This window comes from Nuphar pumila, chromosome 7 (genome assembly GCF_984573655.1).
Source record: "Nuphar pumila chromosome 7, dmNupPumi1.hap1.1, whole genome shotgun sequence".
Taxonomy (NCBI): domain Eukaryota; kingdom Viridiplantae; phylum Streptophyta; class Magnoliopsida; order Nymphaeales; family Nymphaeaceae; genus Nuphar; species Nuphar pumila.
In genome coordinates, this window is record NC_143255.1 from 113,245,183 (window position 1) to 113,306,453 (window position 61,271).

At 37.3% G+C, this 61,271-nt stretch overlaps 3 protein-coding genes and 1 non-coding gene across 5 annotated transcripts; 3 read left to right on the forward strand and 1 right to left on the reverse strand.

Moving 5' to 3' along the window:
* Positions 1–11,379: 11,379 nt before the first annotated feature.
* LOC149832985 (uncharacterized) lies at positions 11,380–15,034 on the reverse strand. The gene is made up of 4 exons (XM_090013350.1): positions 14,523–15,034; positions 13,610–13,901; positions 11,945–12,553; positions 11,380–11,742 (listed from the first exon to the last, which is right to left on the reverse strand). Exons 1-4 carry the CDS (start codon positions 15,032–15,034, stop codon positions 11,611–11,613), a joined length of 1,545 nt encoding a protein of 514 aa, XP_089869476.1. The 3' UTR covers positions 11,380–11,610.
* An 8,019-nt stretch (positions 15,035–23,053) lies between these two features.
* On the forward strand, positions 23,054–45,830 carry LOC149832986 (D111/G-patch domain-containing protein). Of its 2 annotated transcripts, none has more exons than XM_090014824.1 (11): positions 23,054–23,187; positions 25,701–25,785; positions 25,883–25,962; positions 26,119–26,155; positions 26,235–26,310; positions 26,405–26,471; positions 27,763–27,847; positions 43,819–44,000; positions 44,222–44,440; positions 44,522–44,638; positions 45,476–45,830. In XM_090014824.1, the coding sequence occupies exons 1-11, from the start codon at positions 23,110–23,112 to the stop codon at positions 45,527–45,529; spliced, it is 1,080 nt and encodes a 359-aa protein (XP_089870950.1). In that variant the 5' UTR covers positions 23,054–23,109; the 3' UTR covers positions 45,530–45,830. The 2 variants fall into 2 exon arrangements, with proteins under 2 accessions (XP_089870950.1, XP_089870951.1); XM_090014825.1 differs by lacking the exon at positions 45,476–45,830 and adding an exon at positions 45,074–45,263.
* Positions 45,831–49,339: 3,509 nt separating this feature from the next.
* TRNAE-CUC (transfer RNA glutamic acid (anticodon CUC)) lies at positions 49,340–49,412 on the forward strand. The gene has a single exon. It is a non-coding gene; the product is annotated as a tRNA-Glu (tRNA).
* Positions 49,413–55,699: 6,287 nt separating this feature from the next.
* LOC149832988 (uncharacterized) lies at positions 55,700–59,333 on the forward strand. The gene is made up of 2 exons (XM_090012666.1): positions 55,700–55,728; positions 58,606–59,333. Exons 1-2 carry the CDS (start codon positions 55,726–55,728, stop codon positions 59,194–59,196), a joined length of 594 nt encoding a protein of 197 aa, XP_089868792.1. The 5' UTR covers positions 55,700–55,725; the 3' UTR covers positions 59,197–59,333.
* The last annotated feature ends 1,938 nt before the right edge of the window (positions 59,334–61,271 follow it).

Below are 61,271 nucleotides of genomic sequence, written 5' to 3' on the forward strand. Positions count from 1 at the left end.
GAAAAAAAAATATGTTTTTCTGAGTCAAAAAATTTTGGTGTGTTTATTGCTACCGATTTTTGCATTGCAGGAAAAACCTGTACACATTTCAACAATCCAAAAGCATATTCTTACTAAATAAAACTTATAGATCACATCTATGAGGTTAGGATTACAAAAGGTAAAAATAGAAAAAAGGTTTTGCTTGGCCGAATTGTAGCAAACATTAAACCCTATATTAGTTTTAAAAATAAATTTTGTATTCAAAGTAGACGTTTATTTAATGCAGCAGTGGAGTGCTGACAATGGCAGCCTAGTTGGTTATTAATGTTATAGATTTTAAACGTCAAATGGTCAAAATTAAGGGGAAGCAATGACAGTGGTGTCATTAGATAGCTGAGCTAGAGAGCTGTAAAGGAGTGTCAGAGAAAGGGGAGCCTGAGAATGAGGTAATAAGTGCACTTTTGTGTGTTACAGAAAGTTAGGGATTTCCCATGCGTTTCTGCGGGCCCCACTGTGGCGACACAAACAGTGGAACGTCTTTTCTCTAGGAAAGAAGCCCTCACTTCAACATACAAGGACTTCCTTTCCGCTGAAAGGTTTCCCATTGGGGGCAGGTCCCACTTTGTTTCCGCCGCTAACCCTCATCCGTCCACGGCAGACAAACACCCCCTAATTAACTGCATGAGCAAATCTGATGGCATGATTATTGATCAGAAGGTGCTTTCCTTTCCTTGATACCTTCAAACAATAATTTTTTTCTTTTTTTTAGGTTAGGACTAGGAAAAAAACTCTACCTATGACACATTGGCGGGCATTCTGTCTATAAATGCTTTGAGATTTCTCCTGCTCACTTAGGGATGGCAGTGGACCGGGGGAAAGCGGGGCCCCGCCTCGCCTCACCCTGTTTGGACCGGGGATGAAGGGTATGAAACGGGGATGGAGGCGGGGACGAAGGTTAAAATCCATCCCCGTCCGGGGGTGGAGGCGTGGATGGACGTGCACTTTTCCCCGCCCCGCCACGATCCCCGCCTCATCCCCGCCCCGACCACTTTTCCCCGCAATATCCCCACCCCGCCTCATCCCCGTTTGAACCGAGGATGGAGGACATGAAACGGGGATGAAGGCGGGGATGGAGGATAAAATCCATTCCCCACCGGGGATGGAGGCGGGGGTGGAGGATAAAATCTTGAGGCGGGGCGGGGGTGGAGACCTTGTCCCTCGCCCCGCCCCACTGCCATCCCTATGCTCACTGCAAAGTATACCAGCTTCAACCTGTGGCAAGGGATGCCTTTCATGGGTTTCTAATTCACGACCTCTCTTGGATTTGGTGATGTTGACAGGTTGAGTGGAAAAGAAAAAAGTAGAAATAAAACTTAAATTTTTATTGATCCAACTTTGTAATAAGTTAGCCAGTGTTTCAGGAGAGTGGACCCCTCTTTCTCGCAAGATTGAGGTTGGGAACGTTAGCCTTTGAGGCAAAATTTTTTGAAAGATAGTTTTGTAAACTCCTTGCTCTACCTAACAATACTAATAGATTTCATATAAAATTTAACTCCTATATAAAGAGGCATTGTGTATCACAATCAATAAGAAGAAAGCTTAGATGTAAACAATTTTTGCCTAGTCACATAAAATCTTTTTTTTTGTGTAGTTGTTTTCTCATTTTTGCTTTTTCTATGCTTGTTTCTTCAATCCATTTGTTGGTGGAAGGGTCGTTCCCTAACACTAGGGCCAGTTCAAATCTCAATGGTACGATGTATAACTAGTGGAGGTCTGCCTAACTCCAGCTTGACTATTAAAAAGAAAGTCAAAGGGACACAACACTCACATATGTGAACAATTTAGGGCTTCAGATGGATCAGACATAGCAGGATCATGCTTAATTCAAATCTGGATCTAGATTAGAACCAATAAGGTAGGGTTGAATCTGGATCCAAAATATGCATGTGCTAATGCTGGATCTGGTAAAAGAAACTCTTTTGCATGTAAAAGAAACATAATCAGACCAGATTTTGATCTGGATCCAAGTTAGGTCTGGATTTGACTTTTCAAATCCAGGTCCTTTCTGAATTCACATTCAATTCTTACTTGAACGATCCAAGTCCAAAAACAATGTGTCGAATTCAGATCAGCTATCTGACTTTATTATATTCATTTGCAGGTCCGACATTTTCATGCCAACGTGACAGGCTACGGCATATTGTGCATTATTATTACTATTTTTAATAGTTCTCAATGATAATTTCCAATCATTGTTGTACATTTACATATTAATTTTACAAATTAAATACTAAAAAATCTTTGTCTTTGCATCCTACTTTTCAAGATTGTTGCATATTAGTGTCAAGTCAGTGTCAAATCCCAGTAGGGTGCTAAGATGAAGACCCTGGATCAAACCCCGCTGGCGCACGAAGTTTTCAGATGTAGGTCACATAACATAAGGTGGTCGTAGGGCCCCACCCAGGGGTTTACTCACTTTTCCGATGGGTTTTTCATCATAAAAAAAAAATATCAAATCTCTGTCTAAGTCTATATCAATGTGGCACATACACATGCATGTGCACACACACATGCTCAAAATGAGTCTACAAAGATTTCTATGATAACGCTTCATAGCTTCTCTTGCATGGTAATTTCATTTTTCCCATAACGTATCCTAGCTTTTGGCCTAATGCTTCTTATGATTTTCAACCCATGATAAAAAAAACAATGTGGGCTCTAGCCCAATTGAACCAGGCCCTGCCTTTATGGGTCCAAGTCAAACCTAGCCGAGCTCGATCCAGTATTCTCTACCAGCAATCTAAACAGAGTACTCCCGATGAAAGATGGACCAATTTTATTTCTTTTCTAATGCAAGATAAAACTCACACAACAAAAGTTGTATGCCAATGAAAAGAAGTGAAGAATATCACCAAATTTGAGCCATGACACAATAAAGCCCACCAGGCCACTGCAACATGCATTATACAAATTGAAAGACCAAATTTTTTTCTTTTCTTTTCTTTTCTTTTTCTTTTTTTGGTCAAGGAAAAATTCTCCGTCGACTTGCGGGTTTCAAACTTGTGACATCCCATCAACTTGATGAGGTTTACTAGTCGCCCTAATCACGACATGATCAGAGTTCTTGCAGACATCACAGGAGTTCTATAAAGGTTTTATCCTTTTTTTGTTTTGAAAGACAATCTTGGCTTAGGCAGACCCCCACCAGTTATTATTCAATGTACCACTGGGTTTTGAACCTGCAACTTCCCACCGGTTGGTAAAGGCTTTGTCTTTTAGACTGAAAAAACTGGTGAACATAACTTTATAAGAAAATTGTTTGATCCACATAGGGGCTTCATGTGGCTGTCAGTGAGAAGTAGGTCATCCTTAGGGTGTAGGCAATGCAGATGAATGAATGAGCTGCTGCATTATTGACTCCAGTTATTTGCTTGGTTTGTCAAAATAGAAATCAGGCTAAAAACGGATCGGATATGGGTCAGATCCTACTTAATCTGAACCTGCATCCGAATTTTTTTAGTTGACTAGAACCTGAATGAGATTCAATGATGCAAAGATTGAATCAGGATCCATAATGTACATGGTGATACTGGATATGGTAAACAGAACTAAATCGGTAAAGTAGCCAATGGATCGGATTAAATATGAAGCTGAACATATATCCGGTTTGATTTGCTTTCCCAGATGATCTGGATTTGTAATTCCCAATGCAATCTGAATAACCTTTCAGATCTAAAATGGTGGATTTTGATTGGAGGTCTGACCAAACCCAATCCAATTGCACCCCTAAAACATATCAAAAGTGCGGATCCACCATCTTGGTACGGCTGTAGGGCCTGATCTCGTTCTGTAAACCAGATCTGATAGTCAGTTTCCAACCTGCATCAGAATGAGTTGGATACCGTTGGATCCACACATGGACATTCAATCCAGATTGAGCCAGATCTGGATAACCAAACTTCTACATGAAAATTTTAATTTTTTTTTAATATTTACACGAAGAAACCATCCCCAGGATCAAAGACCGCGCCCTGGCTCTGCCTGCTGTACTTATGATCATTGTCCTGGCAGTGTAAAACTCTACTTGCCCTCAGGGAGTTGACATGATTCGGCTTGCGCAAGGCGTGATGCCCATGGGATTTGAACCTAGACTGTGCCCCCATCCCACTATACGAAATCCCTTTGGGGCTTACATGCAAATTTTGTTTGAAAAAGAAAAACAAAGGCCTTCTTTGGGCATGTAGGCATGTGTGAGCATGTGTGTGTTGGTTTGTAATTGGACTTATAATGTTAGAAACAGATCAATACCCAGTGAAGGGAAACACAAGAAAAAATCCCTACTATTTATGTACAAGTAAGCAAGGTGGCTGTGTTTATACTCATTCACATCTAGGGGACGTTCGGTTGGATCATTCAGAATCGCTTTCTCAGGGGAACCTGAGAAAGCGATTCTAATAGCCTGAAATCTCATGTTCAACCAAACATGAGATTTCAGGCAACCCGTGATTTTGAATCATTCTGATTCGAAATCATGGCAACCCGTGAGATCCCTGGGATTTAGAATCAGAATGATCGATTCTAAATCCCGTCGAGTTGAGGCACCCTAACTTACTCCTACTCTCTCCAAAAATGCTACAAGCAAGTTGGCCAGTTGAGCGAGTCTCTATCAATGCTGAATCAAGCTCTGTTATCAGTTATTCTTTGGGTTGGACCCAAACCAAGGTCACATCTGTGTCAATGTCACATAACACACGTAGGGCTGGGAAGTGCGACCCATGGCTTGGCTCGGTTCAGCTCGTAAAAGAATTCATTTGAACTCATGAAATAGGCTTGGCAAGCCCAACACAATGAGTGCTCGACTTAGTTTGCCATATAAACAAGCCAAGTCGGTTATCCTCTGTTAAGTTCGTTTCGTTTGGCTCGTTTACCAGCCCTAATTGTGCACAGTGACAGATCCTCTGTATTCTGAAATTATCATGATTTTATGCAGTATAATGTGACATTTCCAAAATATCAGGATCTTATCATGATATGAACATTTTTATGTTTTAGTACAGCAGAGTTCAATTATGTACATCTTTCAATTTTACATATGCTATCTTTTTGTGATCTTACTTGAAAGCTAAAATTTTCCAAGTTACCTCTAGTTTTTTCCTTGCCAAAAAAATTCCGATATCTAGATTTGTAATATTGGTAGTCACATGAGGTGCGTGTCCGAGTTCAGATCCAAGAGTGGCTAGGGACATGCAACCAATAGTCACAAAATATTGTCCTCAGGATTTTCTTGGCAAAGGAAAATCTTGTGAAAAATAAAAAAAAAATTGAGAACCATCAGTAAACAAAAAAAAAATACAAAAATATAAACAGATGAAAGACAAAAAATACATCAAATCATGATAAAACTAATGGAAGCAGGAGATATTAAATATTTATTGCAATTCAACAAGGAATTTCACACAATCTGTCACATTAAAATCCTGATAAATTCAATTTCTCACCAATACTTCGTAACTATGCTAACTCAGGTCTCAGTATTGGTTTGCGGTTAAGGCACGCCCCTGTGGGTTTCGGTCCGTTACAAGTCAAACCATGCAAAAGTCATGAGAAGCCGTCTGCAATGCGTATACTAATTTCGTACCTTAAGGCATAAACTAGACTGTGTGTATACCAAAACTTAGATTTTATGAAACTAATTCAAAACTAAGACGAATCTATAACAGTTACAGACCCTAATTAGTATGATCATTCGTGAACATCTCATGACCAATGGTAGATCAAAAGCCGTACCTATAGAGGGGATGTGATTGATTTTTCATCAAATAGTTCAACCAAAAAAAATCAGCAAAAAAATCAAATATGAATATGTCAACCAAGTCTCTCGAGATTGCCTCGCTTGTTCTGCTCATGACCATGTTATCCCCTCAGTCATCATCTGCTGCATCCCCCTTCAGGTGCTCCCTCAGTGAATATAAGCTTCATGGAGATGAACACAGCAAAGAATATTGGGATGCCATAGTGACAGAAGAAGACTATGGCTAAGTAGATCCAGCACCCCTACCAGATCCTGGAAGTCAGCCTGGACCAATACCCCACCAAGATCCACTATTTTCATCTTACATTGGTCAGTCTATTTCAACTCCAAATGAGTTTGGTAACTGATACATTTACAGCAGCAGCATCAAAATTTTATGTTGCAATTTTGTTTTCCACCACAGAAGCTGTCACTGTCTCAGTAATGTGTTTATTCTACTTCTATTGCTTGGTACATCTATCAACATCAGCCCGGGCGACAAAAGTTTATAGTTGAATAAACAAGACCTAATTTAGGCATGTCTCTGATCCGTGTAGAACAGCAGATTGACCATGGTTCTGCAGTATCTTGTGCACCATATTGTGATTACAGAAGTAATTAAAATAAAAGCAAGACACTGATTTGAGGTGTGCTTGTTTTACCTCTTGATGATTCTGATCTCTTGGTCACCATCCATTTGGCCATCAATTTCAACGGCGATTCTGTGCTACCCTTTTTCTTTTCACCCCGCAAATCGAGGTTACTTAAAGGGTGTAAAAAGTGGCAGAACCAATTATGATACCAAAATTTCACAAGTTACCAAGAAACACCAAGATATTATGAACATTGAGATGCCAAACACAAACCATTTGGAGAAGTAACATTTAACTTTTATACTTGAAGAGGAAAAGTATAGCAGGCAATTTATAAAGGAAATGTATGCCTTCTTATGCTTCCTTTCTCCACGATTCTTCTGCCAGGCTAGATGGCTTCTCGAAGGTCCCTGATACTTGCAGTCTTACTCTGTGGATGTGTGTGCGTGTTTGTGCATGTATGTATGCATGCATTTTCTTTTATGTGGGGATTAAAAAATATTTGCATAGTTTTAATCTGATATAGCAACCACCAGTAATGCAGAATTGAGCATCAAAGCATCTCTAGTTACAGGTGAACTGAACCATAAAGATACAGGCATCAACCAACAGGGGCTCTGCTTGTCTGGTAGGAGCAGCTAGTGCATGTCACCTTGTGTTGGGACGTTGCAGGTTCAAAACCCAATGGTATAGTTGTATAACTGGTAGGGGTCTGCCAAACCCCAGCTTGCCTTTCAAAAAAAATAAATAAAGATACAGGCATTGGCTTAGTTGAATTTTTCTCATGAATCCTTTACCAACAAATGGCTGCAATCTTGAGATCCAGCTAACGCTCATAATCAATCAGCTCATGCTACAAAGTTATAGAATGGCAATACAATGCAGGGCATAACCATTCAAATGTTGGGCATGCTGAAGCCCCCACAAATGAGATTTTCTTTTGAATGGTCTGAACGGCAAAATGACCACTCACACCATGCCTTGTTTTCTTCCGAAGCAAAAATTCACCACCATGAATTACTGGACATAACATACAATAGGCAATTCCACAGTTGTGGTTGGAATTTTATCACATCTGCACATCAACAAAGCTGCAGACTATTCTTCACATCTAGGAAACAGTAGAATCACGTGCGAACCCTAGAACCCCTCTTTGCAAAGAAGAATGACAGAGCCACTAAATTTTTACTCAAGGCATGGATTATTAGCTGGTGAGCAGATTATGTCAAGAACTTTTAGGTGTCAAGGCAGCTGATACATTTCCTATTTAGATCTTCTATAAAAAATTAATAAATGATGTTCGTAGGAGGTCACCACTCTGGTTTGTCAGAAAATTGGAGAACAAAAACACCTCCTGGGTGATCAAGCAAGTTGGAACATTCTTTTTTTTTCCTGATGGTGCAACTTAGTGAGAAAAGCCTGCTGGATTGGCTTCTTCATGACAGATTCTTTATCCTACTTCATGGTTTCCTACCTCCTTTAGCCCCAAGTTTGAAGTTTCACGCAATGTGAGAAAACTCCACTGTCTTCACATCTTAATGGGAGAATTAACAGCATCAGTGAAAACACTTTTCATCCCATTATGGACAAAAATAAAGCCAGAATCTCCAAAACTGAGAGTTGATCACTTCAAAGTTTAACGAGGTATCGTCTGTGGCATGACCAGATGCTTGTTCCTCATGATATCCAGAAAGGGTCACTTAACCAACATACAAACAAACAAACAACAACTACGCCTTCATCCCAAAACAATTGGGGTCAGCGATATGAACCAAAAAAGAAATTCATTTTGGGTCTTCCACATGAATCCTTTTCCTCCAATCATTTCTATCCAATGCCATGTCCTCGGTGAGGTTCAAAGCATTCATATCCTTTCCTATCATCTCCATCCAAGTCTTCCTAGGCCTACCCCGACCTCTTTTAACTAATATATTTTCCCATTTCTCCAACCTTCTAACTGGAGCATCATTAGGCCTTCGCCGAATATATCCAAACCACCGTAAACGATTCTCTCGCATCTTATTTTCAATGGGTGCAACACCTACCTTCTTACGTATCTCCTCGTTCCGAATCTTATCTTTTATTGTATTTCCACACATCCATCTAAGCATCCGCATCTCAGCTACACTCATTTTTTGAATATGATGTCTCTTGGCAGCCCAACATTTCGTACCATATAGTAAAGCGGGTCTAATAGTCGTCCTATAAAACTTTCCCTTCAACCGCAATGGCATTCTACGATCGCACAGCACTCCAATTGCACTTTTCCATTTCATCCACCCAACCTTTATCCTATGATTTACATCTCCATCAATTTCTCCATACTTTTGAATGATGGATCCCAAATATTTGAAATAATCATTCACCGGTATTTCTTGCTCACCAAGCTTCACTACACTCCCATCACTACTTCGTTGCTTACTAAACCGACATTCCATATATTCAGTCTTACTCTTACTCAACTTAAAACCTCTAGCTTCCAATGTCTGTCTCCATAATTCTAACTTAGCATTAACCCCAGCTCTAGACTCATCAATCAAAACAATATCATCAGCAAACAACATACACCACGGTACATTTTCTTGAATTGATCTCGTAAGCTCATCCATCACTATCGCAAATAGGAAAGGGCTTAAAGCAGATCCTTGATGTAACCCAACCGTTATCGAAAAATTGGTTGTCACCCCTCCACAAGTGCAGACATTGGTTACTACTCCTTCATACATATCTTTAATTATACTAATGTACTTGAGAGAAACACCTTTCCTCATCATTTTCCACCAGAGAACGTCCCTAGGTACTCTATCGTATGCCTTCTCTAAATCAATAAAAACCATATGCAAATCTTTGTTCCTCTCTCTATATCTTTCAATAAGTTGTCTAAGAAGATGTATAGCTTCCATAGTTGATCTTCCAAGCATAAAACCAAATTGATTCTCTGATATCATGACAACCTTCCTCAACCTAGACTCAATCACCCTCTCCCAAAGTTTCATAGTATGACTCATGAGTTTTATACCACGATAGTTTGTGCAATCTTGTATATCACCCTTATTCTTATATAAAGGCACCAAAGTACTCTTCCTCCACTCATTAGGCATCTTATTTGTTCGCCAAATCAAGTTAAAAAGATTTGTCAACCATTCTAAACCTTTCTCTCCCAAGCATTTCCAAGCCTCGATAAGTATACCATCTGGGCCAACTGCCCTTCTTGATTTCATTTTCTTCAAAGCCTCTGTAATTTCTTTCTTTTGAATCTTGCGCATGAAGTCACGATTAATCTCGTGAAAAGGAATGGAGAAGTCTCCAAGATCTTGAGCATGACTATCATTAAATAGCTTATCATAATAATCTTTCCATCTCTCCTTAATCTCCGCATCTTTGACTAAAACCCTTTGCGTTTCATCTTTGATACATCTAACCATACCCAAATCCTTCGATTTCCTATCTCTCATCTTTGCAAGCCTATAAATATCCTTCTCGCCTTCTTTGGTATCCAACTTGTCATAAACCTCCTTATATACTTTAGCCCTCGCGTTTCGAACAACTTTTTTAGCTTCCTTCTTTGCTATCATATACTTCTCCAAATTCTCATTATCACGACTCTTACTTAGATTTCTATAACACTCTCTTTTAACCTTAATAGCTAATTTGACATCCTCGTTCCACCATGATGTATCCTTACCTAGTGGTGCACCGCCTTTAGACTCACCCAATACCTCCTTAGTCACTTCTCTCATGCCACCCGCTATCTTATTCCACATTGATTCTGAATCCTCCTCGAGACACCAATCAGCTTCCTTAACTACCTGCTCTACAAACATTCCTTGTTTAGCTCCCTTCAACGCCCACCACTTAATTCTAGGATCTATCCTATGTCTATCCCTTTTGCGGCATTGTCTAATTCTAAGATCTAAAATTAAGACTCTATGTTGTGTAGCTACACTTTCTCCCGGTATAACCTTACAATCGATGCAACAACCCCTATCTCTCTTTCTAAGTACGAAAAAATCTATCTGACTCGTATTAACCCCACTTTTAAATGTTACTAGGTGAGACTCCCTCTTCCTAAACCAAGTGTTTGCTAAGATCATATCATAAGACAAACAAAAATCTAAAATCCTTTCTCCACTATCATTTCTTTCTCCTATACCATAGCCTCCATGGATACTCTCAAATCCATCCCTACTAATGCCTACATGTCCATTAAGGTCACCGCCGATGAAAAACTTTTCTCCATAAGATATCCCTTGTACTACTCCATCTAAATCTTCCCAAAATTGCTGCTTAATGGAATCATCTAAACCTACTTGAGGTGCATAAACACTAATAATATTAATAATATCCGTACCTAATACTAATTTAATAAGTAAAATTCTATCACCCTTCCTACGGACCTCAACTACATTATCTATAAACTGACGACTCATAACAATCCCTACTCCATTCCTATTCATATTTATTCCTGTATACCAAATCTTATATCCCCAAGGTTCTACCACTTTAGCTTTCTCACCTACCCATTTGGTCTCTTGAAGACATAAAATATCAATCTTTCTCCTACACATAACATCTACTAACTCTACCAACTTACCAGTTAAAGACCCTATGTTTCAAGTGGCTAACCTAATTTTATGGTTTTGGACTAACTTCTTTACCCCCACCCGTCCAACAAAGTGAGGGAACCCTTGCCTATTTGACACCACACCCGGGCGCCGATGTGACGCGTCGCTTCTGGGCGACGACCTAGCAACCCTTGCCCATTTATCACTGCCTCCGGGCCTAGAGAGTACAGCGCGTCGCTCAGTAGGGAACGCCCCAACGAAATTCTCATATTGGTTCATTTTCATAGGATATGACAGTTTTTATGCTGGCTGTCACAGGCCTACCGCAACCCTCCTCCTTTATCCGGGCTTGGGACCGGCAGTGTATAACTAAACAGTTATACACAGGCGGAGTTACTTAACCAACATACCAATTGCTCAAAATTGAGAACTCACCATTTGGGTGAAAGATAGAGAGGCACAATCAAACCCAATTCTTTTATAGAAAAAATTTACTTTTTACTAAAAATATGAATCGTACCTCCACATTAATTAGGCCTTGGTCATAGCTCAAGAATGACTACATGAAACAGAAAAGATTACAGATGACAGCTCTTCCACGAGGAAAGACTAGTAATAAGCAAGAGGAGAAACAAACCAACCAAGTCTTCAGAATGTTACACAACTTCAAGAGATGAACTCACATGAGATGAATGGTACTAGGACCGGAAAAAGCAGCAACTTGCTGTGCTCTCATTGCCTCACCCATGTACATGCTCTTGCATTCCTTCTTTGCCCGCCGTGCTTCTCGTCTTTCTTCTTTTACAGCAGCCTACATTTGAATACAAATTTGTTAGACATGATTGACCACATTCTATTCTCTAAATGCCACCAGAATCATTTAGTTTCCACATATAAGGGAAAAGGTACAGCAACGTGAAAATATACATCCCTCTGGGCCTATGGTAGATCACTACATCTGCAAAATTTTACATAAGACCTGAAACAACAGCTTACTGATCATTCTGCATTACCTTTCTTTCTTTCTTTTCTTCTCTAGTCTCAAGCCTTCGAATTCTTCCCTTCTTTTCATTTGCTACCAAACCTGCTCCCATCTTTGTCTTGTCAGCAGCATTGTCTCCTCTCTTGGAAGGAAAAGATTCCACGGGGAGCATATTCTTCCCACGAAGAGAAATCATAGGCCTGCTTGAGTCCAAGTTTCTAGAAGCATGCTCTATGGTCTTCCCGGGAATGTCTGGGCCCCAAATTCTCCCAGGACGGTTGTCAAGGTTTGAGTATGTAGATAAGATGGTTTCACATTCCCACTTTTCAGATTCATCACTGCTGCTCTCTTCAAAAAACACTGACTCTGTATTCTCCAGGCTTTCATGAAAGTACACCTCAGCATATTCTGCACACTTCCTTTTCAAATCATCAGAAGGATCAAGATCTAATTCTTTACCAGGTGCTGGATCTTGATGCATAGAACCCCTAGGGACTTGATACTTATCCAAAATGTCCATGTCATCCATCACATGGTCTTTGAGGGCATCGTTGAGCTTAGATGCAAGTAAATCACCTTCTTCTGCAGCTTGTGAATCAATGGAATCCTCACTGTCACTGCCATATTCCCTAAGGGTCAGCTGTAATCAACATACGATAACAGCACAAGTGTGAGACTGAGAAGTGAGTTCTTAAGCTCCAAAGAACAAAAAAGAATCACTGTAGCATGGAGAAGGCCATAGAAAATACTAAGAAATCTCTTAATACCTTTAGCACACTTTAATGAACACAAGAAGATGATTCTACAATGTCTGTTGACAAGCAAACCAAAACTAGAAGTTGTGTTGATGAAATTTAGCCAAGACCACTCTATGCATCAGGGAAATATAAGATAAATTTAACAAAGGGATTTGATGTGCTAAGCCATGGAGCAAGTTTCTCAAGTCAAGATGCAGATGGCATCAACATGATAATCACCATTTTGAACACCAGTGGAGTTTTTATGGTTATTTACAATAGTAAGATTTCCCTTAATTCCATCTTTTTGAGGATAAAAAAGGAAAGTATTTTATATTAAAGAGGCAAGAGAAAGTACATAAGTACAAGCTTCTTATTTATTATTGAAAACAGGAAAGGATTAATTACAAATGAAAAAAAGATAATTATATAGATTGATCTAAAATAGAAAACACACACACACAAGGGGTTGGGACTAGAACTCCTGAAGGAAAGAGGATGCATAAACTATTCAACTTGAATCCTACAAAGAGGTGGGAGTGCATAAGCCTCAAGAATGTCAGCATATGCCTAGCCTAAAGGTTGTAGCACATTTGGGTGTTTTGACACAATAAGGCACGGACATCTATTCACATATACACATGCACAGCCATGGGTAAATTGGTTTTCCTAGCATTTCAAAATTGAACATTATTTCCTAAATATTCTATGAAAAAATATACAGAACATCCGGAATATTTATAGGCACACGTCCCTGTTGTGCTCTTGTGTAGTATACTCCAAACATTTCATTAATAGATTATCCCCCATGTGAGAAAAAACAAGTCACCGTTTGGGGATCTTCACAAGTATTAGGTTGTATCTCAGGCCTAATTGCCAAAACCTTTGTTTAAAAGAACCTCAGCAATAGCAAAGTTAAATGTTCCAAATTCTGAGAGAGACCAAGAGCAAAAGCTTACCAGATCAAACTGCTCGTCAATGAGCCTACGAACTCTGGGTTTTTCAATTCCTGAAGGACCAGTATTAGCTGAATTGCTCATCTGCTCCTGCCGAACAGAAGAATCATAATTGGATGGCACACTTATATCAACCTTCTTATCTTCAATTACTTCCACCTCGCCTTCTTCGGGATGATTGGCCAGCAACACAAAGTCCTCCTCAGGTTCCTCTCCATCTGATTCAAAATGCGAAATGTCACTATCATCAAGCAGCGCAACTATGTCAGGATCGATAGCTTTCTGAACTTTCACACTAAATGTTTTTGAAGCCACTGTACACATTCACTCGGTATTTGTACTCCCTGAGTGAACTGGAAATTTTGATGCATCGTAGGCCTATCACGTGCGAAATTAACAAGAAACGCAAAGTAAAACAGTCAAAGGTCCGTTGAAAGCTGTAACTTTAAGAGACCAACTTCTCCGTTATGCATAGCAAGCAACATTTCAAATAAATTCTGAGTCAAATTTGGTTCTCAGCTTAAACACCCAACACACCTCCTTCCCTATCCTACCAGAGAAAGGGAAAATTCCAGGAGAATTAAATATCAGTAGTTTGTGCTGCTCCCGATAATACTGAAGATACTATTCGCCAATTTTAGCCGTTGAAATCGACAATCAAAGCCTTAATTGATATTTTCATGCATCACTTGTCCAGAAAAAAGTGGGATGAAATAAGAAATTACATTATGCATCACAAAGCCATCTTCCAATTCATCATGCTTATCTCTACAAATGAATACATTCGAACTCCACTTAAAATACTACGAGATGAGGAATAACCCCGAACCATTGACAAACCGAAACCATCGAAACTTCATCTTATGAGGGAAATCAAATAAATGAAAACTAATTCAGGAGATACCACTAGAAACACCCATAATTCGATGGATTCTTCCAACTAACCTTAACGTCGCTCGGCACCCGATCGAGCTTCGCCTTCCAGTTGTGGTAAAACGCCGATCCGCCCCCCGATTGCTTGATCTCCCTCAAGTGGGCGAGGTAATTGTACCCGTCGTCAGGAAATCCCAGCTCCAGGATCTCCCTCCTCACGTCCTCCGGCAAGGCCCCCGCCTTCGAGGGCAGCCGCGCGACGGCGCCGGATGGCCGGAATCCTTCGCAGGAATTCCCGATCTCTCCGTCGATATCGTCGTCGTCTTCCGAGTCCGCAAAGATCGAACCGTGATCGAGATCGGGATCGGGATCAGCGCCGGCGTCGTCATTGGCATCGAGGAAAGGGGCGTGGGAGGGGCCGGCGTTGCGGTCGACCCTGACGAAGACTCGATCTCCGTCTAGGGATTGGCGATTGGGGTCGGAGGAGGAGTCCCGAAAGAGGAGGCGGTACGTTGCAGAGCTCTTCTTGTGGACGAACTTCTTCTTCTTCCCCATTTCTCTGCGCTAAAACCCTACACCCAGAAACACTAGAGCGCAGCCGGTGGCGAAAAGTCCCCTTTTGAAGCCTTCGGATCCGGTTGAAAACGGATCGGATACGGTTTCGATCATACTTGAACCGAATACTAATCCTTCTGTGCCATCCTTATGATTCGTGGCGGAAACAATATGTCAACGGGTCGGATCTGGTTCGGACCCAGGCGGAACCAATCTTGGATCTGATTTAAGGTGCAGGTACCGGATCCGGTTTCGGCTCCAGTCGGACCCACCATAACAGAAACAATACCCGGGACTTATTAAGGATTACATCAACCAGACCCGAGCCATGATCTTTTTACACTGAAAATTTGTGGATCTTAATTGGAACTCGTGTCAAGCCCGGGTCTGGTATAAAATTTCACACACTATACCCAGAAAGAGGTTCAATTAGAATCCGAGTCGGACTCAAAGGGTCTGCTTTTTATCATAAAAAAAATGAACCCTTTGAGTCAGACCCGATTCTAATTGAACTTTCTTCTCTATCACCGAACCCTTTCCCTATAGGGTTTGGCACGGGTCGGGCCTGGGTCAAACTCAACCCGTTAACATGAATGTAGTACATGGTAATTATTTAATAAATAAAAAGTATTTTTGGCAGCAAATTTTTCCATGGTTAATCAGATATGGATAAATAGATCAGGGTAACCATAAGCCAAGATAAGGAACTGATTTATTCACAGCCTATACTTAAAGTTGAGGACTTTAAGATTGTCTTACATATTTTGTGAGATACAAATTTTAAAGGACTTAAATAGTTATACTTTTGGATTGGAATTCAGATCTGCATCATGGTTCTCTATTTGGATCCATATTAGATCCTTTTGTTAGATGACACACATTTGCTACTAAATTAAATCAAGCTTAGTCTTGTTTGAGTTTTACAAAACTGGTTTGGGATTTAAGTAACATTATTTGATAAATATAAATGAGATGCTTCTCTTTCTTTTCTTTTCTTTTCTTTTTTATAGTTAAAGATAAAATACCTTATCAACAACCCAACGTTAGCTGTCTATTTGTAAAACCCTTGAGGTCTCACTTGTCTACCGAAGAGTACACCCAGCTTCAATCTTGTGGCAAGGAATGCCACCCTCGAACTAGTGACGTCCTGTCGACTTGGTCATATTCACAAGTCACCCTTACCAGATGAGCAGAGCCTTTGTATGCAAGGGAGACGTCTTTATAGGTAGAAATAATGAGAGATTTTAGTAAATATATAAGGTAAATATAAAGTTTCAGCCTACAAGGGCTCGGGCTCCATTAGTAGGGGCCACTTGAGAATGTCACAAGTTCAAAATCCACAAGTGTCGCTTGCTAGAAGCTTGGTGTAATTTCCGGTGGTCACGGGAGGCCTCAAGGGTTTTACCAACAGGTGGCGATCCCATGATTTTTCTTAGACATCTCCAGGTTCTTGGATCCAATAAAACATAGCTTAGTAGAAAATGCCGCAAAAATGATTTATAGTTTTTTGCTCTAATAGCGAGTGGGAGCCTAATCACTTGTGAGAGAATGAGACAAAGAAAGAGAGGTTGAAATCGACCAATTTTTGGAATTTTTGGTCAAGTCATCAGAATGAACTCCAATCCAGACAACTCAATAGTTATTGATTCAGTTAAATCACACGCATACACTATGCACAGACACACACATATATGGGAAAAGTGGTAGTAGCTACCACCAGTCTGCTAAGAGCAAAAAAGCGTTTTCAGGTTGTTTTTCAAAAACCTGGACATGCAGATGTGTTGGGCATGGTTGATTAGCTAGAAAATGATAATTAAATAATGTTTTTTAATAAAAAAGACATGATTTTTAAGGCTTGAATATTTATTTAAATATTAAACCATTGATTTTTTAACCTTATAAAAACTTGAGTGTCAAAATCAAAGAATCTAAGAGTTGGTTCCTATAAAATCAAGCATGTAGAACACACCTGTACGCTTAAATTTAAGGAAAACATGAAAAAACCCTTAAAAAACCTGATAAGCTAGCACTAAACTAGAAAAGTGGTAAGCGGCTACCACCTACCCTCTCTCTCTCTCTTTATATATATATATATATATGCCTTCCTTAGGTCCCCTTTTTAGTTATTTCTTGTTAGGCTCTTTCAAAAATTGCAGTTTTAAGCTTTTTTTCTCACGTCTAACACCTATAGATGTAATCTATGGGTTTTATTTAGTGAGAATCTGCTTTTGAATTTCTAGAATCTGACCTGTATAGCGGTTTTTCCAGCAATCCAAAATCAATGGCTATGAATGTAGCAGATTTTTTTTGCTCATAAAAATATATTTTTTCATCAAAAAAACATAATCCAAGAATCAATTCTCACTAAATTGGGCATGCTAAACACATCTAACGGTTCAGATCTATCATAAAACTCTTAAAATCTATGGGGCAGAATGAGAAATAAGGTCTAATATGTTTAGTTCTAATATATATATATATATATATATATAGATATAGATAGATATAGATGTATATAGATAGATAGAGAGAGAGTTATTGAATGAGTTTTTTTGTTGTTTTTCACAAAACTCGCCCTATAGATTGATTTACATTGTTTGGTTGTTGGGAATTGCCTCTTGAATTACAACACATATGCACACTTTTAAGAGCTTTGAAGAACAAACATTGTACAATTTAAGATACTTTTTCAGCTCATAAAATTGTGTGTCTTTTTTGTCAAAAAACAAAATATAAGAGTCGGTTCCAAGCATTTAGACTATGCATGTTAAATCTATTTTTGAAGTTTGATTGTGTCAACACAACTCATGCCCATGATTTCTTGTTAGGATATTAAAATGCAATTTATTTTGACTCAATCTAACCTTGCGATTGTGTTTAGCATGACCAATTTGGTGGGAATCAACTTCCTAAAAAAATACATAATTTGCTAAAATTTGTTGAATGACAAAAAACACAAATAGCTAACTTTGTTAGGACCTTTTTATCCTTCACATGTGAGAATCTCACAAAGTTCGCATGATATATCGCTCTGCCCGTCAGGTATCGCAAACTCCCACTTAAAAAGAGGTTCGCATTTTTTTTTGCAAACCTCAAAAGCACACAAAAAATTATATTATTTATGTCGTCTTCTTTGTTAATCATAAAATCACAAATACCTTAGTAAAATCTTATATTTTATACCAAAGTCATGAGAAACTATGTGAACCTTTCTTTCTTTAAGCCTCACTTAAATGTATATTCACACATATTATTTTGTGGTCTTCACGAAACGCGCAAAAAACAAGTTTTGTGAACCTTCTTATGATGATAACTTCACAAATACCTTAGTAAAATCGCATATATCTAGTACCTATAGAATGTGATCTTCATGTTTGTGATTTTCTGTAGTATAAAAAGTGATTATCTGTAACCTAGGGTTATTTTTGCATTTTCTAAGGTTTCCAACTAGTTGGTGTTTTGCAAAAAAAAAAATTACAACTATTTTTAGCCACTCTTTTCGACGATTCCTTGGTTACACTTCATCGTTGCATTCTAACAAGGTTGTGGCCCCAGTTAGGTTGAAAGGTGACTTTTATATAAACTATATATATGCATATTGTTTTATTTTTTATTCAGAGCTATTTTTTTGTATAAATGAGTAACATCTAGGCCCATGCGTATTTGTGTGTGGTTATTTGATTATCCTATGTTTTATTCAATATTTTTTACATGGTTTACATTTAAGGTTTACTATATTTAAGGTTTTTAATATATATATATATATATATGTGTGTGTGTGTGTGTGTGTGTGTGTGTGTGTGTGTGTGTGTTATATTATTTGTGTGTGTTTGCTTGTCCTTTATTTAATTTTTAATGTTTTTTTTGTTGGTGTAATGAGGTTAGGGTTGACTGTGTTGGTGTAATGCAAATATTTTATGTATAAATAGTTGATGATGGTATTGGTATTTGTTACGCATATGAGATAAGAGGTAAAGTAAGATTAGGAGTTTAAAATTTTTATAAACTTCAAGAAGGGTGGGCGTCACCTAGGAAGTGAGATAGAAATAGAAATAGAAAACCTAACCTCCTCTATTTAATGGGTTGAGTCTCCTTCCTTTCTCAAATACCACATTAAGAGAGAGAGAGAGAGAGAGAGGAAGGGAGAAGAGAGAACTAGTCTTCCAGCCAACTCTTGTAGAGGGGTGGGCGTCACTTAAGAAGTGAAATATAAAGCGGAAACTTAACCTCCTTTATTTAATGTGTTGAGTCTCCTTCCTTTCCCAAATACTACATTGTGAGAGAGAGAGAAAGGGGGAAGAGAGAACAAGACTTCCAACCTGCTCTTGTAGAGGGGTGGGCGTCACTTAAGAAGTGAAATAGAAAGCGAAAACCTAACATCCTCTATTTAATGTGTTTAGTCTCCTTCCTTTCCCAAATACCACATTGAGAGAGAGAGAGAGAGCAAGGGGGAAGAGAGAACCAGTCTTCGAGTCAACTCTTGTAGATATTGTTTTTTATTAAGTGAGCTTTCTACTCCACGATTTTTTCGGTGATAGATCATATTTGTGTTTTAGCTTATTTCTGGTGTGTTGGTTCTGACACAAGGTCTGTACCTTGACCATGGACAACAACCACGTATGTTAAGAAAATGTATCTACATCTTTTTTGCGTTCAGAAGGTGTCTCGAGAGAATTACATTATAATTTGAGCTTTGTGTTTGTATGCGATGTTTTAACCGAACAAAACCACATTAAGGCACAAGATTTTTTCATTTTTCAGTATGTATAAGGTTGAGTATATGATGATCAAGCATTGAAGTTTGTTTTTATGGATTGTGTACTGAAGATCTAGGTTGGATTAAATTTATTTCTTTCATAAAAATGATTTTTATTTATAGTATAGGGCAAACTTGTTCTCTTTTAAAAAATAGTTGATTTTGTGTGTTTGTGTTATATTTCTGTATTTTGTAATTGAAAGGTCAAATATTTTATAAAAATATTGAAGTTTGTGTTTGATTTCTATATAGGAAAATTTCGTTATGACAGTGAGTACGTAGAGACAAAATAAAATTTATATTTTCTAGAATACTCAGGATATGTGGCTACAATTTTAAGGTATGTTAATCTACATATAGAAAAACTCACAGTTAAAATTTAAGAAGCCGAATCCTCATAGTTTGAAAATAAAAATTAATAGAAATCAGTCCAAATTTTATAATATTCAAAAATACATTATGTTGAATAACACAAACAATGTATTTCAAGTTTTTTATCTCTCAACTGAAATTAAATTGAATTAAGAAATTTTATAGGTTTGAATCTGACATATCAAGTCACTCACAGTAAAAAATCTCAATATCTAATTATTCTTGGATGATTTATAGCTGAAGCTAAAGTAAAAACATACTTAAAAAGCATAAAACAATGTTTAATTATATCAAATATAACAAAAAAATTGCAATGCCTATAGAATTTAAAAGATGAAAGTGCTCATAACCATCACCAAGGTGTGATAAACTTGTTATCTCATTGTAGAAGCAAGAGCCCCAAGCCATTAAACCAAACAGTTGAACCACTATTTAGTTGTGTCAATAAAACCTAACAATTAAGAAGGTAAGCTAATATTGCTATAGTTGTTTACATTTTTCAATATATTAATTATAGGCATTTTTTTTGTATAAACGATAAAGAGAGGTACAATAAAAAAAGATGCAACAACTTAAAGAAAAGGGGTATTAGACAATTCTTAAAAAATACTAATTTTGCCAAAAAAACTTATCGTTAATTATGTGCTTACCAGAAAGCTCATTGTTGATGAATATGAAAAATTTAACTATAAAGTGGCACTGATGAATCATAAAAAAAAAGTGACTAAAAACATTTGCCAAAAAAGTTGGAAGATTTATTTATGAAAGATCAAGAAGGAGATCACAAAGGAACCCTAGAATATGCGAAAATAGCCTTGAACATCGCACAAGATGAAGACAATCATTTTTTATACCCTCGAATAGTCACATTTATTCTAGTAGAAAAAACATAAACATTAAAGAACATCACACATTTAGATATGTGGTTAAAGAAAGAAGAAAGGAGGTTCACACGATCTTTAATGACATAAGTACCACATATATGCAATTTTATTAAAGTATTTGCAAAGTTACAATCATAAGGAGGTTTACAAAATTTATTTTTGCACTTCTTGAAGACCACAAAAAAATATATGTGAACATACACTTAAGTGATGGTTAAAGAGATAAAAAATAACGTTCATATGGTTTCTTATGACTTTAGTATAAAGTATGTGATTTTACTAAGTTATTTGCAATTTTAAGATTAACAAAGAATGCTACATAATTAACATAATTTTTTGCACTGTTATTGAGGTCTACAAAAAAAGTGTGCGGACCTCCTTTTAAGTGAGAGTTTGTGATGCCCGATGAGCGAAATGATATATCACACAAACTTTGTGAATTTTGCACATGTGAAGGGTAAAAAGATCCTAACAAAGTTGACTATTTGCAATTTTGATCATGGGACAAATTTTAGCAAATTGTGAGAGTTTTTAGAAAAAATATTATTTTTACCATACAGTACCATCATTTTCCGATTATTTAAATCCACTAAAAGACATCCACGTCATTGATCATAGTTTTGCAATGCCATTAGCATATAAAAACTACATTTCATCCAAACTAATATAAAAGAATCAATATGTTTCAAATAGTTAAAAGAAAAGGATGTACACATCTATAGGTAAAAGAGAGCATTTTAAAAACTTATTGACCATGGACAAATAGTAGTCATTTTGCACCAAAATGGTCTGTCACAATGACTTTTCTGCAAAAATGATTGTGCCAAAATAATCCCCTATATCAACAGTAACAACACAGTAAGACTATCATACTCTAATACACATCTTAAAGAAGTAAAGCAATCCTTCTAGATGAGAAAATACCAAATTAGCACATCTTAGATCTTAAAAGTCAATTATCATATTTACACAAACAATCAAATAAAGCTTCCAACATCTAAAATATATCTTATTTTAAATGCTAAAAGAAATGGAAAAAACTTTAACTAATTAAAAAAAAATGCACACACACACACACACACACCTCATTGGAGTGAGAGGTAATTATTGTTACAAGTTAATCAAGTATTCACAAAGTTGGAATGGCATTTTGGTTTTTGTAGAAATTTGCAAGTAAAGACACGCACAAGGATTGTACTTTACATGGCAAAAGTGAAGTAAAACATAAAAGAAAACTTTATCACTTCAATATAACCCATGTACCTTAATTCTGACTTTTAAAATGCATAAAATACAGGGTCAGGGTTTGGTGATATAAAAGGAAATCTGGTTAGAAATCGGGTCAGACCCAAAGGATCCGATATGGAGTCGGTTAAGGTTTGTGAAATTTCATACCGGACTCAGGTCCGAACAGAGTACCGGTAGAAAAGTTAATTTTTTTATTTTACCAGGTATGGACCGGGTCCGGTTCATGTAATCTTTATAGGATTCAGTTTGTTTTTTCTTAAGGGGAACTCGATAGGATCTGGGTCCGGACCCAGTACCACCACCACAAGATCTGGGTTCGGACTCACCTGGGTCTGAACTAGATCCGACCCATTGACACCCTTAGTTCACTGTAATTCCTGGACCAAAACGTAAGGATATAAAAATATATAAACAAAGTACTTATTTAGAAATGAATATTATTTTTTTCTATGATCTGATCCTTATTTTATATGAAATTTGATGAAATGGACTGATCAGATCCTTAATTTACCCCAGCCCAGCTGGAAAACTGCCCAAGCCCAATTCAATTCATGCAGCCCACCGGACCTTATCGGACCAATTAGAAAAGGTCCAGACCCGATCCGTAGGAAGCTCGGCGTAACCGACGCACCCTTCCCACACACTCAACCATCGCACGTCAACAGAGCCGTCCATCGCCAAGAGGGACGGACCGGATTTTTTTTATGTCCAAAATGCATGCAACGCGATGTTATGGTACATTCGATCCCCTCCATTTGAAGTCCCCGACCGCCTTCTTTTTCCTCCTCTCTTTCGCCGCTCGATCCGGCGGCGAGATGGCGGCACCGGAGGCGCCTCTCCGATACGTCGGAGTCGTCCGGGACTCGGCTGCCTTCCGCCTCATGAAGCAAATGGTACGTTTCTTCCCCCTCCGATTCGCCGTACGAAACCCTAAACCCCAAGAGATTTCTCCGGTTTCTCCTGTGATTAGTGTTTCTGTTTTTCCTCTTCTCTTCTTTATCCTTTCTGTAACAATTCCACTAGTTTCTACTGTTTTCGGTTCATTCGGGTTTCGGAAAGTGAAGAAAAAGGTAAGTTCGGTAGCTATGGTCATTACTTCCCTTGATTACATGATGATCCTTGCGGAGTTTCATATTTAATCGGTTGCTTTTCTCTTGATGGATCAACTGAGTATCTGCTTGATTATGTTTGATATTTGAATTTAGCGAGGGATTTATTCGAAAAGAATCATGTGGCAGACATGAAAAGTTCTTTCGAACATGATTGTGGTTGGGTCTGTTCGGATGACATCCTACTGTTTAAGCAATCGTTTTCGTGGGCGTGCGTTTGGTTCGTACGGAAGATATCATGAAATAAGGAGTAATTTGATCGTCCGATGTGGATGATGGGCATCTATTTCGTTGGAAAGGTTTCCAAGTCATTGTTTAGCTTAATTCTGATGGAGCATAATCATGTGTGACACATGAATTCTGTAAATTACAAATTTTGTTTTTTTAGATGGTGATGTTCATCAAAGTATTGCTTGTGTGTTTGCTTAAATGAGTTTATTGTTTCTTGACGTATCGCCACTGAGGAGATTGAATGAGATTGGTGGGAAAATATGCGAAATTTTCTTCATGTATCCCACCAAATGGGATAATTTCAGTGAACAGATGAAGTGGTTATTGTGCAAGATTTTACTTAGTTATTATCTCTCATTGTCCTTTTTTTATCATATTTAACCGTGTATATTATTCACTCCACTGGCATGGAGGGGCTTTTGGAACAATATCATAATCGTTCTGTTGGCAACTTTAAGTAGGGAATGCCTTGAGAAATGTGCAGTGATTGGGATTCCACTCTCTTTGTTAATAGAATCATGCTGCCAACAAATAGCATGGGTGATGGTATGTAATGGTCTTTGCGGCCATTTTGAAATTTGCACATATTTCAATAATGTTTGTGAAGGTTTGGAAGGGAAACTTAGCTATCAAAGCAGAGCTAGTTTATTCAGTGTGATGTTTTGGGGCACGGATTCATTTAGCTGATGACAAAATTAACATTAAGCATGCTGATGATTACTGAATTCCTGCATTTGATGGAGATCTCCTACAGTTTGGGATGTTTGGGTGCAGTTCATTGTTTTTAACCATATCATCTGCTAATTGAATAAGGTGGAAACTTGTGTGTGCCCTGTATGTAAACTGATTCCAACGCACATACTTTGAGTTCACTTCTATCCGCTGCCAAATGATATAAACCCTAAAAGGGATCCAGAAAAACTATATGCTCCTGTTGGGGTTAAATAAGTGCCATGTGTTTGCCAACTTTTGTTACCTTTTAACTAATTTCAAAATTCCAAATCATTGATTTTTATTGGATAATGCAACCAGGGGCCAAGGGTATTTGATAACTACACAACATACGTAGTTACTTTTTAAAAAGGGTGCTTCAAAACTCATGCACATAAATATTTAATTAATATATTCTTTTGTGTGCCTGGTTGACTCAATAACAGACTTTCAGCCCATAGTTTTGAAAATGAGAACTAATTTTTTGATGTTAAATGGACTATGTGATTTTGCATGTGCATGTCTATTCGTGTTCCAAACTTTCTATTCATGTTTCGAAAAAAAGATATTTGAGTTTCATGGAATGTGCTATCTTGTGACTCACATGGTACCCGTCCAACATGTGTGCAAAAGGGAAAATGAAGTGTCTATCTGATTACATAGGATGGATTGTAAATTTGATGTTGAGAGTCCTACATTTTGAAGCCATTAAGTGGCCAAATTGAACATAATACAAAAAGGTAAAAGTTGCTTGTGCTTAGTCCCATCTAAAAAAGCAAATGGTCTAGTTCTGTGGTTGATCAACAGAAGATACAATGTGCTGGCAATCATTTATCAAGTGGCCTGCAGTTCAGTTCTGCCAGGTATGCTCGCCTGAAGCATGTAGTTGATAATGATGGATTCTTCTCTTGATGGTGAAGATTGGGTGGAGAACCCTTGTTGTGATTAATGTACATAGAGATCTCACATGGTTGGATTGACTACTAGATGTCTCCGTCAGTGGACCAATGTCGTGAAAGATTGGATAGTTGTGGCAGTTTTTTCAATTGATTACGAGCAGGATGACTTTTGCCTATCCTTCCAATTTCTGAAAGAATAACTTCAAATTTTTAAAATTAGAGTTCTGAAACAATAGAAAGTGCTCATAATTACCTTGAATACACTTTTATGATTTTATCATTTAGGCTCCTATCAACTGTACTCCAAGTTACTTTTGTTCTTGGTTAGTTGGTTTGATTGTCTTGGGCAATAAGCAGAAGCATGTAGACTGTGTTTCAGTGCCACCTTGATGAGTCTTTTGCATGTTCTTTAGGTCTCTTGTTTCCTTTGTTATTTACACAAGTATGCATTGCCAGGGCTGGGAAGAAGGTGAAGGCCTTGGAAAGGACAAACAAGGAATTAAAGAACATCTGAAGGTCAATAAGAAGCAAGATACAACAGGTTTTGTCAGCCTTTTTTTTTTATGCATGGTGTAACTCTCAATGTTTTGAAATCTAGTTAATATTTTCTGGCTTAACTCTTTTGGCCTACTGTATAGGTGTAGGTTTGGATAAGGCTGCTGATAAATGGGCATTTGATACTTCCACGTTTGATGAGATTCTGAAAAGATTGGCAGTGGTGATTTCTTGTTCATTGTTTCCTATTTTCTTTCTTCTTTGGGGAATTTTGAACTCATTGGCATTTCATAAATGCATTTAAATTGCCTTTTGTGGCAGGAACTTGCTAATTGTTTTTCATTCTTCACTAATCTCAGTTTGCTTTTCTGATTGGCAGCAAATACCAGAAAATGAGGATAAAAATGAGGGTACTGGTAAGTGTTACAAGTCTTATCCTTTTTTTCTCCTAGTCACAAATTGAGTTTCACATTGCTTAGCTTGCTGGAGGAACAGAAAAACTTCTAGAAAATGCGCGCAGCAGCAAAACAGAAGAGGTCCCTGCACTGAAATCAACTCGACCCCAAGGAAGGTTAATTATTAGTATCTTGTTTCCTGAAAAGAGATTTTTAAACATTGTGTCTTTGCTAATATAGTTTACAAACTGACATGGCCTGTTCTTTTAGATACAAGAAAAGAGAGAAAGGGAAGTTTGTGAATGCATATTCAGAGAAGGATCTTCAAGAGATTCTGGTAAATTTCCGGACATGTTCATTTCAAATATGTCTTTTCTCGGTTATATCATTCAATTGAATCTTCAGATAAGTCTTTGTTTCTGCTTCAGATGGTTTGGAAAATCTTGCCGCTGCTGTCTTTATAAACCTGTTCATTTGAAATTGTAGTTTTGCTGTAAAATGTGCTTTGTGCTGAAGACACTATAAAAGTTATGTTACACTTGTTTCTAGAAGCTGATTTTGGTTAGATTAGTTTCAATTTTTCCAGTGTTGACACCAGAACAAGCACACTAAGCACTGTTAAACATTCTCAACTATAGTTAATCAGATGAATGTGATTGCATGACTATAGGTTGCTGAAGAAAGTTGGCTAGTGTCTATGATATATATATCAAACATACATACATTTGCTTAATAACTAGTAAGTATAAGAAGACATGCTATATCAATAAATTTGGTGGCACTTCTTCCCGATCTTCACCTGTGTTAGATTCATTTGACCTAGTTACTTCATATTTCTTGATTTCTTTCTTTTTTCCTGAAATTCATTCATTTAGATTCGGCAATTTGCAGTTGAAGTAAAAGTTACCTTTTTCCTATACATTTTTTTAAACAAAATTCCGATGTGCAAGTTCTTTGTTAGTTCCTGCCCTCAAAGTCACTCCATTGTAATTTGCATTTTTCATATTATATTAGACTTGCTTTTCTTTTTTTGAGGATTTACTTGACTGGATTAACTAATATGATGTGGTGCATGGTCATACAGTGTGATGGTACATCAACCTCACATATTGACTTCTTTTTATTGAGAATATTGGCTTTATATCAAGACAACCATATGAACGGAGGCCATTGTTATACTTGTTTTTTTTTGTGCTTGTCTTAAATGGTCTATTGCTCATCTCACATAAGGCTGTGGATTTTGAATTGACATTCTTTACATACTAGTCAGGGGTCTCAAACTTTCTTTTTTTTTGGTTTCACTGAAAGGGCTGTGTTTCTATGATTGACCATGTTCAAATGCCTTCTTTTTTCTTTGTTTTGCTTGCTTATAGGACTGTGTTTCTATATTTGGCCGTGTTCTCAAATGCCCTCTTTTTTCTTTGTTTTGCTTGCTGATAGTGATGCTGATGTTTTGTTCTTTGATTAGTTCAAGAATAGCTGCTTGCTCGAGAAGGATTGTTCAGTTGGAATTTCATTGAATCATATATTTATTTTCTTGACTTGGCCATAATTCCATCGTGTTGCCTGTTAAAGTTTCATGATTCTTACCTCTCTTTAACTTGAGAAATGTTTTGCTTTTAATTTAGGGTAGCACAAACAAACCTAGTAAAGACGCATTCCAAGGTGACGAGTCCTTAAAGGTGTCAGAGATCTCTGATAACCATGCGGAAGGTAACTCATGAAAAATTTCTCAATTAACTCTTGTTTCTTTTGGTTTGTGCTTCTGTTTCACTGGGTGAAATTAGCTCAGGAATATCAATATCCTTGCAAGTTTTTTCTTTTCTATGGTTGCTTTCTACATGTGCTTGGCTGGTTTTTGCAATTCTTGAGACTTCTATTACTGTTATACCATGCTTCTGATGGTTGGGATATATGTATGATGTGTGATTTATTAGAATCTGTTTTTTTTGCTGAGGCCATGAGTTGAATCTGGCCACGACTTTGTCACAAAGACACGAGCGCGTCCGGGTACGTGACACATTCAAGAAAATTCTCAAAAATAGAACATAAGGACACATATATATAATTTTCTATATTTATTTGATCACCACCAAATGAAGTGGTGTACATGAGCCATCTTAGCTTGATGAGACAGCTTGGGGTCACCATTCTAACATCGGCTGAGCCCTCATGCCTATGCTGGCCAGTTTTTTTTTCTTAATTTATAACCCGAAGAAACCACACTCGGCACAAAGACCTAGTCGCACTGGCTCAGCCTGCCATACCTACGGTTGTCGTGCGGGCAGCATAAAACTCCGAGGCTAAGATCCCTGCCCCCAGGGCCTGTGCCCGCATTGGCTTGCACAGAGGGACGATGCCCATGATAATTGAACCTTGACTGCCCATCTAGCAGCCAAGGCCCCACCCCCACTATGCCAACCCCCATTGGGGCCTTTGCTGGCCAGTTAATACAATTGAGAATGGGGCTTTTGAGTTAGCTCATCGGATCAGGTCCAAGTGATTATAGTATTTAAAAAAAAGTGCCACTACATCTCTTGGAATGACACTTGTTCAATTCAGTCCATGAACTGGTCAAATTTTGTGGGGTCAACAATCTGAATGTAGAGATGTCATCCAAGGTACCAATGGGGCTCTGCACGGTTGGTAGGATCTGTCAATGCACGTCTCCTTGTAGTGGGATGTTGCAGGTTCAAAACTGGTACGTTGAATAATAACTGGTGAGGGTTTGTCTAACGACTCTAACCCCCAGCTTGCCTTTCAAAAAAATAATGTACATATATTCAAAAGTCTACAGTTTGAAACTTCTAAGAAATTATTTCCTTTTGATTGTGTGGACATGGATATCCTTGATAATGCAGGTTTAAGGATTTAATCCATTCTTCCATAAGTGATACATGACAGCAATGAAAGACTGGAAGAATTTCACCAGCACATGATAAGACGTGAGCATGAGTTTAGTCCTGTATCGACCAGAGTAGATGGCTGTTTGCCTTTTCCTCTACTATAAAAAGTGGTAAATGGATGGGTAGCAGCACTGTAGCCAGTTGTTCAGCTGTGCAATCAATGTAGACATTTGTCTGCATTGTACAACGTGCAACCATTGTGCAGTGTGCAACAGTGGATGCAGCAAAAAAGTCCAACTCTTATGTACTTCTTCTGTTTCTAAATTTTGTTTTTAAAAACTGGATGTGGAAAACCTATGACACGAGTTTGACCGTGTTGGATGCGGTCAACCCCATGTCCACTCCCATGTCGTAAAGATACAAACTGTGTCACATCACGTATCTGGTTGTGTCATTGGTAACACACCCAAAATGGTGAGTCCCTGTGACATAGGGCCACGGTTATAGGAATACACTAACTTGCGTTAACATAAAGGAGACCAGTCCATACAAATAAGAATAAACAGAATGCTTGTACTTTCTACATCCTTATTCATGTATGCTGATAATTTTGTGCAAGGGTCAGAGTTACTTGGGATTTTATTGGTTTTTTCATTCTCTTTCTTTGTTTATTTTGTGGCTTAGTCGTATTAGTTTGTTAGGGGGTATTTGTCTTTTCTTATGTTTTTCAAGTTTGTGATTTTTACCATTTTTTTATTATAAAGAATAAGAAATTTCTCCAAACTATGAGTTGTTTAAAGGATGATTTTTCTTATTCAAATTCACAAAAAGAAAAGGATTTTTGTGTTTAGCAAGCTTATCACAATTGGTGCACACTCGTGTGTGCAAAAACGCATGCATGCACATCCACACACATGCTGAAAAAAGAAAAAGGCTTGTTAAGGTGACACCTGGGCTGATGGTGGCGAGTGTCTCACCTCACATGGGTGTGAGTGCCAGCTTGTCCCTTGCCTTTGGCTGCGGTGCTTATCTTTTGGATTGCACAAGCTGGTTAGATTGTAAGGTTGGATCATCTTAGCCTCTAGGGACCTTGGGTTCACATCCAAGGGCTGTCTCATAAGTTGACTGTCAAGAGGATTGAAAAGAAAGGGGAAAGGAAACCACTTATCTTTTGGCTGAGGAGTGCCGATTCACTAGCAGCTAAGCATCAATTATATCAAATGTAACTATCGAAGTTGTTTGGATGTGATATCTCTTGTAAATCTGACTAAAAGTCAAAGATTTGCTCCAACATACTATGTTGGAAAAGTGCTGAATTTCTTTAGAAAACCAAGCAAATTCGAGATCATAAGAAAAGGAGGACGATAGTGCTAAAATTAGGGGTGGCAATTTCTGACCCGACCCGCCAACCCGCTTCTTAGGCGGGTTCGGGTTTGGCTTAAACGGGTTCGTGTCGTAAACGGGTCAACCCTCCTAACCCGTTTAATAAACGGGTCGGGTTCGTGTTAGGGGTATGCCAACCCGCCAACCCGTTTAATAAACGGGTTAGGTGGGCGGGTCAACCCGTTTACCCGAAGCTAACCCGCCAACCCGCCCGCTAACCCGCCAACCCGTAAACTTTTCAATGTAAAATGGTTTTGGCGGGTTAAAATTTTTAATGCCCATGGGGTCCACCGATCCCTTGCCCCCGCCAAAGTTTTAAATTCATGTTGTTTATGATTTAATGCGACAAGTTAAAAATTTTAGTGCTTGTGGGGTCCACCAATCACCTCCCATAAAAAAATGGGACAAGTTAATTAAGCCACGTTATGTGTCTGTCAAGATTCCTGTGTGGGGTCCGCAAATTCCAAAGGAAAATGACAGGACACCCCCTCCAACTTTTCAAAATTGCTAGGGTTAAGCCGTTAAAGGCCGTCAAAACCCTGAACCCGACCTGCCAACCTGTTTACCCGACCCGTTTATTAAACGGGTTAACCGTGTCGGGTCGGGTTACCCGTTTAATAAATGGGTCGGGTTCGTGTTTGCCACAACCGACCCGTTTAATAAACCTGTCGGGTTCGTGTTGAGGTATGCTGACCCGCCAACCCGTCGACACGACCCGCCAACCCGATTGCCACCCCTAGTTAAAATGGATGTATTCTTTGGTGTGTATATTTATACATATGTATATATATTAATATAATATATATGTATATATTTATATAGATTTATATATATATATATATTTATTTATATATAATACATATAGTTATATATATTATATATATCTTAGTCTATGTCACATGGGTGCAGGTGCGAGTACGAGTGCAACATGGGTGCAGAGCAATTTCAAAAATTTTGGACACGGGGATACGACTATATATATATATATATATAACAATAATAAGATCTGACCTCGATACCGTCTTGGATCCGGGTCAGGTCTGGATCTGGACCCGACTCAAGTCCAAATTAATTTTAATAAATGGACAAAAATAGACTCAGTCAAAGTTGACCAAGTCCAAAATGTGGACGGAGTCGGCCCCGGTGCATTGACCGAGTCCGACACTTAGTTGACCGTGTTTGCCCCATGTCCGAAGCCGCACCCGTGTCAGGGCGTGTCGACGCGGGTGCGTCGACCTTTTAGCCGAGTTTGTGTGACTTAGATCTTAGTCAACTTGGGTTGACTAAGTTCTAGCTGTTGGAAGCTAGTCCAACGGCTAGAAGGCTTCTCCTTCTCTCTTTTAAACTCTCTTTTCTCCCTTCTTGTGTATATATGAGTGGGTGTGTGTGCCTTTGTAAAGTGAGCGAGTGATGGATAGTTGTAGGGTGTTTGAGTGTTTGTAGTGAGATTTGCATTTCTTTTTGTATTATTTAAATTTTATACTTAATAAAATTATTCATTTTATAATTCTTATGCTCCATTGTTACTTTTATGGTGAGTATGTATTCAAATACATTGTATTCTTTGTTCTTGGTATCCATTCGGGAGTGCATCGGGATTCGTGTATTTTTTTTCATGACAAGGTATCTGAGTGAGGCATCGCGGTCTTGGAAAAGATTCGTATGGTATGAATTCAAGGTCCTCACATTCCAGTGTGTATCTTTGGTCCTTTTGGTTTCATATGTATGGTAGGTATCGTTAAAAAGATTATATTAAAATGTATTTTTTTTTAAATTAGAATTTGTTGACTCGATATATAAAGTATATGTTTTAGATTATGGATATGTATATTGAAAAAATATATTTTACAAAAGCATGCACTTCTTATATTCTTCTTATATGTGCCTCATGTTTTTCAAAATACTAAATTTTTATGTTATTTTCTCCCTTGAATGTCTATTAACGCATGTATATGCTTGTTCTTATGCTCATATATGTTTTTACATGGCTTATCTTTGAGATTTTGTGTATCATATGTTTCCTTAATAATTTTAATTATATGACCAATCATGATTTTTTTTGTGAACTTTAGATTATGAACCTTAGAATTTTTTCACGTAGTAGTGTCTTTAGTGATAACATGGATATTTTTCATGCATTTATAAGGTCCTTCTATCATCATGAGAATGCATTATTCCATGTATGTTTAAGTGATATTGCCTTTTTTGAAAATTTTCTTATTGAGTAAAAATTATCCTCAAGTTGATGGCTTGTGTATAATGTTGATTTAATAACTTCTTGCATTATATTCCTAGGTATATGCCACAACTAGTCTATATGGTTACTATTGGATGGAATAATCCATTTGAAGTGAAAAGGTTTTTTCGGAATCATCTAAAGGAAAGGAAACAATTTGAGGAACAAAGCAAGTTATAAATGAGGATGACTGTTTATTTTGGTTCAGCATCATCAACGATCGATAATGTGAATACCAGTGGATCAAGTAGTATGACAAAAATAAGCAGATCTAGTCCCATGGACCAATTTGTGAACAAAGAAGCACGACAAACCACAATTAATAATATATTCAAAAGAGATGAGAGAAAATATGCATGCATAAAATAATTTTGAATGTATTATGCATTTTGTGTTCATTTGTAAGTAAATAAAGATTATATTTTTCATGTTGTGAGTGTTACTATAAGCCCCTAAGTGGTTATTGTGCTTATGTCCTCTTTGTGGGTTTGTTTTTGCCTCTTGTTTGCGGTGTGCAAGTGCTTGTGTACTTTTGTAACCTTTAGAAGATTCTTATGCATTATGATATTTTATTACATGCTCCTTAAAAATCTTATATTTATTGTAACACATGTGAGTTCATGATTGGTGATAGTTATGCATGCTATTGAATCTCTAAATATATTGTTATATTTTTTCTTTGAGAAATAAATGGTTTGGCCCTCTTTTAATGATGTATGTCTTTGTTGTCTCATAGTAGACTTGCTTGTATTGACCATGCATATGAGTGCATCAATTGATATCTTGTGCATATGATTGCACTATATTTTCATCTACCTTTATTGGATTTGATTTGAAACGTTGTTTTTTCAAACCAGTTCTTATATATGAACTCATTTTTTGGAAATTGTTTTTTTTGAGTATGTATTGCCTTTTTATGTCATTTGAATTGCCCGTCACTAAATTTTATATAATGCATCATTGGTTTTTGGCCTTGTTGTTATTGGGTCGGAGTTAGCCGTTGAGGTGAGTTATGTTTGCACCTCAAATTATCTTATCAATCTAGATTCTCAAGTATACGAGTGATATGTTGTCATTTACCTTGGGTCTGATTGATGGTTGGTTGATCTCTGAACTCATTGTTGTTGGAAATTCGAGTTGGTCGTCGGGGTGAGTTGTATGTGCACCTCATGTCATCTTGTCACTATAGGTATGTGACTAACTGACAGGTGATTGACCTCGGTTTTTATTAGTATATTTTACCACTCATTTGTTTGCCATTGTTATATTATTGGATGCTTGATATCTTGTTTTTCATGTGTTATGTTTTTTAAATCATGTTGTTTTGAAAGATTGATATTCTTATTCTTCTTAATGGCATTAGTTTGTTTTCATTACAAGCTCTTTTACTTTTTTTGTTCTCTCCTGTTATGCCTCGTATCTAAGTGTCATTATATATAAACAAGAGATATTTGTTTACACTTTTGTGTGTGTTTAACCCGTAAGTGGCATTGGGATAATATTCTTGTTCTAGTAGTCGATACACTTATTTTGAGTGTCATTATATTAGACAAGAGATGTTTATTCATACTTTTGTGTGTTTGTTTAGCCCATAAGTGGCATTGCGATTATACTCTTGTTCTAGTAATTGATACACTTGTTTTGAGTGTCATATGTAGACAAGAGATGATGTTTTAAATGTGGTGAGTTATGTGCACTCATTGGTTATACTCTTGTTCTAGTCGCTGATACATTTGTTTTAAGTATCATTTTATGTAAAAAAAAGATATATTTTTGTTCAATGTGGTGAGTTATGTGCACCTATTGTACTCTTGATCTAGTCGCTGATACATTTGTTTTAAGTGTTATTATATGTAGAAAAGAGATGTTGGTTATTCACATTGTTTTGTGTGTTTTAGCCCTTTAGTGATATTGTGGTTGTGTTCTTGTTGTAGTAGCTGATACACTTGATTTTTTAGGATTAGAGATCTAGTGAGGCGATTGCTTGTGGTGGTCAAACTAGTGTTAAGATTTACAAATATCATTCATTGTGTTATATAAGATTTTTAAATATCTTCGTAATTTTTCTAAACTCATTTGTTCTTATACGAGAAATGAGTATTGAAATATTTTCTTGCATTAAATATGCTTAGCTGCATGATCAAGGATATTTTAAATTTGTTCCATGATTGATTGTCTTGCGTGCTTTGCATAAGTTTAATTAATGCTTTCTAAGCATCTGTTAATGAATGATATATTAGTTTTACCTTGTGAGTTAGTGTGTATTCCTGTGGTTCATAAGTGACTACTATAGTATTGATATCTCATTGTAGCCCTTGTGACATTTCTTTGAGATATTGTTGGTTTTATTAGTTAGTTTTCTAAGCATGTGTTCTTGAAAGATTTTCATTGTTATCTCTTAAAATTTTTCCATAAGTGACCTTTTTTAGTTGTATGGCTAATATTGTTTCTAAAATGAAATTGATCTATGTATTTGACTTTTCTTAAATCTTTATTGAGTGATTGAAATCATTTTTTATCTTTCATTGTGTAAAAATGATTTGTTATTTATACTCCTTTGTGTGTTATTTCTTCATGGTATTGATAATGTTGAAAATACATGCCTATTATGCATTAATGTGTTTTTTGTGATAGATATATTGTGGAGAATCCTTTCAAACAATCAAGTTTTCAAATAACTTGATACTTCAAATACTCAAGACACAAAATAAATGCACAGTGTTTATAAGCTTTACACCACAAAAGAAGTACAATAAATGACAGTGTTTATAAGCTTAAGGAGACAAAACTCCTTATTGTAATACATACCTTTACAATGGGCTTACAACCGTTATTTATAAGCTTAGCAACTCATAAGAGTTGTTGGGCTGATTCCCAACAACTCTAATTAGAGTCGTTGGGAGTCAACCCAAGGTCTCTTATTCTTAAGAGTGTACAGAAATAGTATATAAAAAAAGATAAAAGAAAAAAGAAAAAAGTTAAAAAAATAAGAAAAATTAAAGGAAGAATTACAATCATATTCAACGACATGAATATACATAAAATGACTAAAATACCCCTACAACTAATACAAGAAGGAAATATATATTATATATATAAGTAGATGGATACATGTACACATATATATATATGAAATATATATGTATATGTATCTTTTTTTATACATATAAAATATATATTAGAAAATACATTATCTTATGGATTTTAATTTAACACCCCCCCTCAAACTTAGGGCATAATGACCAAAAGTTTGCCAAGAAGGAAGTTGAATCGCGGAGAGCACAACGATTTGGTGAAGAAAACTATCAGCTGATATTCTTAAGTTACATATGGAAGATCTATGACTCCTTTTAGATATGCTTCTCGGACATAGTGACAGTTCATCTCGATGTGTTTGGTCCGCTCATGAAATGTGTGATTTTTGGTAATATAAATTGCACTCTTGTTATCACAGCATAACTTGGTGGGCCCTTCTACATTAATCCTCATATCTTCTAGTAGATGATGAATCCATACATTCTTCATGGTAGTAGTTGTCATGGCTCGGTATTCAGCTTCGGTAGAGGATAACGATACCTTTTGTTGTTTCTTACATCTCCATGAGATTAGTGAGTCTCCTAAAAACACACAAAAACCAGTGGTGGAGTGACGGTTATTTGGATCACCTCCCCAATCAGAGTCAGTATAAGCTATTAAATTTAATTCAGAAGAAGATGATAAAAATACTCTCTTATTCAACGATCCCTTTATGTATCTGATGATCTGCATAATTGCACTCATATGAACAAATGTTGGTGCATGTTGAAATTGACTGACAGTATGAACTGCATGTGAAATATCTGGTCTAGTAATACTCATATACATCAAGGAGCCTACAAGCCTCTGTAGGGAGTGGGGTCTTTGAGAAAAGTTTCATCATCAATTTTCATTTTGGTTCTTACTATAGTAGGAGTTTCACAAATTTTATCATCAAGAATCTCAGAAGCAAGTTTAGTTTGAGATAGAAAATAACCTCTATGTGAATATCCAACTTCAATTCTCAGAAAGTAGGTCAGAAATCCTAAGTCAGACATTTCAAATTTATCTTTTAAAATAGATTTTATGCTCTTAATTCTTTTAGAATCGCTTTCTATTATTAACATATCATCGACATATAAAAGCAATATTACTATTCTTGTGTTGGATTTTCTGACAAATAAAGCGATGTTAGTAAAACATGAGGAGAAACCATTTTTCAACATTACAGAGTTAAATCTATCATACAAAACCTTGGGGGCTTGTTTTAGTCCATAAAGTGCTTTTTGAAGACTAAATACTTTTTCTTTAAGAGTCTTTATTCCTGGAGGAGCATCCATATACACTTTTTCATTAGGATCGCCATTTAAAAAGCCGTTTTTAACATCCATTTGGTAGATGTTCTATTTTTTAATAGAAGCGATGATAATAAGGCATCTGATAGTGACCATTCGTGCAACAGGGGCAAATGTTTCTTCATAGTCAATCTCGTTTTCTTGACTATATCCTTTGGTTACTAGACGAGCTTTATATCTTTCTAGAGATCCATCGCTCTTGGTTTTGACCTTAAACAACCATATACACCCTATGGTTTTCTTACCCTTAGGAAAATCTTGAAATTCTCTGGTTTTCGCTTTTCTGAGAGCTCTAAGTTCATTCTCTATAGCTTCTATCCATTCAATACTTTTTTTGGCTTCTTTAAAGTTGTTGGGTTCTACATATGAGTGAATGACACTAAGGCAAACTCTATGTTTAGGTGTGAATGAATCATAAGAAATGAACCTAGAAGGGACTTTTCTATTTCTCTCAGTTCTTTGTGGATTTTCCTCATTTGAAGAGGTAGCTCCACTAGATTCGTTATATTTTTCTACTGCACTTCTAAAATTATTTTTATCTCTATGGGAATATGTGATAGGATCTCTAGTTGTTTCTTCGTCAATATGTTGATAGGTAGATGGGTGTATTAAAGAGCTATTTTCCTCAACTTCATTATCACTAGAGTCATTATGTGTGAACTTATCATCACTAGCATCATCATTTCTAGATAATAACTCAAATAAAAAAGAATAATCTATATTTTCTTCATGCGGTTCACATTTTTCAAAACCATTAACATTTTTCAAAAAACTCACATTTCTGGACACATATAATTTGTCGTTTTTAATATCATAACATCAAAACCCCTTTTGAGTTTCGGAGTAACCAATAAAAGCATATGTGATAGCTTTTGGGGAAACCTTGTCATTCTTGTCTGTTAGAACAAAACATTTGCATCAAAAAATTCTTAACCTATTATAATCAGGTTCTTTTGTGTACAACATTTCAAAAGGCGAAATTTTGTTTAAATTTTTGGATGGAAGCCGATTTATGAGATAGACAGATGTGAGAGCTGCCTCGACCCATATTTTTTTTGTATGTTATGTGAAATGAGAAGGGTTCGAGTAGTTTCAATGATATGTCTATGTTTTCTTTCGGCTAATCCATTTTGTTGAGGTGTTTTCGGACAAGATTTTTGATGGAGAATACCATAACTTTCAAGATATCTTTTGAATTCATTTGATAGGTATTCTCCTCCAGAGTCAGTTTTAAGAATTTTCAAGTCACCATTAAATTGATTGTTGATCATCATATGATATGTTTTGAATGTCGTAAAAACCTCATGTTTGTGCTTAAGAAAAAATATCCAACAATATCTAGTGTAATCATCAACAAAAATCATATAATACGAAAACCCCCCTTTTAATAAAACAGGTGCCGGTCCCCAAACGTCCGAATGGACAATTTCAAATGGTCTTGTTGTAAACATAGATCTTTGATTAAAAGATAAACTTCTCATCTTTCCAAGAGTACAATCATTACATGTGAAATCACTTTTACAAAATGTTTAACAAAAGGTAAGTAAGAAATTTTAACAATATTGGGATGTCCAAGCTTTTTATGCCATACATTAATATTTTTATGTTGGACAACATTACAAAAAGAGTTTTTTGGAATTTGAAGGAAGTTGACATAGTATAGATCTCCCTTCCTAGGGCCTTCCCCAATCAACCTCCGGGACTGGCGATCCTGTATCAAACATTTATCAGATGAGAATTTTATATCACATTCATGGTCTGAGAGTTGAGATACCGAAAGCAAATTTAAATTTAATTTTGGTATAGATCTAATTTTTGGGATAAAAAAAATCTTGTTTTTCAAAATTTTCAATTCCTTTGATTTCAAGAGAAGTTTCATCCGTGGTTGAAACAAAGGATGAACAAGTTTTTTTTTGAATATTCGAAAAAGGAACAAATACTTGGAGACATATGAAAGGAGACACCCAAATCTAAAAGCCAAGAAGTCTTACTGAGAGGAGAGAAAGTTGACATGACGGCTCTAGAAATTGTCTCCTTGAGAAGAGGTTGAAGTGCTTCCACAATTTGATGCAAAGAAAGAGCTCTATTGGAAGAATATGAACTTTCTTCCTTTTGGGGTTGGGATGTGGTAGCCATGGCTACTAACTTCTTCCATTTTGGACAAATCGGTTTGATGTGCCCTAGTTCCTTACAAAAGTGACACACAACTTTGCTATAATTTCTTTTTCCGCCTTGCCCACTATTTTCCCTTGCTCATTGATTTTGATTTTTTAAGTGGGGGAGGTTTGTAGGTTCTCAAATTGTTTCCCAGTCTTGAAACGACATTAACACCTTCACCTTCTTCTTGGTTGGAAGGTGTTGCAAAAACACTTGGGTTATTTTTGCTTATACCCATACGAGTCTCTTTCCCACTTAATTTAGTAATATCCTCAAGAGAAGAGGAAGTAAAGGCGGATAAAAGAGATGATCGTATTTGTTCAAATTCGGGTCTAAGCCCATTTAAAAAGTTGAAAAAACGATCCTCTTTTAATTGTTTATGCCTAAGCTCAATGGCTTCACCACTCCATTTGGGCTCAAGCATGACAAGTTCATCTCAAATAGAAACAACTCTGTGAAATGTCGAAATACTCTCTGATAGTCATTTCGCCTTGTTGGAGGGTCAAGGCTCTTTTTTGAAGATAGTACTTATGGGACACGTCTTTTGAAGTGTACATTTTTTCAAGATATTGCCATGCTTGCGAGTTTTTTTTGAATTTGATAATGTTGGCATTAATTCTTGTTTCAACGCATGAAAAGATCCATGATAGGATTTTAAAATTTCTCATCTCTCATTCCTTATGCTTCTTACGATGGTCTTCAAGCGCTTTGATTCTCTCTTCACCTTCAAGAATCTTTATTTCCCCTCTTTCTACCAAGGTAATCATTAGTTCCGGTTCCGGTATTGAGCCTTGAACATATCCCCAAAGCCCTTTACCCTTGATATGAGCTTTTATATTACCGGCCCAAACATGATAATTTGAGTCATTGAGTTTGAACCCAAGAGATAAGTGAGAGTCTTTTTCCACCATTTTGAGAAGAAAAAAATATAGAGTGAAGAGGATCTTACCACAAGCTAGTCTTTTAGAACTTACTTGATGTGGTATGATTCTTTCGATATGTATTGCAAGGAGTCTCCAAGTCGAGGATCAAGAGAAAGGTAGGTGCACGCCTTTCGAGGCACACGATCTTTTTCAACAATCACCTTTCTTCTTCAATAATTTTCAACGGCTTTGCTACCATGTGAAGAATCCTTGCAAACAATTAAGTTTTCAAATAACTTGATACTTCAAATACTCAAGACACAAAATAAATGCACAGTGTTTATAAGCTTTACACCACAAAAGAAGTGCAATAAATGCACAGTGTTTATAAGCTTAAGGAGACAAAACTCCTTACTGTAATACATACCTTTACAATGGGCTTGCAACCCTTATTTATAAGCTTAACAACTCATAAGAGTTGTTGGGCTGATTCCCAACAGCTCTAATTAGAGCCGTTGAGAGTCAACCCAACGTCTCTTATTCTTAACTGTGTACAACAGTCGGGTGGCTGACTGTGTACAGAAATAATACATAAAAAAAGATAAAAGAAAAAAGAAAAAAGTTACAAAAATAAGAAAAATTAAAAGGAAGAATTACAATCATATTCAACGACATGAATATGCATAAAATGACTAAAATACCCCTACAGCTAATACGATAAATAAATATATATTATATATATAAGTAGATGGATACATGTACATATATATGAAATATATATGTATATGTATCTTCTTTTATACATATAAAATATATATATTAGAAAATACATTGTCTTATGGATTACAATTTAACATATATATGTGCATAATTTTTATGGATGATTAAAGTGATTAATGACTATTGTATTTGAAGTTAATGATTTTTCAAAATTAATTTTTACTTTAAATGATTTAAAAAAATATTAAATTGACTTATTAAATATTTTTTATATATTGTATGTTTGTGTGCTTGGCCATCCTCTCTCCATAATATATAACTAATATAGTTAGCCTTTAAAATCTTCTTATGATATATATATATATATATATATATATATATATATATATATATATATATATATATATATATATGTGTGTGTGTGTGTGTGTGTGTGTGTGTGTAGGTGAGATGTTTTGTTATCTCTATTTACAGGTTTTCAAGAATTGATAATATTAAAAATCCTCTGTGTGATGGAGCATATCCTATAAAGAAGCACCAAATGGAAGAACATGATGAAGTCTATGAAAGACATTTTATGTAATGGGTTTCTTTTTTTGTAATCTCAAACTTACAGTGAGTCACTATAAGTTTGAAGGAGTATTAAAATTGATGTATTCTTTGGTGTGTATATTTATACTATGTATACATATATATATATAAATTTGTATATATTATATATCTTAGTCAACCTAGGTTGACTAAGTTCCAGCCGTTTGAGGCTAGTCAATTGGCTAGAAGGCTTCTCCTTCTCTCCTTTAAACTCTCTCTCTTCTTCCTTCTTGTGTCTATATATATGGGTGGGTGTGTGCCTTTGTAAAGTGAAAGAGTGATGGGTAGTTTTCTGGTGTTTGAGTGTTTGTAATTTTGCATTTCTTTTGGCATTATTTAAATTTCATACTTAATGAAATTATTCATTTTATAATTCTTGTGTTCCATTGTTACCTCTATGGTAAGCATGTATTCAAATTAATTGTATTTTTGGTTATTAGTATTCATTCTAGAGTGCATCAGAATTCATGCCTTTTTTTATTGACATATAGCTGGTCTGCATCATAAGATGCCATATGATTACTCTGGCACATCATCCTTCTTGTAATTGGCAGCCATTATTTGTAGTCTTTTTTTTTGGGGTCTTGTAGGCTTAAGTTGTGTTTGTATGGAAAATGCTGCTGCTCACTATTTTATGAATGAACCTAGTTCTTCTTCACTTGCTTCCAAGATTACACTGTACTTTAACTATGTGTTTGTGCCTATATCACATGGGTACGGAAGATATGATACAATAATTTCAAAAAATAAGGGTACGGGGACATGACTATATATATATATATATATATAAACAGAGATAGAAAGAGTTTGGGTCTGGATTATATATGGATCCACTATATTAAGATCCATATATAACATATCTTATAAAAGAGAAGGGCCCTCCCCCCTTTTTGCTCTTTCTCTCTCTCTCTCAGATTGTTGCAAGAAGTATAAGAAGAAGGAGGAAGAGGTACTGTCTCTCATCTCCCTCTATACCTGGGGGAGACAAGAGAGAGAGAGAGAGATCAAACACCCAAAAAAAGGGTTGGGGCGTACCGTGCAATACCCGTACCCGTGTCGACATGGGTATATGGAGTATCCGTGTGTCATAGGTTTGTGCATTTACATGTAATATAATCATAGTTAGGGGTGGCAATCGGGTCGGGTTGGCGGGTTAGAATACCTCAACACGAACATGACCCGTTTATTAAACGGGGCCGATGTAGCAAATAGAACACGATCCATTTATTAAACGGGTAACCCGACGCGACACGATTACACGACACGGCAACCTGTTTATTAAATGGGTTGACCCGATAACATAGACACGATAACCGCACAGGCACACACCACCACTGGAGAGGAGAGGTCTCGGGCTCTCGGCTGTGGCTGGGTAGGAAGGAGTTAGGTGGGTGACTAAAGTGTAAAGTTAGGAGTTAGGGTTATATATATATATATATATATATATATATATATATATATATATATATATATATATATATAAACGGGTTGCGGGTTGACGGGTTTGTGTAAACGGGTTGACCCGCCCGCCTAACCCGTTTATTAAATGGGTTGGCGGGTTGGCATACCCCTAACACGAACACAACCCGTTTAATAAGCGGGTTAGGTGGGTCGACCGGTTTACGGCACGAACCCGTTTAAGCCAAACCCTAACCCGGCTAAGAAGCGGGTTGGCGGGTCGGGTCAGATTTTGCCACCCCTAATCATAGTCACAAATATTGGTATTGGCTATTATCTCGGCGAGGCTATTGCTCGTGATATTATAAGTTTGGTGATAAATCTAGGGAAAATCTCGGGGCTAAAAATATAAAGGATATAAAAAATAAGTAATAAAATATCACGTTTAGACAAAAAATACAGAAATAATAAAAAAGTAAAAAAAAACAAAAACATATTAAAATGCAAAAATAAATAAAAACAATAAAACTAATTGATAATATCATGATAATATCAAGCGAAATATTGTGATATTCTCATGATAATATCGTGATATTATCAAATTGAAGATATTTTCAAAATATCACGATATTTTGCCTATATTATCATTTGCTGAATTTACAGCGATAATATCGCTGATATATGTGACAATGAATGTAATGCTTCTAACTGTATGTTTTCCTGGTGGCACTTCCACTATTATGTTACTGTTTATCCGATGGTTCAGCGGTTTTTTCTTCTCCCCATATTTGCTGTTACAATTCTTTCACTTGTTTTGGTTATGATATGATTGTCACATATGCTGGTACTTCTGTACAGACAATTGCACAAGTATCTTAGTCTATGTATTTGGAGCCCACAATAGTAGATCTTCATATGTTTTGTTTTTTCATTTCCCACTGAAATTTGCTAGTAAGATCTTATTTGGTGCTTCTTTTTTTTCTCATCAAGATCCATCCTTGTTTGTTGATTTATTTCTTAAAAGTCAAGTCTAGTGCCATTTTTCCTTGAATAGGTCCTGCACACAAGTTTGGATACGGTTATTTATTAATGGAATTATGCTACTTGCGTGTTTTGGCAGAAACTGTAAATAAAGATGTTCCATTGGATTGGTGGGGCCACAAGCATGGTTTTGTTTGGGGAGGTTTCCTTGGAAAAAAACGTGCAACACAGAAATCTCTGGTTTCTGGAAAACCTTGTGTGTCTGTAAACACTGCTGCGTTTGCTGAGCAAGATCAAGAAAATCTTTATAAACTTGTTCAGGTAAACATTCTTGTTGCCTATTTCATGCCTTTTTCAAGTGTGTCTGGCTTTTAATTGCACATTTTGAATTTATTTGACCAAGGAATGATAGCCCTTTTTAACCTTCAATGTTATGTTTTTCTTTCGTTTCCTGTGCTAGTAGGTTGGTCACCAAGCTGGTTCTTTCCTCAGATTTCCAATTTTATGCCATCAATCCATTATATTTCTCTTCCTATCTGCAGGATAAGGCCACCTCAGGAAAGCAGGGTCTTGGAATCAAAGATCGATCCAAGAAGATCTCTGGTAGCTATTGGAAGGGAAAGAAAACATCTTTTAATGACAGTGATGATGAGGACTCCGTTGATTGTGGTGGTTCACTGAAGCGGAAGTCTTTGGAGATTGAAACAGAACCAGAGCCAAAACCCAAGCTGAAAAAGCTGTGTAAAGCAATACTTTCTCAGGTGATTAGCAGAAAGTGCTAAGATTTACCAGTATATGTGTAGGTTTCTAGTCCTTTTTATTCACTGGTAACTTTGTTGCAGGTTCCAGGAAACTCAATGAAGGTTAAAGATCTTAAAGTGCTTGCTCAGGCACATTCAGCTTCTGTTTTTTCTGACCTTCCCTCAGATCGTGATGCTGTGTCATATTTGAAACAGAAGGTAATTCAAAGTTCCCCTACTGTGAAATCTAGCTCCTTCGAGTACCCTAGACCATCTCTCAAGTCTCTTGAGAGTTGCTGAATTGCTTCAAAAGAAAGTATCCGTTTCCTCGTATAATCCTACTTACTGAAAATTAATGAAAATGGTTATATTAGTAATGCATTTGTTAGGACCCTGCAAAAAATCATGGCTGCAGGTGTTTTGTGCTTAATATAAACCTGTAGATGTGTTTGTCCTTGCTTATTTACTAGAATACATGCTTTGGATCAAATTGATTTAATAAAAAACTTGAATATTTTGCGATCTCTCCAAGAAGCATATATGAGCATGAAGAATACCTGATATAATACATGTTTCTGCATAGTAAACTATGATAAACATATCTACAAGTTCAAAATAAGCAATAGACACCTACAACTATGATTTTTTTTGCAGGGACTGTGAAATTGCATATCTTGAAGATAAAATAATGTCCAAGATGTATGAAAAAAAATTGTGGACGCAAACAGACCTTAGGTAATGACTCTTACAAGTAAATAACCAATGTTTCTTGGTATTCATTAAAAAAAAATGGAGAATGAAACTTGTATGCTAAAAGGGAATTGTATGTTCCCTTAATGGATCTTTTCAGTTTATTAATCTTAAATGATTATTAGCTATATAGCAAGGACCCAGTCACACACACACACACATACGGACACATGCACACACAACTCACCTATAAGGGGCTTGTTTGAATATTGAATCATCCTTCAGTTAATTTTGTAAATTGCAGTAGTTCAGGTGATAGAAAATAGATTTTGAACCTATATGTTTGAACATATTTTGTGGGTGCAGCTGGGAAGCAGCAGAAAGTTTAAAATAGACGGTAAGAGAGTGAGACTTGCATAACAGATGCTAGATAACATTTCACGCAACATTCTGTTCTCTGAGAACCGGAACCTGTTCTTTCAGATGGGATTCGGATGAGCATTGCACCGGTCTTTAAATTATGTTTTCATTGTTTACGAGCAATTCCTAAACATCATAATGGGGGCAGGTCTCCCTCCCTTGCAAATGCGAGACTGAGATTTTGTAAGTTTCTTGTAGGCATGATTATTTTATCTTGTATTTGTTGAGGTTGGCTGGTACACTGAGTTGTGATCTTGATATTTTCCATATATAACTTTATGGTTTAATTTGCATTCTCTCATTCAATGCCATCTTGTTTATTGCCCAGTCTCTTCTGCTGTTGACATCATTATAATGCTTTTGCTAGTTGAGTCCATCTGACACGGTTAAAATTGGGGATATATATTTTTTTATATCTGGTAATCATGCATTGCCCCGAGGCATGATATCTCCGTTGATCTGCTTTTTTCTCTGAAGCTGGTTAGTGCATTCAGGGAAATGCATTGTCATGATGCACTTGGGACTGTGATTTCCCAGTTTGATTGGCTGTGTTCGTCTGAAATGCTAATGAAGTGGATCTTGATCTGCATTTACTCAAAGTCTGAATCGTTGAAACCGTGTCATCTTATATAGTTGGGGCAAGGTTGCGAAGCTCAAAACTTGTGTGGCTTGTTCTGCATTCTTCTTGTGTTTGATACGTAGGATTCTTCAGAATTTGGAATTCCGCCGCTGCTACTGTTGAAGAAGGAAATTATCACCGTTAACGTGAAATATTTAGTAGGATCTGTTTTGTGAACGTGGAATGTAGAATAAATTCCTGAAGGAGAACTGATTGATGTGCACTCGTGTTGTGAACATGATCCACGATAATCTCAGCTGTTTAGAACTCGTTGATGGAAAGGAGAATGCTCCTTGTGGATGATCAATTGATTTAGTAGTTTGTGCATGTATTGCTCGTCCAGCAGCAAGGATCTTCCAGTATACTGTGTGCATTGCAATCTCTAACTTAGAGCGTAGCTGAGAGGGAGAGTCTATGCCTCTTGGGTAAACATGAGTGTGTTGGTTTAACACACTTTTTTTTTAAATTTTGCGTTCAATCTACTATTTTCCACGGGCTTGAAATTCCCCGTTCTATAACTTTTCTTCTTTCGTCCGTCCATGAGGCTGTCAAAAGAGAGAAAGGGGGCGGCTATCTAGCTGGAGTCGTAGCGGTAGTATGCCACGAGGTCCCTATGGATAAGGGGACAGTCATCGCTGTCTGGCTGGAGCCGCGGTGGTAGTATGCCATGAGGTCCATATGGATAAATGGACAATCATCGCTTTTGGGCACCGACAACCCTCTATCATCCATTCCATTGCTTTCCTTAGTCTCGTACCATATACAGATATGAAATGAAAAGGATATCTATATAAATACATATTGATAGAGATCCTTATTCATTCATATCTTTTGGATGTCCCTACCTAACTACATGGTTTTCTTCTGTGGAGCACAACTACTAGGGCATGGGAGAACAAAGAATAATGATTTGAGCAAGAGCAACCAGCTTCCCTAATCTAGTCTAGTTTCTAGTGACCATGTCTAGCCTAGTCTAATCTAGTGTAATAGAGTAGAGTCAAAAGGCTTAGTATAACAATCTTTTCGAGCAAGCCTCTGTGATCTCCTATAAACCCCTTATGATTAGGGATGGCAGTGGGCCGGGGGAAAATGATGCCCCGCCCTACCTCACCCCATTTGGATCGAGGATGGAGAACATGAAACGGAGAATGAATTAGGGATGGAGGTTAAAATCAAAACCGGTGTGGGGATGGAGGCGAAGGTGAACTTACTCTTGCCCTGCCCTGCTCCACCTTATTTTCGTTAAGAAAATTATTATTATACCCTTATACATATTATAAAATCTTATATCTATATTTATATATTCTTAATCCTAAACCCTTTCTTGAATCTCTCCTCTCTCCTTCCTCTAATGAACAGCGTGAGCTCCCATTTTCCTCCTCTCCTTCCTCTAACGGCGAAAGGCGGCAGCGGTGAAAGGATTGGGGAAACGGGGTCCCGCCCCAGCTCACTCCGTTTGGACTGAGGATGGAGTACATGAAACAGGGAATGAACCGAGGATGGAGGTTAAAATCAAAACCCGTGCAAGGATGAAGGGCAAAATTTTGAGACGGGGTGAGGGTGAAGACCTTGTCTCCCACCCCCGCCTTGGTCCACTGCCATCCTTACCTATGATGTGGCAAAGGGAGGTAAAGGAAGCAATGAGTAGGGATTCCCTGGAAGAGAATCGGATGAGGGGAAACCTTCACATCCGTTTCAAAGAGCGGGGATATCTCGATGGGAAAGAGAGAGGCACACAAGAGAGATCACCCTGCACATTTTCGGTTTATCAGGCCTAAAGCGGCACGGAACGGACTAATCCACGACTGGCAAGCAAAACCATTTAGGAAGGAGCATTTCAATAATGCCAAAACTTCAGTCATTTGAGATGAACTGAATTGGATTGAACCTGCCATCACAGGTTGGTATGTTGTTTGGAGGGCCACTAGAATATGAGAACTGAAAATACGAGAACTAGTATAAACCATGATTATCATGTTTTTTTTTTCGCCTAACCCTAGCTTGCCTTTCAAAAAAAAAAAAAGATTATGTTTTTTTTTTGTTTTTCATCTTAAATCTGATTGTACAGACATGGTCTACGTTATTGGTTTTAGAAGGACAGGCTCTCAAGTCATTCAATTGTGATGCATAAGCAGGATTTTTTAAGACTTCAAAATTGATGGTTCAGAAATTTCATAAATATTCAAGCATTAAAAAATCAAGCCTTTTTTTGTTGTTGAAAAAGATGATCCAACAGTAGATTTCTAGCAAATGGGCCATGCTGAACACATCTGAAAGGTTGGATTTGCTAAAAAAAAAAGAAAAGAAAATCATAGATGTTCACACTTGGTTCTCAAATTTCCAGTTCTCATGTTCTAGTGGCCCGTTGATTGGATGCAGAAAGAACGGTTAAAAGTACTAGATTTGATTTCTGTGATTCAGTGCAGGCTCAGCCAAGAAGCGGTTAAAAGTGTTAAATTTGTTTTGTGGCGCTGTCTTGCCATGCATCCTATATATATATATATATATATATATATATATATATAGAGAGAGAGAGAGAGAGAGAGAGAGAGAGAGAGAGAGAGAGAGGACCAAATTGATGGTGAATGTTGGTAGGAGAATTCCACTTTTTTAATCCGTTCAGATAGGGATTCTTACACGCTACATATACATTCCTAGAAAAGAGTTAAAGTGATCAGATGTTTAGGGCTTCTTTACTAGATCGCGAGGTTGTTTTAGGGGTTTAGGAATTCAGGGTCCATTAAAAAGGTATTTATCAGGAAAGATGGAGCTCACATTTCTATCTTTCCCTTTCCCTTGTAGTCTAGTTGGTTAAGGTACTCGACTCTCACCCGCGCATGGCTTTTGATTTTAACCTCCATCCCCGTTTCATGTATTCCATCACTGGTCTAAATGGAGCGAGGCTAGGTGTGGCCCCCGTTTTCTGTCATCCTTAAAGAGTATTTTAGTATTTTACTAACGGGGATCGGGAATGGAGTGGGGTGGGGCAAAAAGAGTAAGTCCATCCCCGTTTCATGTCCTCCATCCTCGGTTTTGATTTTAACCTCCATTCCCGTTTCTTGTCCTCCATCCCCGGTGCAAACAGGGTGAGGCGGAGCGGGGCCTCATTTTTCCCAAGTCCACTGCCATCTCTATTTCACAATTTTTTTTAATTATATCAAATATTTAATAAGGAGTTTTATCTTCATCGGTCCGTTGTAGTCTAGTTGGTTAGGATACTGGGCTCTCACCCGAGAGACCCGGGTTCAAGTCCCGGCAACGGAATCCATTTTCCTCTTTCTCAAGTTTTTTTTTTTTTTCATTTTTCTGTTGAGACGAACGGTTCTTTCAATAAGTAAAATTCCAAGTACGTGATGTTGCCACGTAACACTTAATCTGGTGACTATCGAAAATTTCCCTTCCTAAACTAGCAGCGCTCTAACAAGGATCTTGACGTGTGCGTCACTATCTTCGAAAGTTTTCCTCTTTCTATGTCTTCGACCCATGAGTGACCATGGTCATAGGACCCACACGGCTACCCTCCCAGTCCCGTGAGGGTCTTGTGTGTTCTCTCCCAAGCTGCACTGTTTGCTACAGTGCAAGTTGGGGGGGGTCTGAATGAGCGCCACATATAAAAGCACGTGGGGCTCGTATTCCCGTGTGTTGGCATCACTTAGCATCAGAGTTCGATGCGGTTGCAAAGACTTATGTACCCTTTCGTACTATTCTCGTCATGAAACGACGGTTCAAGAAAATCACAAAAATGCCCTTTATTCAAAAAAAGGAAAACGACAGTTTGACAAAAGAACAAAAATGTCCTCCATCTAGAAAGTCGATGATGATGTTAACTCTTCAAAGTCCAAACAGCGAAACGAACCTGAAGAGTTCTCTCTTTCTTTTTTGTTTGAACTTTTCATCGTCATCTTCTTCTTCTTCATTCTCCGTGAAACACTATAAAACTCTCTCTCTCTCTCTAGAGAAGAAATTAAGGGAGACAAAGAGCCGGCGATCCGATGACGATCATCGTCCTCTTCCTGCTAGCAGTAGCCAGAATGCTGCCCTCGTCCAGCGGGCAACCGACTGTGGTGGCCCCTCAATCGCCTTCGAGGGACACCTACAACAGAATCTTCCTCCAGTACACCTACAACACAGATTTTCAAAGTACAATCCGTCTACTCCTACGTCGGCAATACTTTTGATTAGGGCGATGCCTTCCAGGCCACCCTGACGCTGCTCAACACAGGCGCTCGCACCCTCAAGTCCTGACAGGCATTTGTTGGGTTCTGGCATCACGAGGTCCTCATCTCGACCTTCGACGTCGTGCTCTCCGACAGGACCCACCTCCCCGCCAATGTCGGGAATGACACGTTTCTCTCGGGCTTCCCTGCCACATACCTCAAGACTGTCATCAAGACGACGGGCGACTACAACCTGATCACGACGAAGATTATGCTCAAGGGGGGGCGAAGTTCGGCATCGCAATTTACGATTTACACACACAAGCGATTTACAAAAATCGCGTAGCAAAAAAAAAATGACAAATCGCTATCGAGTAGCGATTTATGAAAATCGTGTAGCAAAAAAAATGACAAATTGCTAAATCGAGTAACGATTTATGAAAATCACGTAGCAAAATAAATAAATAAATAGTAAATCTCTATATCGAGTAGTGATTTAAGAAAATTGTGTAGCAAAAATAAATAAATAAACGCTAAATCGAGTAACGATTTACGAAAATCACATAGTGAAAAAAAATGAAAATTCGCTAAATCGAGTAGCGATTTACGAAAATTGCTAAATTGAGTAGCGATTTACGAAAATTGCATAGCAAAAAAAAACCCACAAATCGCTACGCGATGTTCGTAAATCGCTAAATTGTGTTATGAAAAAAAGGTAAATCACAACACGATTTTTGTAAATCGCGTAGTGAAAAAAATAAATAAATTTTGTCCTTTTCTAGAACCGTCGTTTCATGACACCAATGGCAGGAAAGGGTGTCACGAAAACCGTGAGTAAGAAACAACCAAAGAAAACAATAAACAAAAATGATCAAACAAAACACAACGACACATAAATTTACGTAGAAAAATCTTTCCTCAAATACGAGAGGGAGTAAAAAACCATGGCCGCCTAGAGAAAAAACTTTATTGCTCTTTTTTGACACTTACAAGAGGGAAAGAAAAGAAAGAATTTATATAAGGCCCAAGAAAAAATTTCTCCTCGGGGGCGCTGCCCCCAAGAGAACCTCAAGACTGCCATCGAGATGGCTGACGACTACATCCTCATCATGGCGAAGATCGTGTTCAAGGGGGTAGAGTTCGAAATCACGATTTCTGATTTATATACAGTAGCGATTTACGAAAATCACGTAGTGAAAAAAAATGGCAAATAGCTATCGAGTAGCGATTTACGAAAATCGTTACGAAAATTGCGTAGCAAAAAATAAAAAATAAAAAATCGCTAAATCGAGTAGCGAATTAGAAAAATTGGGTAGCAAAAAAAAAGAAAAATTGCTAAATTGAGTAGCAATTTATGAAAATTGTGTAGCAAAAAAATAATAATAGAAAATCGCTAAATCGAGTAGCGATTTAGGAAAATCGCATAGCGAAAAAAAAAACCCACAAATCGCTACGCGATGTTCGTAAATTGCTAAATCACATTGCAAAAAAAAATGGCAAATCGCTATCGAGTAGCGATTTACGAAAATCGCATAGCAAAAAAAATATCAAATCGCTAAATCGAATAGCGATTTATGAAAATCGTGTAGCAAAAAAAAAATTAGATGGCAAATCGATACGTGATTTTCGTAAATCGCTAGTGATTTACGAAAATCGCGTAGCAAAAAAAAACCCAAATAATCGCTAAATCGAGTAGCGATTTACGAAAATCGCGTAGCAAAAAAGAAATGAAAAATCACTAAATCGAGTAGCGATTTATGAAAATCGCGTAGCGAAAAAAAAAGAAAAGAAAATCGCTAAATCGAGTGGCAATTTACGAAAACCACATAGAAAAAAAAACTGCAAATCGCTATGCGATGTTCATAAATCGCTAAATCATGTTGAAAAAAAAGGTAAATTGCAATGCGCTTTTCGTAAATCGCGTAGCAAATTTTTTTTTGTCCTTTTCTAGAATCATCGTTTCATGACACCAATGGCGGAAAAGGGTATTACAAAAGCCGTGAGCAAGAAACAACTGAAGAAAATAATAAACAAGAACGATCAAACAAAATACAATGACAAACATATTTACGTCGAAAAACTTCCCCTCAAACCTAAGTGGGAGTAAAAAACCATGGCCACCGAGATGAAAAACTTTATTGCTCTTTTTCGATAGTTACAAGAGGGAAAGAAAAGAAAAGAAAAGAAAGAATTTATACAAGGTCCAAGAAAAATTTCTTCTAGGGGCGCTGCCCCACAGAGAACCTCAAGACTGCCATCAGGATGGCTGGCGACTACAGCCTGATCACGGCGAAGATCATACTCAAGGGGGCAGAGTTCGACATCGTGATTTATGATTTACACACAGTAGCGATTTATGAAAATTGCGTAGCAAAAAAAAATGGCAAATCGCTATCAAGTAGCGATTTACGAAAATTGCGTAGCAAAAAAAAATGACAAATCAGTAAATCGAGTAGTGATTTATGAAAATCATGTAGCGAAAAAAAAAATGGCAAATCGCTATAGCGAGTAGCGATTTACGAAAATCGTGTAGCAAAAAAAAATGGAAAATCACTAAATCGAGTAGCGATTTATGAAAATCGTGTAGCAAAAAAAAACAGAAAATCACTAAATCGAGTAGCGATTTACGAAAATCGTGTAGCAAAAAAAAAATGCTAAATCGAGTAGTGATTTACGAAAATTGCTTAGCGAAAAAAAAAACTGCAAATCGCTACAAGATGTTCGTAAATCGCTAAATCGCGTTGTAAAACAAAAGGCAAATTGCAACACCATTTTTGTAAATTGCATAGCAAGAAAAAAAGAAATTGTCCTTTTCTAAAATCGACGTTTCATGACACCAATGGGGAGAAAGGGTGTTACAAAAACTATGAGCAAGAAACAACCGAAGAAAACAATAAACAAGAACAATCAAACAAAACACAATGACACACATATTTACGTGAAAAAACATCCCCTCAAATATGAGAGGGAATAAAAAACCATGGCCGCCAGAGGAAAAACCTTATTGCTCTTTTTTGACAGTTATAAGAGGGAAAGAAAAGAGAGAATTTATACAAGGCTCAAGAAAAAATTTCTTCTGGGGGCGCTGCCTCCATAGAACCTCAAGACTTCCATCGGGACGACTGATGACTACAACCTGATCACGGCGAAGATCGTGCTCAAGGGGATAGAGTTCGGCATCGCGATTTACGATTTACACACAGTAGCAATTTATGAAAATTGCATAGCAAAAAAAAATGGCAAATCGCTATCGAGTAGCGATTTACAAAAATCGCGTAAAGAAAAAAAATGGCAAATCGCTAAATTGAGTAGCGATTTATGAAAATCGTGTAGCCAAAAAATAAATAAATAGAAAATCGCTATTCGATTTTCGTAAATTGCTATATCGAGTAGCGATTTACAAAAACCACATAGCAAAAAAAAATGGAAAATTGCATAGCAGAAAAAGAATGGGAAATTGCTAAATCGAGTAGCGATTTACGAAAATGGCATAGCAAAAAAATAATAATAAATCACTAAATCGAGTAGCAATTTACAAAAATTGCATAGCGAAAAAAAATCCCATAAATCGCTATGCGATGTTCGTAAGCATTAAAAAAACAATGGTAAATGACAACACGATTTTTGTAAATCGCGTAGCGATTTTTTTTTGTCCTTTTTTAGAATCATCATTTCATGACACCAATGACAGGAAAGTGTGTTACGAAAACCGCGAGCAAGAAACAACCAATGAAAATAATAAACACGAACGATCAAACAAAATACAACGACACACAAACTTACGTGAAAAAACCTCCCCTCAAATCTGAGAGAGAGAGTAAAAAACCATCGCCGCCCAGAGGAAAATCTTTATTGCTCTTTTTCGACAGTTACAAGAGGGAAAGAAAAGAAAGAATTTATATAAGGCTTAAGAAAAAATTTCTTCTGGGGGGCGCTGCCCCCCAGAGAACCTCAAGACTACCATCAGGACGGCTGGTGACTACAACTTGATCACGATGAAGATCGTGCTCAAGGAGGTAGAGTTTGACATCGCGATTTACGATTTACACATAGTAGTGATTTATGAAAATTGCATAGCAAAAAAAAAATGGCAAATCGATATCGAATAGAGATTTTCAAAAATCGCGTAGTGAAAAAAATGGTAAATCGCTAAATCGAGTAGCGATTTATGAAAATCACGTAACAAAAAAAAAATGAAAAATCGTTTACACGTTTTTTGTAAATCGCTACATTAAGTAGCGAAAAAAATAGAAAATCGCTAAATCGAGTAGCGATTTATGAAAAACGCGTAGCGAAAAAACAACATAAAATCGCTAAATCGAGTAGCGATTTACGAAAATTACGTAGCAAAAAAACAACAACAAAAAATCACTAAATCGAGTAGCGATTTACGAAAATTACGTAGCAAAAAAACAACAAAAAATCACTAAATCGAGTAGCAATTTATGAAAATCATGTAGCAAAAAAAAACCGCAAATCGCTACACGATGTTCATAAATCGCTAAATCACGTTACAAAGAAAAAGGCAAATCGCAACGCAATTTTCGTAAATCGCGTAGAAAAAGAAGAAATTTTATCCTTTTCTAGAATCGTCGTTTTATGACACCAATGGCAGGAAAAGGTGTTACGAAAATCGCAAACAAGAAACAAGCGAAGGAAATAATAAACAAGAATGATCAAACAAAATACAACGACACACAGACTTATGTGGAAAAACCTCCCCTCAAATCTGAGATAAAGTAAAAAACCATCGCCGCCCAGAGGAAAATCTTTATTGCTCTTTTTCGACAGTTACAAGAGGGAAAGAAAAGAAAGACTTTATACAAGGCCCCAAAAAATATTTCTTCTAGAGGGCGCTACCCCCAGAGACCCCCCGCTAGAGGCGCCTCTGGACCCCCGCCCACTGAACGTGCAATAGGACTCATGCTGGGGAAACCTCGAACCCCCCTCTTGTAAGGGCAAAAACTCTGAATGAAGCTTCATAACTCATCAAGTTGAATCATACTACAGTCAATGTGGAGGTCAGTCAGTGCTTGTAGGATCATCTTCTGGATGTGCACAAAAGCAGAAAGAGGAGAGAGAAGGTTGATGTTCATAGCCTTCATGAGACAAAAGTTCTTTCTCGAATAATCCTGGGGTGCATCTCCAGAGTACTTAAATTTTTACAATTATTTTTTTTTTTAAATCGTTATTTTATGGCACCAAAGGGTACTTAAGTCTTTACAACTGCACCGAAGCTTACTGATGTTGACATGGGGATACGTGGTGCTCATTCGGACCGGCGAACATGCACCTGCTTCGCCCGGATCCTCCCTCCTTGACGCGACAAGCCTGGCTTTGCTTTGCTTTTGAGCATCTTGCGAGTTTCCTTCTTTTGGCGCCGACCTCTCTGTCTCTCTCATTTGGTGGTAAACATCATAATGGTAAGCCCCCCTCTCTCTCTCTAAGAATTTTTATTTTTCCATTAAAGCGTGGTTTTCCCGTTTTTTTTTTCTCTTCTTTACTTGCTTCGTGCTGAACACCCTTCTTATTGATTATTCTCTTGGGGTTTCATTGAAGTCGTTCATACTAGAGGATACAAATTACAATCCCCAATCTTTTCTTTTCTGTTCTTATTTGGTGTTGACTTAGAAGGAATTTGAGGTAATTGGGTGTACAGTTTTTTTTTTTTTTTATCAAATCAGTAGGTAAATACTGTTATAAGACCACCCTTTGGATTGGTCAGGGTGGTGGGAGCAGTAGGAAAGTAATTCCTGCTTTCTCTTTGACTAGAAACAACCAACAAAATGATTTTTTTTCTTGTTTTTTCCTCTTTATATTTATGAGTTTGGATTTTGGCTACGAGTTCATCCTTTTTCCTAAAATTGAATATTAATCCTACTGTTCAGTTGCTTTCCATGATTCGAATATGGATGTTATCTTGGTTGCCGATCTTTCTCATTAACGCCTTACAGGATCTGCTCGTACACCCACTTACCCAGAAAAGTAAGCATTGTGAGGTATCCAAGATTATCCCCCTCTGGCATTTTTCCCGTTTAACATATCTAGAGAGGTGCCTGGATGCACCCACTTTCCACAAAAGAGGGATAAATTGGATATTACATTGTGATGCAAGATGGACCATTGAAGCTTATCCCACTTGAGCAGTTTTCTAGTTGGTACATCGTTAAGAGTGTTTGGATGCACCCACTTATCCCAAAAAGTGGGATAAATTGGATATTGCATTGTGATGGACTATTGAATCTTATCCCACTTTAGCAGTTTTCTCATCATGCACATCTCTGGGAGTGTTTGGATGCACCCATATGACCAGAAAAGTGAAATAAGCTTGACTACTTCGTTGTGGTGCACAATGCTGTATCTAATCTCCTCCCATCTCTCTGGACAAATGCGCAGTCATTCGCTTGCCAAATAGCTATCGCTTTTTTATGTTTTCTTCTTTTTGCCTTACAAGTTGTTATAGAACTGGTAATTGGTAATGGGAATTCAAAATTTGTCAGTGTATTGGAATATAATTCTAAAAGAGGATCGTTCATCTGAGTCGCAGCCAAGTCAAATTTGCTGCGTTGTTTGCACTGAGATCAGATCAACTGGGGTTGAATCTTCGTGATTCCAGTCTTGGATCATTCATTGATCTGGTTGCAAGATCTGATGCATCTGTTCAAATCCTGGTACCATGTGTTCTTGAAGTGTTGGGATTGGATTCTATGATGAAAAAGAGACAAGTATCTTGTGAAAGAGAATAAGTTTCATGAAAGATGTCTCTTTTTCACCTCCTCTTTTCATGGCCCTATGAGCCGCAGTCTCAACTCTCAAGTACTCCACTATTTTGATGGCAGTGCAATATTATAATGAAACTTTCATAAAGCAATATCGAAGGCATTCTGGATGATGTATTATTAAAAATATTGACATTTTACTTTATAGCAAAGTATCATCAAGGACACATCATAGCATGTCCATATTTGAAATTTTTTGCAAATGCTATTTTTTATCTTTTGTTAAATGCTATGTATTTTTTTCATCTCATTTCGAAGACCATCAATCTTTATTTCTTCTTTATTATCAAAACTAGTTTTTTTTCCTTAAGTTTTCTTTTAGAAAAGAATTGTGTTTAAATTCTTTTGAAAAATTTCCTCCAAGAAATTGCTGCTGATGATGTTGGTTTTGTGAACAGAGCAAGTTCTAATAACACGTCTGGCAGAATCTGAGCTGATGTGGGACAGTGGGATAGTTCTCTGAAAACCATATTCTGAAAAAATGTCTTCTGTTGTTTCATCAAACATGCAGAGGCTATTCAATTTATTGGAATCAATTTTCCTTTCATGCATACATATGTGTGTGTGTGTGTGTGTGTGTGTGAACAGCGAGTGAATGCTTTATACCTGGAAATGTTGTACATGTTGGCAGGCATGCAGATGAGATTCAAGAGCCATTATCTTCCCCCCGCCCCCCCCCCCCCCCCCCTCTTCTTTTACTTTGGGCAGAGAAGTTGGCTCAAAAGATGTTGGGTTTCAGCAATCTGGGTTATTAAACTCTAGGATATGACACTACACCAGTTACTACCACTGATCAAGTTCTTACAAATGCACCGGAGGAGATCTGAACCCATGAAATTGTTTTTTGTCAAACCAGTTCTAGCCCACTTCTACCGTGTTAAGTGATCTTGATTGTAGTATGCCAAGATAAACAAGAAAGGAAAGAAAGATGGAGTGGTTTTCTGTAGCATCATTACTTATTTACAGATTGCATGGGATTCAATCATTATTTGCAGTTATAAAAGAATTGAACAAGTTAGCGAAAAGTAAAAACCTCTGCTGCCGTAAAGAATTGCAGGGAGAATGTTTGTGAATTACTCACACACACACACACACACACACATTTACAAAGAGTTTTAGTGAATTGAGTACGACACATTTGAAGTAGTAAAAGCTTTTACTTCTGTATGAATTGTGTTGAGCAAAGATTAGGAGTTGGACTGGTAATCAGGATCGCGGTTGATTTGGAGGATCCACTCTTTGCTTTCCTGCAGAAAGCATGAACCACTTACCAGATAATATCATAGAGGAGCTAAACTGCATAATATAAAACTTGATCCCTCAACTCTAGAATTTACCCTGTTAATTTGGAGTGACAGATCTTGCTTGGAGGTAGAATCAAATTTCTATGGTCAGGTACCCATAGATTTGTATAATTTACTCTGGCATTGTAACTTCTGTTTCTTAGATGAATAGATTGTTTTTTTAGGAAAAACACTTAAACTCGTGCATTCAATGATCAAGTTGGAAGGTGCCTTGCAGGATCTTGCTTCCTCGTCAAGTTCCTCCCGTGGCAAGTTGGATGAAGACTTTTCATCATGGGTGGATTCTTGCCTTGCTAACAATGCCGAAGTGTCAAGTTTAGGTGCTGATGACTGGGACGCATTGAAAGACGTTTTAGACGAGATTGCAAATTTTGAAGTTTCTCAAGATGGAGATCGAAGGACCTCTTCCGATGAACAAGAGATTTACCAAACTTTGTTGCAAGCCAAGGGTATTAAAGGGTTGGATGACCTGCAGAGCAGTGATGTTGGTGCTGTACCTGAGCTTGAGGAAGGCATGGATTTCACTGTTGACATGGCTGCCAGTTCAGCCAGAGGCATTGAATTTGAAGAGGGTATTTTTAAGGTTTGGGATCTGAACATAGAGTTGGAAGAGGGGGAATTTGATCGAGAACTGAAAGCTCTTGCAGACACCAAATCTGTGGAACCACATGAGGTCTTTGGTATTGAAGCAACAGAAAAGGATGATCCCATCTTCATTGTGGACGAGCAAGACAAGGTGGAGGATCTTGACACATTGATCTCTGGAATGGCAGATTTATCATTGAGTAATCAGGTCCGAGAGAATTGATGATCTCATTTCTATCATTAGTAGAGTTCATCATTAAGTGAATGCCATGACTGATGGAAATGTTGAGCATCTTGTTGGGAAGGGAATGCAACGAACCTGTAAAATATATTTATTTTGTTATTAATTCATGGTTTCCAATTCAATGACAACTCAATGCATGTGATTCTGCACCTGACGGGTTTCTCCTATATACAGCGGTGCAGCGTTCACCCTGAATGAAATCTAAAATCAGGCGTCTGATATATTGCTAAGTCGAGTATGAAATCAGGTGGTATCTCGGGATCTATAAGAAGTAATATCACATCTGTATGCATGTAAACCTATGTTACATGGGTGCGGCTGCAACACGAGTGCGGATAAGACTCAGTTAAAGTTGTGCCCATTAAGGGACACAGCTATATTATATGACTGTGCACAGTATGTGACAGTCTGATAAAGACAGACAGTGCACAGTCTGTGTTGTACAGTTTGGTTTATATATATAATCATTTTTTTAGTTTTTTGCTTTAAAAAATGAATAAAAATAGACTCGTTAAAGTTGACCGAGTCTAAAATGTGGACGGACTGGGCCTCGATGCATTGACCATGTCCACCCCGTATTCGAAGCTGCACCTGTGTTTGCACCTATGTCGGGGTATGTCGATGCGGGTGTGTCGACCCCCTAGCCTAATCCGTGTGACATAGACCTAAACACATCGTTAGGTTCTTGATTCCAAAATGAAAAATTCCCTACTTGTGATACCCCCTCAATCTTTGTGCCCTGCTTTTCAAGTCAGCATTGCTTTTGAAACAACATCATCTTTGTCTTCTGCTACTTTTTGTGAATTGAGAAGGATCATGTAATAGACACTGCTGCCTAGGTCATTTCATGCTAGAGAACATTACACTAGTTAAATAGAACTATGTCACCACAGTTTGCTGGCTTCATCTGCTAATTGCTTGTTTTTTCTTTGCTCCATTTTTTTGCCAAAAATTTTACTGCCTTGCATTTACAGCAAATGAATAGCTTCTAGAATCTTTAAATTTTAAGGGGACTGAAGTCTCTCTCTCTATATCTCACGGCTGTGTGAAGTTCACCTCATGGAACCATGCTAGCGCGTGGCATGCACACACACACACACACACACAAACTTATTCTAATTTTAAAAGGCAAAGTTTGTGTTATAGCAAATCAATATTGCAGAAATCACACGCATAATCTGCATTTTAAACCAATTATGTGTTTGCTAATCTTGCTCTGATGCAGCCAATCTGGACTTGAATTTTCTGGGAGTTAAAAGTCATTTTGGCCTTTATCGATCTATCTTTGTTCTCAAGGATGTATATGATGAGTTGTTAAGCATGCAAATACATGCACCATCAGCAAGAGGAATGCGGATTAGTATGGTCGTATTAATGCTTGATGATAGCGCTATAGCTATCACGTATATGATCACTGCTGATGTTAAATTATGCAATGATGCGTCACTATTGTGTTTTCACATAATTCATGGAATTTGAAACATGCTTGTTGCAGTAAATCCAAAATCATGAAATGAACTTTCTTGCAGCCTGATGCTCCTTTACATCTCTTCAAGCCCATTTAAGGATCTGTTGGGTTACGAGAATTACATTACATCAAAATTATGCATCCAATGCTTTGTGCAGCCGCATTTTATTTGACACATCATATATTGGCAGATTAAGGAATCACTTCATGTTTGTCTGACATGTTGAGAGAGAGAGAGAGAGAGAGTTATGGAAATTTGGGGTTTTTGGTTCACAATCACTATACAGAGTTATTATTAGAGAGGTGGGAATACAGAATTCAAAGCCAAACAATTGTTGGTTTGGAAATATCAAAGATCCGGGTTCAAAACACAGTTTACCTCCAATGACAGTGTCTTATTGGTTGTAGTTAGGTTAAGGTAATTTTTGATACATTGTAAAATCTTAAGTTTTATTCCAACAACTAATTATTGCGATTTCAGTCAATATAATATTGCACTGTGATTCATCAAATGTATCTTTTGCACAAACGCTGACTCTAGCCCTCTAGGTCCAGGGTGATTTCTCCAACCATTCTAAAGTATTGA

Coding starts and splice junctions, on each gene's coding strand:
- LOC149832986 (XM_090014824.1), top strand. CDS start 23,110: ATGGCGGCACCGGAGGCGCCTCTCCGATACGTCGGAGTCGTCCGGGAC. Junction 25,786..25,882: donor TAAGAAGCAAGATACAACAG/GTTTTGTCAGCC, acceptor CCTACTGTATAG/GTGTAGGTTTGGATAAGGCT. Junction 25,963..26,118: donor TTCTGAAAAGATTGGCAGTG/GTGATTTCTTGT, acceptor TCTGATTGGCAG/CAAATACCAGAAAATGAGGA.
- LOC149832985 (XM_090013350.1), bottom strand. CDS start 15,034: ATGGGGAAGAAGAAGAAGTTCGTCCACAAGAAGAGCTCTGCAACGTAC. Junction 12,554..13,609: donor TTGACGAGCAGTTTGATCTG/GTAAGCTTTTGC, acceptor TGTTGATTACAG/CTGACCCTTAGGGAATATGG. Junction 11,743..11,944: donor AAGAAAAGAAAGAAAGAAAG/GTAATGCAGAAT, acceptor ATTCAAATGTAG/GCTGCTGTAAAAGAAGAAAG.